Source organism: Thamnophis elegans, chromosome 6 (assembly GCF_009769535.1).
Source record: "Thamnophis elegans isolate rThaEle1 chromosome 6, rThaEle1.pri, whole genome shotgun sequence".
Classification (NCBI taxonomy): Eukaryota; Metazoa; Chordata; class Lepidosauria; order Squamata; family Colubridae; genus Thamnophis; species Thamnophis elegans.
In genome coordinates, this window is record NC_045546.1 from 7,767,914 (window position 1) to 7,839,342 (window position 71,429).

The window sequence follows — 71,429 nt, forward strand, 5'->3', positions numbered from 1 at the left end:
TCTTAGTTCCTCTTCTCTGAACTTTTTCCAAAGTCATCCAACATGAATTATTTGTAAGTTGAGGGCTACCTTTCCAACGGCCTGCATGATTCGGGTTTTTCAGTTTAAAGAAGAACTTTTGAAATCTTCCCTTTTCCCCCTCTTGTCTCCCAAGGAACATGCGTTCCAAATTAGACAAGTATTTCTCTTCTAAAGTTGATCCACTTGACAAGTACCCTGTTTCCCTGAAAATAAGACCTCCTCAGATAATAAGCCCAATTGGGACTTTGAGCCCAGGTGCTAAAATAAGCCCTCCCCCCAAAATAAGCCCTCCCCAAAAATATTGCAACACAGCAGCAGCCATGAGGTGACCACGTTCGCCGCCTCCTGCACCTCAAAAATAATAAGACCTCCCCGAAAATAAGGCCAAGTGCTTATTTCGGAGGTCAAAAGAAAATAAGACCCTGTCTTATTTTCCGGGGAAACATGCTAGTCATTTCTCTAAGTTAAAGTGCTTTTTACCTGTTGCGGTAATGTCTGGTAATTTTTTTTATTGTATCTTTTGTGCTTTTCGTCCATGTCCATTACTGTACTGAGAATTGTCGCTTAGCAGAGGTAGGAGAACATACCTAAATTGCGACTGTCAGTTAAGGCCAAAGGATGAGACAGGCTTGCTGATTTTGAGGCTTGTGAGTAGTTGCGTCAGTCCTTCAAAACCTTAAAAACAGGGTTTTATCAGGAAGACAGTCAAATTGAGGGCAGCCCTCGGTGGGCCATTGTGTTAGAATAAATGGATCGGCTTTGAAGGACTGCAAGAGTGTTGCTTTTAATGATTTTCATGATGGTTTTTAGAGAATTCCACTATGTCTGGGAGGTTGAGTAGCAGTTTTGTCTTCTAAGAGACTCCATTCTGTCAAAAACTCTTTATTTTCTCTCCACCTTAACCACATTATAACAATCACTCAGGGTGATTAGGTGGAAGAACCTTATTTGACAAATCTTGGGATTTAATAGTTAGTGGTAAAATGAGTTAATGCTTTCAATGTATTTAGAAATTAATGCCCGGCTTTTTTTAACCTTATCTTACCTGCTGCAGGTTGTGGTTTTTTTATCTACACTTTAATCATTGAGCTCCGTAGCACAAGAGAGCCAACACAGTAGCGTACACAATACACCAGTGGTGGGTTTCAAAATTTTTTCAAACCTACTCTGTGGGGTGGCTCCTTTGGTGGGAGTGGCTTGCCGGCCATGTGATCTGGTGGGAGTGGCTTGCCGGGCCATGTGTTCTCTCTTCTCTCTCTCTCTCTCTATCTCTCTCTCTCTCTCCTCCTTTTGTCTCTCTGTCCCTTTTTCCTTTTTTTTCTTTCATCTCTCTCTCACTTTTTCTTTCTTTTTTTCTTTTTTTCTTTCTTTCTTCCTTCCTTCTTTCTCTCTGTGTGTGAGTCTGGGTGTGTGTGTGTGGTGTGGTGTGTGTGTGTGTGTGTGTGTGAGAGAGAGAGAGAGAGAGAGTGGTGGGTTTCAAAAACTTTTGGAACCTTCTGTAGGTGTGGCCTGCTTTCCGGGTCCACTGGTGGAACCTCTTCTAACCGGTTCGGTAGATTTGATGAACCGGTTCTACCGAACTGGTGCGAACTGGTAGGAACCCACCTCTGCAACACACACACAAACAGAGTTACCTCATGGTGAGATGGGCAGCAAACAAACACAAGGTAATGCTCATGCTCACTACTCAATTCTTCCCCGCTGCTACTACACGTATTGCTCCCCCACTTACTATCCTTGTGAGTCCTACTGCTTGAGAACAGTATTTTTTTCTATCTGCTTTAAGCTGTTTTGGCTGCTTTATTTTCAAAACAAACCATTCCTTCCTTCTTCCCTCCCTCCCCCCTCCCTCCCTCCCTCCTTCTTTCCTTCTCCTTCCTTCCTTCCTTCATCTTTCCTTCCTTCCTCTGTTCCCATCCTCCTTCCTTCTTCCTTCCATTTCCTTCCTTCCTCTATCCTGTTCTACTCCTCCTTCCTTCTTCTTTCCTCCTTTCTGTTCCACCTCTTCTCTTTCTCTTTCTTTTTTCTTTTTCTTTTTTCTTTTTTCTTTTTCTTTTTCTTTTTTCTTTTTCTTTTTTCTTTTTTCTTTTTTCTTTTCTTTCTTTCTTGCTCTCTGTTGCATCTATTCATCTCACATTTCCATCCTTCTTTCTGGCCTCCTCCCTCTTCTTCTTTCTTTCTTTTCTGTCTTTTCTTTCTTTCTCCCCCCTCCCCCTTGCCCATCTCTCTTTTATAGCCCCCAGTTGCTGTGCTGGCTGGGGGAAAGTCTTAAAGGGATAGATCACCAGCAGAACAGGTGGTGGCCCCCTGTAGGCAGCCTGTTCTCCCACCGCCCCATCCCACATACAGACCACTGGCCTCTTGCCTTTGCTTGGTTAATGCTGCGAAGTTGACCAATCATCTCATACAATTGCAACTCAGCATCTTCCTCCAATTACAGCTAAATGTTTTCAGTCGAGGTAAATTCCCCTCTGAGCTGATTATGGTAGATAATATTTGCTAAATTCTAATTTCCTGATTCACAGTCAGGTCTAAACTCTATTGACTCAAGGAGAGATCACAGTGGAGGAAGGAGCTTCCTCAAGATATAAAAATACATTGAGAAATTCAACCCTCTTCTACGTTGTGGCTTACCATCGCAGAGATCTTGCAGTAGAGGATAAATTATTCAGCACAATCTATATTTTAGATAGATAGACAGACAGAAAGACATAGATAAATAGATAGATAGATAGATAGATAGACAGACAGACAGACAGACAGACAGACAGACACAGATAGAGGGATAGATAGCAGGGGTGGGTTTCTCGCCCCGTTCCAACCGGTTCGGTTGGAACGGGGGCGGTGTGTCCTTGTGCTCGTGCGCAATGCGTGCGTGTACGCACGCGGCGCACGCATGCGTACCAGTGTCTGTGCGATGCTCCAGCTGCTCCTGGAGGATCGCGCAGGCGCTGTATGCGTCCTGCGCATGCGTAGAAGCGCAGAACTCGTCAAAACCGGGTAAGGAGCGCGGGCAGGGGGTGCGCCCTTCGCCGTTCCCGGAAGTTACTTACTTCCAGGTTCGCCGACCAACCGGTTCGCAGGGACCGCCGCGAACCGGTTGAAACCACCCTGATAGATAGAGAGAGAGACAGACAGACAGACAGATAGACAGTGAGATAGATGGATATAGACAGACAGACAGACAGACAGATATAGAGAGAGGGGGGGTATTTGTTCCAAAGCAATAGAAGCCATGGTTCATATTTGAAGTGGTAATCAAAAATATAAAGATTAAAAATTCAAATATACCAAGATTAAAGAGCACAAATAGATACCATATCTTTGGATAATTCAGCCATGTGTATGCAATAAACTCCCTCAATTTATGTTATACAAATTGAGACAGACTTCGCACATCTTTCTGTAATTCAGCCATGCATACCTAATATAATTTTTCCCATCTATCTTTCACAAACTGAGATAGGTTTCACATCTTTTTGTAATGCAGCCATGCAGATGTAATCTACTCTTTCAGTCTATCTTATACAAACTGAAAGAGAACCTGTAATTTTTCGCCACCTTTCCAGCATTCAATTCAGGGACAGGATCAACTAATTTTTCCCCTCTGCTCCTCCCTTCCAGCTAAACCAGTCAATTTATAAGGTTTATTTTTTCCCTTGTAGGTTACTTCATTATACCCACTCTCTCTCATTCTCACGCTCCCCTCTCCCTCCCTCCTTCCCTCCCGCCTCTCTCTCTTACACACACACACTCCTATGAGCAGAACTTCCACCATCCCCTTGTTGAAAAGTTGGGCCCTACATATGTAACATTAAGACGTACAATTCCAGAAAGGGACTTGGACACAAGCAGAGGTCTAACTCATTAAAGTAGCGATGTCAGTTCCTGGAGCACACGCCCTTTACAGAGGCTATCTTGGGAAAAGTTGAGTTTACTTTATTGTCATTGGACCTCGTGCAACGAAATTAATGCCACCTTCAGTGTATATCATACATAAGGAAACGATAAAAATAAAACAAAAACACACATCCTTCCCATTCCATACAATTGAATTGTAAACCCTTGATACTGCATTAATATTGCACTATACTGTAGAATTCAATAGAGTTACTGCTCTGGGATAGAAGCTGTTTTCAGGCCAATTTTTGTCCTTGTTTTCATTATCCTGTACCGTCTGCCAGATGGTATAGTTCAAAAAAAAAGGGTGCCCAGGATGAGATGGATCTTTAAGGATGTTTTGAACTTTCTTAAGGCAGCGGGAGATATAAAGCTCTTCCAAAGAGGCGAGAGGGCAACCAATGATCCTCTGGGCAATGACTGTGACCCTCTGGAGCACTGTCCCATCTGCCACTGTGCAATTGGCAAACCACACACAGGTGCAGTAAGTTAAACTACTCTCTATAGTGAGCTTGCTTTAAAGAGTTGCGACACAAGCTACATTCATAGTCCCGTGTGATTGTGTAGTGACATGAGTGGGCCCATCTAATCTGTACTTGTACTTCTATTTTTTCTCTTTCACTTCCTTAACTGTTCCAGTTTATTTATTATTGCTGGAAATTGTCTCTTACTTTATGCGGAGCTGACAACAGAGTCAGACAATGAGGAGGTTGGGGAGAATATGGGCCAGTTCTTGGAGGCTGGGTAAGGCTCAGAAGAGGGGGCTGCATCAGAGGCGGGATGGGGCCAAGGCCGACTGGCAGTTCTCAGCTACCTTCGAAACTAGAAGCAGTGAAGCAGAGGAACAGCTGGAGCCCTGTTCGCAGTGTGCGCATGCACAGAGCTGCCGGAAGGAAAGAACAGCTAAGAAATCAGGGTCGGACTTGGTAGTAAAGCTACAGGTGGACGGTGAATGGCCCCTCCCCTAGGAAATAAAAGAGGCGCGAAAAGGGAGGGGGGCTTTTGCAGGAAACAATTCGGTCGTTCGGTCATTTCAGGAGTGTGAAGATCCGTCCGTGAATCTCAGAGACTCTGTGCCAAGTCTTTCCTCGCCACGCACCTCATTTGGAAAATATTTACATGGCAGCTTTCCAAGCTAGATAAGGTCTGTGGTCATAACGTCACCTGTGAAAGACTGTTTGCCAAGCCTTTGCTGAAAATGAATGAGAGGAATTCACATTCGTTTAATAAAAAGGATTTCGTGGGACCAGATCTGCTTCATACTTTTTGGGGAAGCCTAGGTCAGAATAGCGGATAGAGCAGAAGAAGATATTCAGAGACGTGAAGGGTAACAACCAATGCTTTATGAATCCTTTGGAGCTCATACTGGAGAACAGGCTGAGACCAGTTAGCAGAGCTGGAATTAGCTTCAATACATGTAGACATGATTGCTCTATAGTTAAATCAACAATGATAAAAGAGACTTTGGTAGCTTCAGGCTTTCCTTTTATCAGCACAAGAAGCAGCACAGGAGTTTGATGTATTTTAGATCAGTTTCAACATTGATTTCTTAGTCTTTGAAATATGAAAAGTTAGGAAAAGTAAAGTTTGCAGTTGTCTTGCTTTTTTTTTTAGCTTCAAATGTCTTTCCTTGCTGGTGAAATCTGCCCCATAACTACTAGAATATGGGAACCAATACACTATAGATGCTAATTAACTACAGATGCTACTAACTAAGTGTAGTACCGCTACTAACTATCATATTTTCAGAGTATAAGACGCACCGGAGTATAAGACACACCAAGATATTGAAGATGTAAATTCATTTTTAAAAAAAGCGTTTGCCCTCTGCAGGCCTTCCAAACCCTCTGCATGCCTCATTTTTTTATGAAAAATGGGACATGCAGAGAGTTTGAGAGGCCTGCAAAGTGCTCCTGGGGCTGCCCCCCCCCCCAAAATGAGCAAAAATGGCCCATTTTTTGCAAAACAGCCTCATTTTTTGCAAAAACAGCCTCATTTTTGCAAAACAGCCTCATTTTTTGCCAAAAACAGGGCTTGCATAGCCTTTAGGAGGCTTGTAGAATGCTCCTGGGGCTGAAGGGGCAAAAACAAGCCAAAACGGCCTGTTTTTTTTGCTCATTTTTGCCCTCCCCCCCCCCCAGGAGCACTCTGCAGGCCTCCCAAACCCTCTGCACATCCATTTTGGTGAAGGGGGTGGGGTTTCGGGAGGCCAAAAATGCTGTATTCAGTGTATAAGATGCACCCAGATTTTCATCCTCTTTTTTGTGGGGGAAAGGTGCATCTTATACTCCAAAAACACGGTAAATATAGATGCTACTAACTATGTAATTCGGTGAAAAACAGGTCTAACTCACTTTTTTCAGTGCCATTGTAACTAAGTGAACGTAAGTTGAGGACTGCTGATATTTAGCTCAGCGTTGACGGGTGTCAAACTCGCCGGGTCATGTTGCCGTCCCATAACATAGCACAACTTTTTTCCCTTCGCAGATCTGGGATGGTCATGGTCTGCTTGTGACACATCCAGCCCAAGGACCACCAGTTGACACACACACACCACACAATCTGCTTTAGACCTTTAAGGCAGGTCTTCTTTAATTCCTTTGTGTCTCTTGTTACAAGGGATATCTTGTCATCCATTTGTCTGATAAGGATGGAATGAGTCCAACCGTTTGCAAAGCACCTGAGGGCAGAACAAGAAACAATGGATGGGAAACTCACTAAGGAGAGGAGCAGCCTAGAAGTAATTTTCTTGACTGTGAGAACAATTAACCAGCAGAACGGTTTGCCTTCAGAAGTTGTGGGTGCTCCATCACTGGAGATTGGACAGACATTTGTCCAGAATGGCATATGGTCACTTGTTGTGGCTCGCTAGTGGCCAGTGGAGCTGTCAGCAGAGTTGGACAGTTGGAAGTTGGGGAGGAACATGGACCAGTCCTGGGGGCTGAGGAAAGCTCAGACGAGGGCTCTGCGTCGGAGGCAGAGAGGGAACTAGACAGCAGTGAGGCAGAGGAACAGCTGGAGCCTGTTCCCAGTGGTGCGCATGCACAGAGCTTCCAGAAGACAAGAACAACTAAGAAAGCAGGGTCGACTTAGGAGTAAAGCCACACCTGGAGGCGATTGGCTCCTCCCAGAGGAAACCAAAAGGAGCAAATGGGGAGTGGCTTTTGCAGGAACACAATCCATTCATTCAGTCCGGAAAGTTCTGTTTGTGCTTATAAGAGACCCTGTGCCAAGTTTTGCTTTGGAAACCAGTTATCTGGCAGTACTCCAAACGAGATAAGGTGCGTGTGGATAAACATTCCTCTGAAAGACTGTTTGCTAAAGCCTTGCTGACTGTGAATGAAAGGAATTCACAGTCGTGTAATAAAGACTCAGGTCTTTAACTTGCGGTATTCCACAGGGTTCCATCTTGCTTCCAAATATCTATATATCTGCTAAAGACCAATGTGGTCTCTGCTTCAGTTGATCCTGATGAGGCAGCTGCCATTCGCCAGGCCTGTTGGTCCATATCGAGGTATTTGATTCCCTCCAACCCACCATTGCAGCATAAAAGCCATACCGGATAGCACCCCCCAATAATGGCCCAAAATGCATCCTTCACTAATCCGCCAGGGAAACCATTGATGGCAAACGAGGTTCCAAGCAAAGAAGAAGATCATGGTTTCAAAACCTAAGGGACTGGTTTGGACTAAACTCTTTTCAGCACTTTTTGTGTGATTATTAATAAAAATAGGATCGTCAACATGATCGCCAACGTCCGACGATGGATATGGCACAAGAAGGAGGAAATCTGCTAAAGAAGACCATCGGGAATTTAGAGTAGGATGTCACCCATATGTTGGCAAATATCCTTCTCTGATGTTGACAGCGATTCTCAATGATCCGGTTTGTGATTGTTACAAAGATGCTTTTACAAAATGCAACTGACTTTCTAGTTGTTGTTTTCCCTTGAAAATGTTTTTCACTTCTCATCCAAGAATTCAGACAGATTAACAGAGTTGGAAGGGAGCTTATAATCCAATCATCCCTGCTCAAGCAGGAGACCCTGCACCATTTCTGACAAATGGCAGTCCAGTCTCTTCTTGAAAGTCTCCACTGATGAAGCTCCCACAACTTCTGAGGGCAACTTCTGTTCCATGGGTTGATTGTTCTCACTGTCAGAAAGTCCCTCCTTATTTCTAGGTTGAATCTCTCCTTGGTCAGTTTCCATCCATTATTCCTTGTCTGGACTTTGGGTGCTTTGGAAAATAGCTTGACCCCTTCCTCTCTGTGGCAGCCCCTCAAATATTGGAAGATGCTATCATGTCTCCCCTGGTCCTTCTCTTCACTAGCCATGCCAAGTTCCTGTAACCATTCTTCATATGTTTTAGCCTCCAGTCCCCTCATCATCCTGTTTGCTCTTCTCTGCACTTTTTCTAGAGTCTCAACATCTTTTTATAGTGTGGTGACCAAAACTGGATGCAGTACTCTACGTGCGGTCTTACTATTTATAGAATGGTATAGTACCTCACTTGATCTTGACTGCACCCCTCTGTTATGCAACTTGGGATTGCATTGGCTTTTTTGGCTGCCTCTGCACACTGCTGGCTCATATTTAGCTGGTTGTCCACTAAGACTCCAAGATCCCTCTCATAGCCACTGCTATTAAGCCTGGTTTCTCCCATTTATGTTCGTATTCTTGGTTTTTCTTACCTAAATGTAGGACTTTATTTTTCTCTATACTGAATTTCATTTTGTTAGATAGGCCAGTGGTGGGATTCAGCCAGTTCGCACCTATTCGGAGGACCGGTTGTTAACTTTCTAAGCAGTTGGGAGAACCAGTTGTTGGAAGAAATCTCCTTTTGTGTTTTTTCCCCACTCTACAGGGCTAATCCTGTAAGGAAGGCAGGAAGGAAACATTCTGGTGTTGTTTCTAGCCTCATCTTTATTGCCCTGCTTACAGAAACTGCCTCTCTGGTTAACCCCAATTACATTGTAACAGCTAAGGTGAAGCGCCCATCTACCTGAGTGATGTTGAGTTGGCCACGCCCACCCAGTCACGTGGCCACCGAGCCCCGTCTACCCAGCTGGTCATTAGGGCAGAGGAACCGGTTGCTAAATTATTTGAATCCCATCACTAGATAGGGCCCAGTGTTCAAGTCTGTCAAGATCCATCGAACTGGCTCTACGGTTGTTTATGGGTGTGGTCAAAATGGTAACCATGATGGTCTGACCAAACCTCGTTGTTTATCTGCCACACATATAAAATAGGCAGGGTTTTGATTGCACCTATTGTGGCCACCATCTTAAGGTTTTTTTTTTTTTTTCTTTTAAGCTAACTTATGGTCCATTTCCATTTCTACCAGTTGCTCTCATCCCTGGATGAGTGAAGTGGTAGCTACAGTATAAAAGCAACTAACAGAGAAAAGAACGGAATTTGGCATCTGCTTTAAAGCTGCACTTCAAAAGAAGTGTCCCCTAATATTATCAGAGGCAGGAAGGAAGGAAGAAAGACCAAAGGACAATTATAATCAGAAGAAAACATTAGTTTCCAGATTTATCCCTCCCAAGAAAATTGGTTAATGCCTGTCTGTGAAACTTCTCAAGAGGTGAATCAGCAGTGGGAGAAATCAATCCTCTTTTATTCATTTGAAATGAGCTTGTCTTCCCTTGGTGAACTATTTTTTTTTCTTTAAACCTAAGATGTTATCAGGTTCCTAAATTTTCTTTTTAGCTCTTATTACGATGAAGTGTTTTCAAGTCCGGTAATGTATTAACTCCTCCCTTCCCTGCTCTTCTTCTGTTGAACCTCTTCTTCACTTGGTCTCAGTTAACGGCATGGCATCTGGTGCGCAGGATGGAGACGTTTTGGGCTCTGATGTTCTGTCTCTGGTAAAAAATCTGGGAGTGCGTAATTCCAGTGATGGTGAACCTTTTCACCTCTTGTGCGCCCACCCGCATTATTAATGGTCCTCCTGTCCTGTGCATGTGCACAAGATACACACACACACCCTCAGCCCTGCGCATGGGCACACAGCTTTCTTGGAGTCTGGGGAGGGTGAAAATAGACTCCCCACCCCCTCCGGAGGCCCTCTGGAGGCCAGAAACGGCCCATTTTCCAACTTCCGGTGGGCCCAGTAGGTCCATGTTTCACCCTCCCCAGGCCCCAGAGGCTTTCTAGGAGCCTGGGGAGGGCAAAAAAAATGGCCCAATGTGCAAACCGGAAGTTTGGGTTGTCCATTGGGCCATTTTTCTCCCTCCAGAGGCTTCAGGAGGCTTTATCGCCGCATTTCTTGGTGACCAACTGCAAAGTTTATGTACATGTTGTGTAAAAATATATATATCTAATCCTCTAAGGAAAGCAGACATCGCCAGTCGGCATTGTCCAGCTGATGGCACCTGGAGAAGGCCCATCTTGTGCAATCTTATCGGTCTTAGGGAGGTGTGCAGCAGAAGACGGTTCATAGATATCCGGGTCCTAGGCCATGTAGGGCTTTAAAGGTGATAACCAGCACCTTGAATCGTGCTTAGACTGCTTAGAAGTTAACAACTGGTTCTCCCAAATAGGTGCGAGCCGGCTGAATCCCACCATTGAGTACAGGACAGGGCAGGACAAGATAGGACAGGGAAGGGAGAGTAGGGTGAGATATGTGAGGGGAGGGGAGGACGAAAGGAGGGGAGAGGGGAGGAAGAGAAAAGAGGAGGGGAGATGAGAGGAAAAGTGTATGTAGAGTAGGGGGAGAGGAGAGAGGAGAGGAGGGAAGAAGAGAGAGGAGGGGAGGGGAGAGGGGAGGGGAGAGAAGAATGTGGGTAGAGTAGGAGGAAGGGAGGGGAGGGAAGGAGAGGAGGGCAGGGGGGAGGGGAGAGGAGAGGACCAGTCACTCTTTCTCAGCCTAGCCCACCTCACAAAGTGTTATTGTGGGAGAAATTGGAAGAGGAAGGCATGCTGGATATGTACTATGGAATTTAGTTGTCTGAAACATGCTCTTGAAAAAAATCTTCTGAAATGTTGAAGTATATAAGTTGTTAAATATTTTTCTAACTGGAAGCCTGGTGTTGTGTTGAGCCATCCACTTCAAAGACTTATGTACTCACATGTAAGCCCCTCCTCAGATAAGCCAACCCTCAATTTCTTAAACGAAACACCATGAAATAACATGAAGCTAGAAACGTGAAGGTCTCGACTGTTGATACCGTGTTGTCTAGTATTGCAAGAGGTGGTAGAATGGGAGAGTTTCTCCTAAAGTCTACCACCGTTTTGAGTGTATTCAGTTCCAGATTGTCCCGGTTGCACCACAAAGCTAGTTGTTCAACCTCCCATATGTCTGTGGTTTCATCGTCGTCTCGAATGGGACCAATCATTGCTGTATCAGCTGCAGACTTCAGTAGTTTAACAGAGGGATCGTTTGAGATGCAGTCATTGGTAGAGAGAGAGAGAAGAGAAGTGGAGAGAACCCACAGGCCTGGGGGGCTCCTGTGCTAATTGTACATGTAGCTGATGTGATTTTGCCTAGCTTCACCTGCTCCTTCCTGTCTGTTAGGAAGCTTGTGGTCCACTTACAAGTGTGTTCAGGTACCACTAGCTGATTTAGTTTAGTTAGAAGAATGTCCAGTATGATGCTATTGAATGCTGAACTGAAGTCCACAAAGAGGACCATTGCGTAGGTTTTTGGAGATTCAAGATGTTGTAGATGTCTAATATGATATTATGATATGATATTATGATATGATATGATATGATGTGTGTGTGTGTGTGTGTGTGTGTTGTATTTGTTGTATAACAAAGGCAACAGTAAAAATATTGGGTTTCTGTCTGGATGGTCTCTTGTGACGAGCCGATAGACAGAGAATGGAAGCAGTGAGCTTCCTCCCATATTTGGGGCATACCAGGGGTTGTGACACTACATACATACATACATACATACATACATACATACATACATACATACATACATACATATATAATATTATATTAGTATTAATATCATATATTATCATATATTATATTATTATAATATAATATAATATAGTATAGTATAGTATAGTATAGTATAGTATTGTATGTTATGTTATGTTATGTTATGTTATGTTATGTTATGTTATGTTATGTTATGTTATGTTATGTTATGTTATGTTATGTTATAAGATTGTATGTTATGTTATGTTATGTTATGTTATGTTATGATATGATATGATATGATATGATATGATACCATACCATACCATACCATACCATACCATACCATACCATTATATTAATTATAATATGTTATGTTATGTTATATTATATTATAAGATTGTATGTTATGTTATGTTATGTTATGTTATGTTATGTTATGTTATGTTATGATACCATACCATACCATACCATGCCATACCATACAATACCATTATATTATATTAATTGTATTGCATTGCATTGCATTGCATTGCAGTATAGTATAGTATAGTATTGTATTGTATTGTATTGTATTGTATTGTATTGTATTGTATTGTATTGTATTACATTACATTACATTACATTACATTACATTACATTACATTACATTGTTCCAAGTAAAGCTGCCTTTTATAGTGTGCACTGATAAACTTTATGTTTTAAATTCAGAAATAAGTATAAGATTCTTGGGCAATTTGCATAAAAATCTTTTAAAAAAGCACACACTGTGCTATGGGAAGGAGTACATGAACATTTTTCTATTTTCAAAGAGTTGTTAAAAAAGATGAAACAGTTATGTTGGGGGTAAAAAATAGATTCCATCCCACATACCTGTAATCTATGTACTAGCCAGAAAGTAACAAAACAGATTTCACTCCTCTTAATTACCAGGTTGGAAATTATACGTTTACTCTTCTAAAAATCAAATATATGAATGCTGTTTGGGAGCTGCAGAAGTAGAAACCCAATCTGCCAAGCCAAAATAAGGCAGGTAATTTTGAGTTGCAGTCTCTGAAACATCAAATAACTTCTCCAATTTTGATGTCCTCAAGAAGTATGGTTTCCATATTACAGAATTCTCGGTAATGGCCTTGTGGGATAGCGTCTACAGTAGTTGCTAAAATTGGGGAAACCTTTTGGGAAAAGTGTACAGTATCTTTGAGCTTTGATGGCTAATAACTCCCCTTTTTTGGGGGTGGAAGTAGTACACGGTAACTCAGTGCCTAAGACGCTGAGCTTGTCAATCAGAAAGGTTGGCAGTTTGGCAGTTTGAATCCCTAGCACCACGTAATGGAGTGAGCTCCTGTTACTTGTCCCAGCTTTTGCGAACCTAGCATTTCAAAAGCACATTAAAATGCAAGTAGAAAAATAGGAACCACCTTTGGTGGGAAGGTAACAGCATTCCGTGCACCTTCGGCATTTAGTCATGCCGGCCAAATGACCATGGAGACGTCTTCGGACAGCACTGGCTCTTCAGCTTTGAAACAGAGATGAGCACCGCCCCCTAGAGTCGGGAACGACTAGTACATATGTGCAAGGGGAACCTTTATCTTTACCTTACCATAAAATTATAAAATTATATATCCTCTGTCCAGGTAACCTTAATCTGATAATCTGGTAGCCCAGATTAGTCTTTTCAACCTTTGTTTGAGAGATAAAATTTCCTTTGTTCATGGAATTCTAGATTTTAGGCCAAATTCCCGTAGTCTGTGCCAAACAGTCCTTGCACTCAACTTCACATTGCAGTAGCAAACGACATGAATATAATTTTCAGAGCTGGTGATGGATTGTTGTAATATAGTTCATGGCTGTGGCGATTTTGGAAAAGCTGCTTGTTAACCAGTGAGCCTTCTGTGAGTAATTGACTGGGCCATCAGAATAGAGAAGCCATTAAGGAACACATTACTCGCCAATAATGAATCCCTCATGCAGTCACAAATTTGCAGCATTTACTGCTGGCTTACAGATTTTCTTGTTAAAAAATGCAACTGCTTTGTTCCGTGCTCAGCTTCCAAGTTCATTCGAGCGTTTGAGAATGAAAGTTCAACGACAGGACGAAAAGTCCGCAAGGAGAATATCTCGACGTGATTTTATATATAGCTTAACGCTATTCGTGGTGGTTAAGACACGCTGTCCAAGACTGTTGAAAGACACCAAGTGTTCCAGTCACATATTCAGAGACTAACAGAGTTGGAAAGGACCTTGGAGGTCTTCTAGTCCAACCCCCTGTTCAAGCAGGAGACTCTATACCACTTCAGACAAATGGTTGGGCAATCTCTTCTTGAAAACCTCCAGTGATGGAGCACCCACAGTTTCTGGACACAAACTATTCAACTAATTAATTGTTCCCACAGTCAGGTAAAGTCTCCTATATTTTTATGAAATCCCTAGGGTCACATGACCAAAATCCAGATACTTGGCAACTGGTTCATATCTCAAGCAAAAGCCCTTAGACTTATATACCGCTTCTCAATGCTTTACAGCCCTCTCTAAGCAGTTTACAGTGTCAGCCTCTTGCCCCCAACAATCTGGGTCCTCATTTCACTGATCTTTTAAGGCCTTCTGACAAGCAAAGTCAATGGGGAAGCCAGATTGACTTTGCAACCGTGAGACTAACTTAGCAATTGAAGTGATTCCCTTAACAGCTGCAGCAAGACAGGTTGTAAAATGGGGGGGGGGAACTCACTGAACGACTGCTAAGCAACAGAGATATTGGGCTTAATTGTTATGTTGGAAGAAATGTCCTTCTGGGTTCGGCTCCAAGTGTGGGAAAAGACACTGGAGACATGGAGGCTGCTTGGAAAGATGGTTTATTGGTGGACAGGACCACATGGCTTGAGTCCTGAACCGAAAAGGTGTTCACATGCTTCAAGGTTGGTGGAGAAGAAGAGAAGGAAGGACTGAGATGCTGAGTCCCTGGTTTTATGCCCTCTCTGGCCTTCAATCTTGATCTCGTATTCTGATTGGTTGTCAGATTCCCATGAGCCCATGCAGGGACAACTCTCTAGGCTGCGTTTTGAATCCTGGTTTGGTTGAGTTCTCAGATGCCATGTGGCGAGTTGGGTAAAGGGGCCAATATTATCATGCCTTAATCCCATCCCCCTGGAGCTGAAGTGGAGAACTCTTTATTATGTAAAGGGACTATCTTGGCCTTCATAATGGCCCATTGACAAAAGGGAGGGGAGGCAGGAAGCTACAGGCAGCTATTCTGTCTGTTAAAACATGTTTCTTTCTTTTCACATCCAGAGAAATATCCTGCCTTTTCAATATTTCCAACGATATTTCATTTTTCGGGGAGAGGGTTGTGTGATAACTTCCTACAGTAAGTAGAAGGCTACCTGTATCTTTTACTGATTGTACTGATAATGTTGAAATCCATCCTTAGTGTGTGATGCTCCTGTATGATCTCCTCAAAAGACAATCGTAACTGAATGCCTGCTTCCAGGATTCTCTTGAAACTAGAACTTTCCTTCAAATGAATCAGGACATCCAAATAAAATAGAATAAGAGAGTTGGAAGGGACCTTGGAGGTCTTCTAGTCCACCCCCCCTGCTTAGGCAGCAAACCCTACACCCCTTGAGACAAATGGCTGTCCAACCTCTTCTTAAAAACTTCCAGCGTTGGGGCATTCACAACTTCTGGAGGCAAGATGTTCCACTGATTAATTGTTCTCACTATCAGGAAATGTCTCCCTATTTCTAGGTTGCTTCTCTCCTTGATTAGTTTCCACCCATTGCTTGTCCTGCCTTCAGATGCTTTGGAGAATACTGTAGCTTGATTCCCTCTTCTTTGTGGCAGCTCCTGAGATATCGGAAAACTGCTATCATGTCTCCCCTAGTCCTTCTTTTCATTAAACTAGACACACCCAGTTCCTGCAAAATAAAGCAAAATACAGGTGCTTTTTTCTTCTTCTACTGAATTAAGCTCCGTGTAGTTGCTTTTCTCATATACCCGATGTAATGAATGCATAATGTTTTCTAAAGCTTTTTTAAAAACCGTTTCAGTGAGGATTTTGTAGCTACGTGGTTAACATTGATTGTCCCCAATCTGATTCCTTCAGGCCAGTTGAGGCTACAGTTCGCAGAATCCTGAGTCATGCTGGCTGACGTCTAAAGAATTGCGAGCCTAACAATTTGAAGCTATCACATTGGGGTGGAAAAATAGATTAAATTATAGTTTTCATGTACTGTAGCTGCTTGAATCTGGATCTCCTTCAATCCATAAGCAGAAGATGAGAAGATGTTGCTTCCATTTTCAGAAGAGAAGATGCTAGTAATATCTGCAGTTGGCAAACGGACAAAACAAAAAAACCAACTTTCATACCCAATTAATTCTAGCTTAAGGTGATCAGACGTCCTGATTTTGGCGGGACAGTCACGATTTCTAACGATTTGTCCCGTGTCCCGGGGCATTTTTAAAAAGTCCCGATTTTCTGGCTTCATGTTGAAAGGCCAGTGGATTTGCTTAAGAAATCCTAACCGGGGCAAGACAAAAGACACTCTGTCTAACCTCTCTCTCTGTCTCAGTATTTTCATTGAAGATATTAAAACGTTAAAGCAAGAAAACGAACCCCCCCCCCCCCGGCCGCCTTTTTTACCTCCTTTTATAAGAAAACATGACCCAGTACCATAGAGCTTCAGGAAATACTTTGGCTAGAGAAGTAGCGAGTGTTCCTTCCTGAATTTTCCGGAGGGAAGGGGCACGGAGGTTGGAGGTCGGCTCGTGTGAAAAATGGTGAAATATTTTTCTTTGAAAATATTTTTTCTTTGAAAAATATTTCCCTGGGACTAATTTCACCATTTTAATTTGCTCAGTTCTTTGTATTAACATCTACATCATTCTGGATTGACTTGGAGTGCCTGCCTACTGGTAAGTGAGATGGGTTTTTTTTCTTTTATTTTTTTAATGTATTTTAAAATAATATTTTACTTATTGTGCATAGGATTTTTTAAAATAGTTTTATTCTGTGTGGATTCTTTTTTTAAATTGTCTTAGACTATTTAAAACAAGATTCTATCCAAAATAAATTGAAGTGAAACCATTTTTAAAAATTCTATGCACAATACTTTGAAATATATTGTGCATAGAATTTTAAAAAATAGTTTTACTTCAATTTATTCTGTGTGGAACAATTTGAAATGTTTTACTTCAATTTATTCTGTGGGGATTCTTTTTTTTAAATTGTCTTAGACTATTTAAAAAAAGATTCTATCCAAAATACAAAATACCAGCTGTAGTTATTCACTTAAGAACTGTGACAAGAAAGGTGGTATAGTGACCAAGTTACAATGGCATTGAAAAAAGTGACTGATGACCATTTTTCACACTTAGCGACCATTTTCACACTTAGTGACCGTTGCAGCATCCTCATGGTCACGTGATCAAAATTTTGATGTTTGGCAACAGTTACAATTTATATTTGTAATTTGTAGTTATATTGAAATAAAAAAAATATTACAATACTATTTTTGCATTGTATGAAAATTTTTGTTGCTCCATATAAATTTTTTAATCAAGCCCCCCCCTCCCCCCGGTCAAAGGTGTCTCTCTTTACCAATCTGAAAATCTGGCCCCCATTATTCTAGCTGGTGTTTTGTGGGAAGCTGTACTTAATTGAAAACCTGCCCTCAGTTCTAGGTGGCAAATATCTTAGGTTATCCCTAGCTATTGCCTATATTCAATTACTTATTATATATTATATATATATAATATATATATTATTATATTATATTATATTATTATATTATATTATATTATATTATATTATATTATATTATATTATATTATATTATATTATATTATATTATATTATATTATATTATATTATATTATATTATATGATATTATATATATATTATATTATATTATATTATATTATTATTATATTATATTATATTATATTATATTAATTATTATATATATTATATTATTAATTATATTATATTATTATTATATTATTTATTATTATATTATATTATATTATTATATTATATTATATTATATTATATTATATTATATTATATTATTATATTATATTATTATATATATTATATTATATTATATTATTATTATATTATAGTATATTATATTATATTATTATATTATATATATTATATTATATTATATTATTATATTATATTATATTATATTATATTATATTATATTATATTATATTATTATATTTATTTCTATCTATCCCACTTTTATTATTTTTATAAATAATGCAAGGCCGCAAATATCCAACAAACTTCCAATTTCCCCCACAACCACAACCCTGAGGTGGGTTGTTAAGTTAAGAAAGTTATGATAATTAGGTTGTTGCTCAGATGCAGGGCAAATCTCAGCAATGGGTTCTCTGATTGGTTCTTGGATGGGCGTGACCATGGTGGGCGTGGCCTAGTCGGCCTCCTGCACCACGGCGAAGGGGTGGGGGAGTGTTTTGCCTTCCCCAGGCTCCAGAAGTGTTCCAGGAGGCCCGTTTTTCCCCTTCCCCGAGCCTCCGCGCGGACCCTGCACTTACCTCGCATCCAAAATGGGCTGCATGGAGATTCCTGGAAGGGGAGGGGGAGAGGAGGGGCAGGAGGGGCCAGCCAGGGGTGGGATTTGTAGGTGTGTCTTGCAAAACACAGACAATGTGACAACATGAATTGTAAAACCCAGCCCTCTGCTAGAAAACTGAAATATCCCGGGAAATATTAAGAAGGCAGAATATTATATTTCCCAGGATGTGAAAAGGGAGAAACGTTATTTTAAAGTCAAAGTAGCTCCCAGCAGCTTCCTGGCCTCCCCACCTTTGTCAATGAGCCATTAAAGCCTGAGCTAGTCTACTCCACATAACAAAGGTAGGATTAGCCTCCCACAGAAACTCACCACAAGGCACTTGGGGAAATTACATCAGCCAGCAAGGCAACCGAACTTGGACTCAAAGCACAGTCTGCATGGCCCTATGGGAGTCTGACAACCAATCAGAATACAAGATCAAGGTCAGAGAAGGCATAAACCAGGGACTTTCAGCATCTCGTTCTCTTTTTTCTTCTTCACCCAACATCTGGAAGCATGGGATTCCCCCTTTTCTGTTCAGGAGCTCAAGCCATGTGGGTCCTGTCCACCATTAAACCATCTTTCCAAGCAGCCTCCGTGTTTCCAGTGTCTTTTTCCCCACTTGTAACTGAACCCAGATGGACGTTTCTTCCAACAGAATAAAGTGCAATCATCAGGCTAAGCTTGTTGTGGGAATATAAACCAAGCAGCGAAGGGAGCTGCCCGCCTTGTTTTCTTCGACTGATCAATAAGAACTGTTCTCTTTCTCATCCGGAGTCACTTCTCTTCATCAGATTTTTACACTTCGCTTGGGTTCCTGCCGAAAGGAAATTAGAGCACGAAAACAATGCATATAATTACAATCCCATTAAAGCGAACATGATTGCATAGTCAATAATTAACATTAGATTCGAAATAGCTGACATTTGGCTAGTCGAACGGGTTTTATGCACTCAATCAGTCTGGCTATTTAGAAGAGGCACCAAGCTTGCCTTTTGCCTAATCAGGAGCTATGAGGCCATGGGTCAAAATTTCTTGTCACCAAACCCAATTTTTTTTTCTTTGAAAAATGCTAATGGGCTGAACAAACCAGAATGCTGTGACTCCTAGCTCACCTTAGTTAAAAGTGGCTCAGTAGAGGCGTAGACCAATAGCAATAGCAATAGCAGTTAGACTTATACACCGCTTCATAGGGCTTTCAGCCCTCTCTAAGCGGTTTACAGAGTCAGCATATCATCCCCACAGTCTGGGTCCCCATTTCACCCACCTCGGAAGGATGGAAGGCTGAGTCAACCTGGAGCCGGTGAGATTTGAACCGCCGAACTGTAGATAGCAGTCAGCTGAAGTGGCCTGCAGTACTGCACTCTAACCACTGCGCCACCTCGGCTCTCGGCGAGAGCTGGCTAGGGGATTCTGGGAGTTGAAGTCTACAGGACTTAAAGTTGCCATGGTTGAGAAACACTGGCATAGACTTTCCCAAAAATGAGTTCTAGAATCCTTTGCAATAGCAAAATAGTGTGGGGTTTTTTTTTTAGAAGAAAACCTTGTTTTATTAAATATTTTTATTCAACATTTTCCAAACATTAAAATCACAATTACACTTTTACAGCTTTCTGTTATCGGTATTTCTTTCTTTTTTTTTTTTTTTAATGTCAGCTTCTCCATTCTCCTGATGAAAGAAATGTCCTTCTGGGTTCGGCTCCAAGTGGGGAAAAAGACACTGGAGTTGCCACGACATGGCCCCATGGGAGTCTGACAACCAATCAGAATACATTTCTTACACAGGAACAGGAAACAGAGAGGTGGGACTGAACAGGTTATAAAAAGCCTAGCAAGCCCCTCCCTCAGCCTTCTCTTCTTCTCCACCAACATTGAAGCATGTGATCACCTTTTCTGTTCAGGAGCTCAAGCCATGTGGTCCTGGCCATTAAAACCATCTTTCCAAGCAGCCTCCATGTCTCCAGTGTCTTTTTCCCCATTTGGAGCCGAACCCAGAAGGACATTTCTTTCATCATGGGATTCAAAAATGTTTACTACCAGCTTCTTGGGGTTGGCTTGCTGGGCATGGTGTGGCTTGGTGGGCATGGCTTGGTGGCAGGGGAAGGATACTGCAAAATCCCCATTCCCTGTCCCCTGTGAAAAAAAAACAAAGATGGAGCAGATCCACGCAGATGACGTCGCCGCAACATGACTGGAGGAGGAATTCTGGGGAGTTGAAGTCCACAAGTCTTAAAGCTGTCAGGTTTGAAGACCCCTGGGATTTTTTTTTTCTAAAGGGTTAGGGGTGCAAGGATTTTGTAACAACAGCTTTAAGACTTGCGTGCTTCAAATGCCAGACTTTCTGAGCCAACATTTTGGTTGCTAAGCAGGAGCGTTGTTGAGTGATACTGATATTATATAACACTTTTAATTAAGCGGGTACCTTGAATAAACATAACTTTGAGTTTCAAATAATACTGATTTCGCTGTTGTCTTAGGTGACATCTGTGAAAAAAATTCAGGTGCTCAGGCACGAAAATATGCCGCTCAAACACTATACTTTTCTGCTCACACTGAAAAAAAAATTAAAGGGAACATTGTTCCCAGTGTGCGCATGCACAGAGCTTCCAGAAGAAAAGAACAGCTAGGAAATCAGGGTCGACTTGGGAGTAAAGCCACAGGTGGACGGTGAATGGCCCTTCCCATAGGAAATAAAAGAGGAGCAAAAGGGGAGTGGGCTTTTGCAGGAAACAATTCGTTTGTTTGTTCATTCGTTTGTTTCAGGAGTGTGAAGATCTGTCTGTGAATCTCAGAGACTCTGTGCCAAGTCTTTCCTTGCACAGCACCTCATTTGGAAAATATTTACATGGCAGCTTTCCAAGATAGATAAGGTCTGTGGCAGTGGTGGGTTTCAAAAATTGTTCGAACCTACTCTGTGGGTGTGGCCTCCTTTGTAGGAGTGGCTTTCTGCCCATGTGACCGGATTGGAGTGGCTTGCCGCCCATGTGACTGGATATGAAGATGCCAACGACACTTGTCAGAACCACCTTAAATTACCTGACACACAGTACTGGCATGCATAAGAATATGATGTCAACTTGTTTTTTAAAAGGCATCTTTGGTTTGCATTAAAACAACTTCAACACACGCAATGTTCTGATTGCACCACAAACGCAGTAGTCATCCTTACCTTTCACAGAGGCACTGAGTTTTATAAATAGGAGCATGATAGTGTAGAATAATCATATCCAAGGACCAGTGGTGGGTTTCAAAAAATTTTGGAACCTCTTCTGTAGGTGTAGCCTGCTTTTCGGGTCCACTGGTGGAACCTCTTCTAACCGGTTCGGTAGATTTGACGAACCGGTTCTACTGAATAGGTGCGAACTGGTAGGAACCCACCTCTGATCTGTGGTCATAAATGCTCCTTTAAAAGACTCTTTGCCAGGCCTTTGCTGAATGTGAATGAGAGGAATTCACATTAGTTTAATAAAAGGGGTTTTGTAGGGACCAGGAATCTGCTTCGTGCTTTTTGGGGAAGACTAAGTCAGAACAGCTTCTTGGATGAGAAGCAAAACAATTTTCAAGCAGAACAAAGAAAATCCAGTTGCCTCTGAAAAAGCACCTTTGGGACAACCCTGACCTGGATGACTGAGAATCTCCATAAACACCTAACCATGCAGGACTCCTAAAGGTCCATTTGTCCTGTTGTCTCTGGCCAATCATCTGGATGGAAAACACGTTGCAGAGATGTTACCATCTTTTCTTTCTTCCTTTTGTACCCCCCCCCTTTTTTGGCCAAATTTCCCTCCCATTGTCTCTGAAAAAAATGATGGAACAATTCCCACGAAAATAAGTTATTTTGAGATACGAAAGGGATTGGTGATCATTATTCTTGGAATTGGATCTGGCTTCAAACTTCGGGGGGGGGGGGGAATGTCATGAATAATGAAATGATACGAATAATGTCATCAATAAGGAAGCTGGCCATTTCCTGTGCTTGTTTCTTTACTTCCCAATGAAGGCAACACGTTGATATTTTACAGATCATTTCATTCATGTTTCATTCGTCATTTTATTCATCTTCATTGCAGCATCCATAATACGTGTTTTGGTACTTATGGATCCCATGGGCTATAAAAAAAAAAAAAAGAGCCACGTTTAGCAGCTTGGATAGGGAGGATGAACGGAATCTGCTCCAAGGGTTAAATCCTTCCTGTGGGATAATGGAAACGCAGATAACCATCCTGTTTCCAAAAAGCCTCCTTTCCAGGAAATCATAATCTTAGGTCAGATCCAACAGAGAATGTTGTTAAGCATAAGTTCTTGGCTCAGTATTCAACCTCTGCAGAAAATACCAATTCTGTAAAGCAAGTATCTGAAAATAATTAGTCTCCTGTTGATTTCATGTGAGTATTTTAGGGGGGAAAACAGAAATGGTCCTTCCTTCCTTCCTTCCTTCCTTCCTTCCTTCCTTCCTTCCTTCCTTCCTTCCTTCCTTCCTTCTGTTGGAAGAAGGATCCATCTGGTTCAGTTTCAAGCCGGGAGAAAGACACTGGAAACACGGAGGCTGATTGGAAAGAGGATTTAATGATGAAGCAGAACCACCAGCCACGTGTCATTCTGAGTAGCTGACCACATGGAGTTGAGAGTGAGGGGTTTTTATACCTTCTCTTGGGCACTTGAGCTTCCTGTTCCTGTGCAAGAACGTGTGTTCTATTGGCTGTTGTCAGACTCCCACGGGGCCATGTACAAATCCTATGAGTTTGTCTGAGCTAAACTTGGTTGAAGTTTGGCTGATGCAATGAAGGGGCTTGTTGGGCAATTCCTATTGTGGCTGAGGGCTAATCCTACCTTTGTTGGATCTTGGGTGAGTGTGTGCTTATGAATAGAGCTATCTATCTCCTTATTTCTCAAGTGCTGACATCTGCTGGGGGCTATTAAGGAAGGAAGGAAGGTGGGGGCTGCTTTCCAAGAACACGTTTCTCCAATCCTCATCGAGGGAAATATAATATTCTGCCTTTTTAAATATTTCCTAAAACATTTCATTCTTCTAGGAGATGGTTGGGTGCTAACTTTCTACCCTTCCTTCCTTCCTTCCTTCCTTCCTTCCTTCCTTCCTTCCTTCCTGCCTGCTGCCCGCCCACCCATCAGCCCACCTGCCTTCCTTCCTGCCTGCCTTTCTTCCTGCCTGCCTTCCTGCCTGCCTACCTACCTTTAGAGTCGGACTCTAAATGGATGGAAACTAATCAAGGAAAGAAGCAACTTAGAACTAAGGAGAAATTTCCTGACAGAACAATTTATCAGTGGAACGGCTTGCCTCCAGAACTTGTGGCTGCTCCAACACTGAACATTATTTTTTAAATGTGATACTCCTTACTTTCAGAAAGAAAATCCCACAGCTATTGAAAGTTTTGCCCTTCTGTCTTTAAAGTTATCTGTTTAAAACTTCGCCCTTGGGTCTGTTGTCCATCACTGCCATCTGGTGGACAAGTGTGAGACATTGTATTGAGACAGGCTTGCTGGATAGATTGGAAAAACCAACGGTAGGTATAGAATTTACAGAATAACAGAGTTGGAAGGGACCTTGGAGGACTTCTAGTCCATCCCACTGCTCAAGCAGGAGACCTATGCTATTTCAGATAAGTGACTGACTAGACTCTTATCTTAAAAACATCCAGTGATGGAGCACTCACGATTTCTGGAGGCAAGCTTCCACTGGTTAATTGTCCTCATTGTTAGGAAGTTTCTCCTTAATTCTCTCTTTGATTAGTTTCCAACCATTGTTTCTTGTCCTGACTTCTGGTGCTTTAGAGAATAATTTGACCCCTCTCTTCTTTGTGGCAGCCCCTCAAATACTGGAATACTGCTATCATGTCACCCCTAATCCTTTTCTTCAGACTAGCCAGACCCAAATCCTGCAGCCATTCTTCATATGTTTCAATCTCCAGTCCTTTAATCATCTTTGTTGCTCTTCTTTGAACTTTTTCCAACATCTTTTTTGTAGTATGGTGACCAAAATTGTTTGCAGTCTTCCAGGTGTGAAAAAGAAGGAGTCAATCTGTTCTCCAAGGCACCTGAGGGCAGAACAAGAAGCAATGGATGGAAACTAATCAAGGAGAGAAGCAACCTAGAACTGAGGATAAATTTCCTGACAGTTGGAACAATTAATCAGTGGGGACAGCTTGCCTCCAGAAGTTGTGAATGCCCCAACACTGGAAGACTTTAAGAAGATATTGGATAGCCATTTGTCTGAAATGGTATAGGGTTTCCTTCCTAGGCAGGGGGTTGGACTAGAAGACCTCCAAGGTCCCTTCCAACTCTGCTATTGTATTGTATTTTGTGATCTTACTGTTCTCACAGTCAGGAAATGTGTCCTTATTTTGTTTAGGTTGCTTCTCTCCTTGATTAGTTTCCATCCACTGCTTCTTGTCCTGCTTTCAAGTGCTTTGGAAGACTACTTTGGGATAGGACTCATATCAGCTTCCTCCCAAGCAGCTTACTTGGTTGGGACATGACCAACATTTTGTTGGGGCCGCCATTTTGATTTCTCACAACCCCTCTGACTCAGGAAGATAGCAGGAGACCGAACAGAAAATATTCTGGCTTGAAATGAAATGATCTGGAGTGTCCAGGAAACTGTCCTATTTGCCACTTTGTGGTTCAACCATAACTCAGGGTTAATGTTGTGTGGGGCTTTATTGGAGCCCTGGAACCAGGGGTGAAATCCAGCAGGTTCTGACAGGTTCTGGAGAACCGGTAGCGGAAATTATGAGTAGTTCAGAGAACCGGCAAATGCCACCTCTGGCTGGCCACGCCCCATCTATTCTCTGCCTCCCAAGTCCCAGCTGATTGGGAGGAAATGGGGATTTTGCAGTAACCTTCCCCTGCCATGCCCACCAAGACACGCCCACCAAGACACACCACGCCCACCAAGACATGCCTACAGAACTGGTAGTTAAAAAAAATTGAATTTCACCACTGCCTGGAACCCAGCAATATTTTGCGTGTCATTCCTATTTTCTTTTGCTCCAAAGTAAATCAGTGGTTCTCAGCTCACATACCCCTGGGCAGGGTGTGATGTTATCATAGAAAGTCTGTGAAGGCTTAAAGAAAGAAGACTAAAACACAGGATGAATGGTTGCAGGAACTGGGCATGGCTAGTCTAATGAAGAGAAGGACCCAGGGAGACATGATAGGAGGGTCCCAATATCTGAGGGGCTGCCACAAAGAGGAGGGGGATCAAGCTATTCTATAAAGCACCTGAAGGCCAGACAAGGAACAATGGATGGAAGCTGATCAAGGAGAGATTCAACCTGGAAATAAGGAGAAATTTTCTGACAGTGAGAACAATCAACCAATGGGACAGAAGTTGCCTTCGGAAGTTGTGGGAGCTTCATCACTTCAGACTTTCAAGAAGAGATTGGACTGCCATTTGTCAGAAATGGTGTACGGTCTCCTGCTTGAGCAGGGGGGTTGGACTAGATGACCTGAAAGGTCCCTTCCAACTCTCTTAATCTGTTAAAATGTTATGAATTAAATCTTGAGTTAACTCCTGGAGGAGTCTGTCGCAGTGGTGGGTTCCTACCAATTCGGACCGGTTTGGCCGAACCGGTAGCGGGTTGGTGGCCTGGGTCACTGGAACCGGTTCTCCGGGTGACGCCATAAGGCGCCGCCATCTTGTTTTTCGGTTCCGCACACGCGCAGAACAATTTTATTGTACTGTACGTGCGTGCGTGGCACACCCATGAGCAAACTGGTAGTAGTGGCTGCCGGAACCCACCCCTGGTCTGTAGCCATGGTCCCTGAGAGCCATTGCAATAGATGATTTTTAAAGTGATGATGGATGCCTGAATTGTCCACTAGATGTCACTAATTCATCAGAAAAGCAGAAAATTACGTATTTGGGAAGCAAAGATTTGGATCCCTGATTTTATATTACAGTAGTAAACCAAAGATTAGGGTGAATCACTAGAAGGGACCTTTGAGGCTTTCTAGTCCAACCCCCTGTCCAATGCAGGAGATCGTATATCATCCCAGGCAAATGATTGTCCATCCTTTTTTAAAAAAAAAAAACCTCCAGCAACAGAGCAGTCATAATTCTGGGAGACAAGGCGTTTGTCTGATTACAGGTAGTCCTCGGCTTATGACAGTCCATTTAGTGACCAAAATGACAACGGCACTGAAAAAAGTGACTGATGACCATGTTTCAGATTTATGACCGTTGCAGCAAAGCCACAGTCACGTAATTTACATTTGGATGGTGGACAGTGGACTCATATTTATGACGGTTGAAGTGCCCTGGAGTCACGTGATCTCCTTTTGCGGCCTTCGGACAAAGGAAACTCAATGAGGAAACCAGACTCACTTAACAACCGTGTTACTAATATTAAGAACTGCAGTGATTCACTGCAGTGCCGAGAAAAGCTGTAAAATTCACTTAATAAATTTCTCACTTACCAACGTAAATTTTGGGCTCAGTTCTGGTTCTAAGTTGAGGACTACCTGTAATGGAAGGCAGCTATCCTGTCACCCCTAAACCTTCTCTTCATTAGACTAGAAATACCTAGTCTATCCTTTAACTACTCAAGATGTATCCTTAAAACATCAGCAGAAGCCAGCAAGAGGCTTAAGAGCCACGGTGGCGCAGTGGTTAGAGTACAGTACAGAGGTGGGATTTACTTACCTGCCCTACTGGTTCGCAAATGTGAGCATGCTCCATACATGGCCCTGTGGGAGTCTGACAACAGCCAATAGAACACATGCCCTTGCATAGGAACAGGATGCTCAAGTGCAAAGCCCAAGAGATATAAAAGCCCCTCTCTCTTAACTTCATGTGGTCAGCTGCTCCAGAACCCATGTAGTTCTGCTTCATTAAACCCTCTTTCCAATCAGTCTCCATGTTTCCAGTGTCTTCCTCCCGGCTTGGAACTGAACCAGATGGATATTTCTTCTAACACTGCCTTGCCTTTTGATGTATGGTACCAAAAGTCAAGAGAAGAAACAGTGGATGGAAACCGAGAGCATGCAAGCATTTAAGCACCGCAGAACTTGCACATTTGTATATCACCCAGAGTCCCTCTCTGATAAAGATGGGTGATTAAGACGTGTGAAACATACATAATGCCAGCGGAGCTGGCAGCAGATTCGGACAGTGAGGAGTTTGTGGAGGAACATGGGCCAGTCCTGAAGTCTGAGGAGGGCTCTGATGAGGGCTCTGTGTCGGAGGCAGAGAGGGGGCCAGGGCCATATCCCAGTTATCAGCTGCCTTCATAGTCAGACATCAGTGAGGCAGAAGAACAGCTGGAGCCTCTTCCCAGAGTGCGCATGCACAGAGTTGCCAGACGAAGGAAACAGCTAAAGAACAGGGGTCGACTTGGGAGTAAGGCCACAGGTGGACAGTGAATGGCCCCTCCCATAGGGAATAAGAGGAGCGAAAGGGGAGTGGAGTTTGCAGGAGAAGATTAGTTCGCTTAATTGGTGACACTCCAAGACTCCTTGCCAAGTTTTGCAGATATCGGCCTGTCAGCTCTCCAAGACAGATAAGGTGTGCAGAGGTGGGTTCCTACCAGTTCACACCAGTTCGGTAGAACCAGTTCGTCAAATCTACCGAACCGATTAGAAGAGGTTCCACCAGAAAGCAGGCCACACCTACAGAAGAGGTTTGAAAATTCTTTGAAACCCACCACTCACACACACACACACACACACACACACAGAGAGACAGACATACAGACTCACACTGAGAGAAAAAGAGAAAGAGAAAGAAAGGAAGAAAGAAAGAAAAAAAAGAAAAAAAGAAAGAAAAAGTGAGAGAGAGATGAAAGAAAAAAAGGAAAAAGGGACAGAGAGACAAAAGGAAGGAGAGAGAGAGAGAGAGAGAGAAAGAGAGAGAGAGAGAGAACACATGGCCCGGCAAGCCACTCCCACCAGATCACATGGCCGGCAAGCCACTCCCACAAAGGAGGCCACACCCACAGAGTAGGTTCGAAATTTTTTTTGAAACCCACCACTGAAGGTGTGTGACCATAAATCCTCCTTTGAAAGACTTTGCTGGCTGCGAATGTGCAGAATTCACTGTAAATTAATAAAAGGGATTTTTGCTGGGACAAAGAGTTTGTTTCATGCTCTTGGGAAGCCTGGGTCACAACATATAACTAACTAACTAGCTAACTAACTAACCCAGCAAACAAACAAACAAATCATTTTCCCTTGGGGAATAATTGCAGGATCAGTTCATCAGCGTGCATTAAAATAAACCTCCTGCACTTTCTGATTTAGGGACATTCCAAGACAGATTTTCAATTAAATTTCAGGAAGGGACATGTCACTTCCTCGGGGAAATGGGAGTAGACCTCAGGAAATTAGCTAATGGTTCATGTAAATAGAAAAGGCTTCGGATTCACATAACAGGCTCAGCATTGAAGCCAGATTCCCAAATTGCCCTTGTGTTGAAAAGTCAAACAGTACAAACTGTTTGTTTGGTGAAAGTTCTCCGTGGCCTGGTGAACTTTTATGCATCGGTGTTTTAAGGAGTCTGGATCCTTAAGTACTGTTTTGGCTAGCGGTCAAAAATTTGCCCTCGTGAACGATATGATTTCAGCTGAGAGGGGGACGAATCTGCAAACTGGAATTCCTATTGCGGGGAGCAGGTTTGCCATCAGAAGATTGGGAGTTATCTCTAGCATGGCCAGAGGAATGAGAAGAGAGGGACGTGAGCAATGGAAGGAGCAATTTGACGGCAGGGGGAAACAAAATTGAGATGCACAACTGTCCTCTCCACAAAGGTTGTCCCCAGGTTTCTTAATGCAGCTGTTACATGCAGAGCCCTTGACTTACAATCAGGGCCGGATTTTCCTATAGGCTAACTAGGCTTCAGCCTAGGGCCTCAAGATCAAGAGGGGCCTACATTCAAATTGTTAGCAAAATTAAAATTACACTATTCTGAAAACAGTGAACACTAAAACACCGAACCGAAAATAAGGAGAAATTCTACGCATATGACTAATAAACAAACATAAAAATGTATTGGTTAAGATCGTTCCAGCTCCGCGGCAGTTGGGGAGCCCGCCCACGTTCCTGGCACCGGCGGTCGGGCGAGAGGCGCGGCCGCTGCCAGTAGCCACCCCGTCGACGCGGAGCCCACCAGCGGCCAGGAAGGTGAGGGCGAGGGGGCCAAGCCAGGCAGCTGTGGCCAAGGTGGCGCAGTGGTTAAATGCAGCACTGCAGGCTACTTCAGCTGACTGCAGTTCTGCAGTTCGGCTGTTCAAATCTCACCGGCTCAGGGTTGACTCAGCCTTCCATCCTTCCGAGGTGGGTAAATTGAGGACCCGGATTGTTGTTGGGGGCAATATGCTGACTCTGTAAACCGCTTAGAGAGGGCTGAAAGCCCTATGAAGCGGTATATAAGTCTAACTGCTATTGCTATTGCTATTGCTATTGCTGAGCGCAGCAGGGGAGGCGGCTGGCCTCGCTGCCTTTGCCGCAGAGCAGAGCCGCCCTCCGTCGGGAGGCCAGCTATATATATTGATATATATTGATATATATCACAGTAATGATGTATTTTATTGTCTCTCATGTAATTTACAAACTTAAAAATGGGAGGTGAAAGGGCCTCATAAGTGGAATAGCCTAGGGCCTCTTTTCATCTAAATCCAGCCCTGCTTACAATTGTGGTTTTTTTTAGAGCAGGGTCTCCAACCTTGGCAGCTTCAAACCTGGAGAACTTCAACTCACTGAACCGGGAGTAACCCACCTCTGATTTGTAAACCGCTTAGGAGAGGGCTGTAAAGCACTGTGAAGTGGTATACAAGTCTAAGTGTTATTGCTATTAGCCAAGGGAGCCAGAGCTGTTATGTTTGATCATGAGGCCCAAGGGGCATGGAATGCTGTGACCTCTCCACTGAAGTGGTACCTATTTATATACTTGCATTTGCATACTTTTAAACTGCTAGGTCAGTGTTTCTCAACCTTGGCAACTTTAAGTCCTGCGGATTTCAACTCAATAGATGCTTGACAAGGATTCTCATAAAATGTAGGAAAGTTCTCAATCTCTCCAGATCAGGGGTGTCAAACTTGATTTTATTGAGGGCCACATCAGGGTTGTGTTTGACCTCAGGGGGCTGGGCTGGGCGTGGCCAAGATGGTTGAAGTCCGCAGGACTTAAAATTGAAGTCCGTAGGACTTAAAGTTGCCAAGGTTGAGAAACACTGTGCTAGGTGGAAGTGGAGCAAGGAACATATTGCCCATTCAAGCATGCACACAATATCAAAATGTGCATTTAGAAGAACAAAGCTTACGACATGACATGACGCCTTTGTCATTATCTAAATGACCTTCCTAGTCAAGCACCTCTGGCTGCTGGACTCCCCCCTCCCCCACCTCTGCTATGGGAAAACTTTCCAAATTTTCTTTGGCTTATTATAGCATCTGTTGGAAGAAACGTCCATCTGGGTTCAGTTCCAAGTGGGGGAAAAGACACTGGAAACATGGAGGCTGCTTGGAAAGATGATTTTAATGGTGGACAGGATCACACGGCTTGAGCTCCTGAGCAGAAAAGGGGGAGCACATGCTTCCAGATGTTGGGTGAAGAAGAAAAAGAAGGGACTTGCTTAGAGTTCCTGAGTTTTTATACTCTCTGTTCAGCCCCACCTCTCTGTTTCCTGTTCCTGTGTAAGAAATGCATTCCGATTGGTTGTCAGACTCCCATGGGGCCATGCAGAGGCAACTCTCTAGGCTGTGTTTTCAGTCCAAGCTTGGTTGAGCATTGCTTCTTCCCAAGTGCCCTGTGGTGAGATGGGTAAAGGGCTAATAGTATCATGCCTTAATCCCCTCACCCTGGAGCTGAAGGGGGGAGATATTTGTTATGTAGAATAGACTGGCTCATGCCTTTTAATGGCCCATTGACAAAGGTGGGGGGTATTAAGAGTGAGTGTGTTTCCTGCCTTAAAATGTGTTTCTCCATTTCTTACCCAGGGAAATATAATATTCTGTCTTTTCAATTTCCTAGGATATTTCATTCTTCTAGGAGATGGGTAGGTGCTAATTTCCTACAAATAATTAGATGACTTTTCCCTGTGGAGGCTATGAATGACGTCCAATGTTACCTCATCAGAAGGGGGCAGATAATCCTTGAAGTCTCTCCCAGCCCTGGCTACAGAGTAAACCTTTAGTAGGTTCTTCTCCGTGATAAGGAAGCACTGAGCATATCCAGAGTTCCACAATTCTTCTTTATTGTGACTTAGGGTGCAAGAGAACTCATTCTCTTTTCAGTCACACGCTTTCATAAAACAGAAAAATTTATTTCGATACAAAAATTAAATAGGAAAGGCCTTATTTTTTTGTACAACGATAAATTAAGAGATTTACAGTAGACGTAGCTATTCCTCTGTACAATTGCTCGCAAGTTTGTTTTAACTTAAAAAAAACAAAAAAACAACCAGGGTGGGAATTTCTCTGCAATTCTTGTCTTAAGACGCGTAACATAAAACATGTACCTCTGTGTCACAATACCAGCTGGCGCGGGCCAACCTCAAGCTGGGTGTCCATAAAATCACCCACGCCTTTATTTTACAAGCGTTAACATGTTCTTTTTTTTAAAAAAAAAAACCACAAGTCTCTGATATAATATAATAGAACAAACACGTAGCCAGAATCACTCCAGAACAGAAAACGGTGGGAGAGGAACGGCGTAAAATATGGCTTAAAAGTGTTAGCTTGGGCAGGCAGGGGGGATTACAACGTTTGCGTGTGATTTAAGAGTGAGCAGGAGTATCGTTGTGATCCAGTGGCTGAATGGCTCAACATGTCGTCTTATGCGCGGCTGCCAAAGAAAGTTGGAAACACTCACAGAACAAATGGATTGTGTCATTAGAGCTGCCCATTTTTTTTAAAGTGTTCCTGTACATTCAGTCTACTCACTACCCCCCCCTTCCCTCCCATCAAATCCAACGAAAGACGTCGATGAGTTATCCTCAGTCACTCTCCCAGGTCACTTAAAAATAATTGAAGGAAACATTTCTACACAGGGGCTACTAACTGTAATCTGAATTACACCATCCAGTCTACTAAGGTTCTGGTGACTTTACTCTTTCCAGAGCTTTGAGTAGCCCTCCCCGCCACCCCTTGAACCTTCCAGATTCTATCTTCTGGGCAAAGGTTCATGAATTGCATTTCCAAAAACTTTTTATTTAAATAAATCAGGGGTTCTGCAACCTTAAACACTCAAAGAGCCACAAAAATCCTAATCAGAAGCTAATGTTCAATTCTGGAGCTGACCGGAAGTCTGGTTCCCCCACCATAGAGTCTCCTCCTAGCAGGGCGTCCTTTTTCCTATGCTTGTCCTAACCGAAAGCCCTATCAATTGTAGAGCCGATCAGAAAACTTGCCCCTTGCCATAGAGTCTTTTCCTGGTGTGCCATGCTTCCCTTCTTCTCCCAAACTGGAAGCTCCCTCAAAATTGTGGTTCCGACCGGCAACAGGGAGCCGCAGCAGAGGGATGAAAGGGCCACATGTGGCTCCGGAGCTGCAGTTTGCCAACCCCTGGTGTAGATGTTGGCAGGTATCTGTAGAACTAGGCTCCCTCAATGTGGTCATTTCATCCTAGGGTGTTGGTGTGCAAACATCTCACGCTAAAATGTGGGATGACAATAGGTTTCGAAAAGACATCATTTTCCCCTTCTGCCTCCATAATTTTGCAATTTGCAAAAAGCAAAATGAAACAGATGCAAAAGAAAAAGAAATAAATCACACTTTCGAGCTTGGCAGAAAATTTACAATGGGGTATGGTTTGTTCTATTACAAATAACCTTTTTGCCCCCTACTTGGAAATGAGTACAAAACACGGGGCACCTAAAAAGGGAATTTAACAATCAAGTTTTCCTTTTTTTTAAAAAAAAAAAACGGTTCTTGCAAGATCAGGATTTTCTAAGCTGTGCAACTTTTAAGATGCACAGAATTCAACTCCCAGAATTCCCCAGCCAGCAAGTTAGGATTACCGACTGGATAATAAAGGGAAATAAATTCCTATTTAGAAATGAGTATACAACACCGGCCATCTAAAAAGGTAGTTTGGTGATCAGGTTTTTTTAAAAAAAATAGTTCTTCAAGATCAATATTTTTCAACCTCTGCAACTTTTAAGATCCACGGACTTCAAGTCCCAGAATTCCCTAGCCAGCAAGCTAGGATTTCCGATTGGATAATAAAAGGGTCTGCAAAATGTTAGAAGGCCAAAATAATGCAAGCTCTTTCCAGGCAGCAACCCTGCTTGAAAGAAGATTTTGAAAAGAGGGGGGGAGGCTCAGGCACTTTTTTAAACTTCAGGTAGTCCTCATTTTACGGCCGTAATTGAACTCATAAATTTGGTTGTTAAGTTGTGATGGTCATAACTTACATAATGTGATGCACCTGATTTTACAAGCATGTTTTGTGGTGACATTTAAGTGGACCCAACGTTCATAGTGAGACGTGGGCAGAGGTGGTATTTAGCTGGTTCTTTCCGGTTTGGGCGAACTAGTAGTGGCGGCTGCAGGAGGCTCCGCCCACCCGCCCCGAAGTAATGCGCTGGTTCATATTTGCGAACCGGTAAGGAAGTTAAGTGAATCCTGCCACTGGACGGGGCTTTTTTGGCTGGGAACCAGAAGTCGACACCGATTTCCAACAAAAACATCAAAAAACGTGGCCGCGTGACTGTAAACGGCCATAAAGGGAGGCTGGTTGCCAAGGAAACCAAAATGTGATCACGTGACTGGTAGGGGGGCGGAGGACATCATAACTTTGAATTTCGGGCTGTAAGTCCCATTTTTGGGTCCGTCGTAACTTCGACCAGTCATAAGTCGAGGACTGCCCCCGAATCAAAGGAAAATAGAAGAGCCTCCGGTCAAGAAATGAAGAAGGAGGTTTCGTTTTGTGACGGGTCGTTTTGTCAGCTGCGAGAAGCAGAAAACCAAATAGGTATTTGACGCATTGCTTCTCCCTGAATCCCAACTGGGAATGCTAAAAGCTGCCATGCATTTCAGCGAGAACCGTATATGGCCGAGGTGGCGCAGTGGTTAGAGTGCAGTACTGCAGCCCCTTCAGCTGACTGTTAGCTGCAGTTCGGCAGTTCAAATCTCACCGGCTCAAGGTTGACTCAGCCTTCCATCCTTCCGAGGTGGGTAAAATGAGGACCCGGATTATTGTTGGGGGCAATATGCTGACTCTGTAAACCGTTTAGAGAGGGCTGAAAGCCCTATGAAGCGGTATATAAGTCTAACTGCTATTGCTGCTATTGCTATGGAAGAACAAGCTGCAACTCTGCAGGTTAAAAACAAAAAAATCCCCATTCCACTATTATAAGACACTGAGCTTGTCGATCAGAAAGGTCGGCAGTTTGGCGGTTCGAATCCCTAGCGCCGCGTAACGGAGTGAGCTCCCGTTACTTGTCCCAGCTTCTGCCAACCTAGCAGTTCGAAAGCATGTAAAAATGGAAGTAGAAAAATAGGAACCACCTTTGGTGGGAAGGTAACAGCGTTCCATGCGCCTTCGGCATTTAGAAATGCCAGCCCCATGACCACGGAGACGTCTTCGGACAGCGCTGGCTCTTTGGCTTTGAAATGGGGATGAGCACTGCCCCCTAGAGTCTGGAACGACTTGCACGTATGTGTGAAGGGAACCTTTACCTTTACTTTGATTTATAACCATTCGTTTAGCAACTGTTCAAAATGATAACATTGCAAAAAAAAAATTATTTCAGACTGGTCCTCACTTTTACGACCATTGCACCCCCCTCTCCAAGATCATGTGATCAAAATTTGGGTTGCTTGGCAACCGGCATGTATTTATAATAGTTGCAGCATGGGGGGGGGGGGCTGAGTCAAGTGATTGCTGTTTGTGACCTTCCCACAAGCGAAGTCAATGGTGGAAGGTGGATCCACTTAACACTCAGGATGATTCGCTTAGCAAACACGGCAAAAACGTTCATGACATTGGGCGCAGTCCGCTTAACGACTGCCTCCTTGGACGTTCCAGTCCCAATTTGTGCTTAAGTTGAGGACTATTTGGAGTTGAACACACACACCCCTCCACGCTGACCACAGACAATTCTCACCACTAAAGATTTTGGCGAGAAAGGAATGCAAAAGAACAGGACTTTACATTTTTTTTCCTGATAGACATCAATCCTTTTCCAGGATTGACTTTATATTAACGACAAATGATTTGCTTGCTAGGGTAAAGAAGACGAAGATAAAGATTTTATTTGTTTGTTTGTAAAAATTATCGCCCCCCCCCCCATCTTATCGCACCGTAACTCTTGAGTACAAAAATATTCACCGAACCTGCCCTGCAAAAACTCATTTTAAACCAGAGACTCAAACGGCTGATGGAACTCGTGTCGTGTGAGAAAGTAGGAAATCCTCTTCAGGTGGAAAAGAAAAGAAAAAATGAAGAATTAAACTAACTTCCCAAGAAGCTAAACCCCTTCAGGGCAGAGTCGATAACAAAGCCGCCAAATTCTTAAAACTTCGTCCATCTTCTGAATTTAATTCTCTCTGCACCTTTTTTTCCTTTTCTTTTAAGGATAAAGGGAGGGGGATTTTATTTTATTTATTTTATTATTCTATTTAAATAAAGCTCCCCTGATCTTCCTTGACACTCGACAAGAACCTTCCCCAAATTTTTGGGTCCGAAGGGGAGCCAGAGCAGCCCTTCCCCTCTCCCGGGGGCCTGGGGAATGTCCCCTTAATTGTAACTGACACACAAATTATGCAACCGATCCGTGTGAATGCAAAGCTGCCAAAGGAACGTAACATTTCAGTTTGCCCAGACTGGCGTCAACACAGATACAATCGGTGCGGGGTGAAACATATTAAGCCTTAATTGCTTTAATGCAAGGGGTCTCCAGCGGTGGGCCAGATTAGCTTACCGGGCGGAGGGGGAGGAAGAGAGAGAGAGAAAGAGAGGCAGAAATGCAGAACAAAACTGGCTTTGAAGGCAGACAATGCTCAGAAGAGGCTTTCCATTCCCCCCCCCCTTTTTTTTTTGTTCATTCGCTCCCCGCTGCATAGAGGCCTTCTTTAGATAAAGGCTTTGCAATTTGGGAGACGGTAGAAAGGATCTCGGAGCGGTGCCTGAAACCCTAGCTAGATGACTTTGCAAAGAGGAGAGGAGAGGAAGATTCAGAGATGGACAGATCCCAGGGCTATCACTTATCCTGGGAAGTCATTTTTTTAAAAAAACCCATTAGGTGGCAATAACAAGCCATTCCCAGTTGCAACGGATGGCTGCGAAAGCTGGACCATAAGGAAGGCACCAAAGAAGGGAGGCCTTTGAACTCTGGTGCTGGAGAAGACTCCTGCGAGTCCCTTGGACTGCAAGGCCATCCAACTGGTCAGTCTGAGAAGAGATCAACCCTGACTGCTCTACATAACGTGCTCTACATGGGGCTGCCCTTGAAGAGTGTTCGAAGACTTCAGTTGGTCCAGAACGCAGCTGCACGAGCGATTGTGGGTGCACCCAGGTACACCCACGTCACACCTATCCTCCGCGACCTGCACTGGCTACCCATTAGTCTCCGGACCCGCTTCAAGGTGCTGGTCGTTACCTATAAAGCCTTACATGGCATCGGATCTGGGTACCTGAGAGACCGCCTCCTGCCGATTACCTCCCATAGACCGATTAGATCTCACAGGTTAGGTCTTCTCCGGATCCCATCTGCCAGCCAATGTTGGCTGGCGACTCCCCGGGGGAGAGCCTTCTCTGTCGCAGCTCCAGCCCTCTGGAACGACCTCCCCGTGGAGAACTGGACCCTTACTACCCTCCCGGCCTTCCACATAGCCGTTAAGTCCTGGCTGCTCCAGCAGGCCGGGGGGCTTTCGAAATATCCAGCCCCACGGAAACTGTGACTGTTGTGTATTTTAAAGTGTTGTTTTGTTTATTTATCCCCTTCCCTTGTTTATTGTAAGCCGCCCGGAGTCCTTCGGGAGTGGGCGGCATACAAGACCAATAAACTCAACTCAACTCAACTCTTTAGAAGGCCAGATCCTGAAGAGGAAACTCAAAGGCTTGTCCACCTAATAAGAAGGAAGGACTCCCTGGAGAAGAGCCTAATGCTGGGAAAGATTGAGGGCAAAAGAAGAAGGGGACGGCAGAGAAGGAGGTGGCTGGATGGAGTCACTGAAGCAGTAGGCGTGAGCTTGAATAGACTCCAGAGGATGGTAGAGGACAGGAGGGCCTGGAGGAATGTGATCCATGGGCTCATGAAGAGTCGGACATGACTTTGCAACTAAGAACAAAGCAAGCCACTTCCAAGCTCTCCACGTGCACGTGTGAAAAATCAGGAATCTGGCACAGGTAGTCCTCGTCTTACAACTACCATCGAGCCCTAAATTTCCGTTGCTGAGCACGTCACTCGCTGAGTGAGTTTTGCCCCGTTTTACCACCTTTCTTGTGACCGTGGTGAAATGAAGCACGGCAATTGTTAAATCAGTCACCGGGTTGTTAAGGGAATTTGGCTTCCCCCATGGACTTTGCTGGTCAGAAGGTCACCAAAGCTGATCATGTGACACACACACACCCCCGGGACACTGCAACCGTCATAAATATGAACCCGGTTGCCAAACATTTGGATTTTGATCACGGGGCGACTGCAACGGTTGTTAAGTGTGAAAAACGATCGCAAGTCACTTCAGTGCTTTTAGGATTTCGAACCACCATGGTTGTCAGTCAAATATTATCGATACAGATAATTGTCCTTGACTTACAACCATTCATTTAGTGACTGCTAGAAGTTACAACAGCACTGGAAAAAGTGACCTATGATGCATTTTTCACACTTAGGACTGTTGCAGCATCCTCAGAGCCTCGTGATTTATATTTGCATTGAATAGTGCATTCAGTTTTGGTTGCCACAATGCAAAAAAGATGTGGAGACTCTAGAAAGAGTGCAGAGAAGAGCAACAAAGATGATTAGGGGACTGTTGATTAACATCCAGCCCCACTTGACTGAATGGATGATGTATTAATTTTAAATATTGTATCTTTTTTAAATTTTTAAATGTTTTTATTTTGCTGTGAGCCGCCCAGAGTCCCAATGGGAGTGGGCGGCATACAAATTTTATTAAAGTTATTAAAGTTAAAGTTAAGACTGGAGGCTAAAACATATGAAGAACGGTTGCAGGAACTGGATATGTCTAGTTTAATAGAAAGAAGGACTAGGGGAGACACGATAGCAGCCTTCCAATATCTCAGGGGTTGCCACAAAGAAGATGGAGTCAAACTATTCTCCAAGGCACCTGAGGGTAGAACAAGAAACAATGGGTGGAAACTAATCAAAGAAAGAAGCAACTTAGAACTAAGAAATTTTTGAATAGTTAGAACAATTAATCAGTGGAACAACTTGCCTCCAGAAGTTGTGAATGCCCCAACACTGGAAGTTTTTAAGAAGATGTTGGATAGCCATTTGTCTGAAACGGTATAGGGTTTCCTCCTAGGCAGGGGGTTGGACTAGAAGACCTCCAAGGTCCCTTCCAACTCTGCTATTGTATTGTATTGTATTAAAACGGAGCTCAGGGGCACATACTCCGTTTTCACTGTCAGAGGGCTGCAGGAGGCTGTCACGGGCAAAAACGGAGCCCAAGGGGCCCGCACGGGCCCCTCCAGAGCTCCGATTTCACTGGCAGAGGGCTAGCAAAAACAAATTTCCAGCAAAAATGGCATTTATTCACAAGGCAAGGAGGCATTGAGAAATTCCTCCGCTGGAGACAATGGATCACCCGAGCCCAGTCCGGGCCACCACAGGTGTCCCCCGACACAAATGTCATTGAGCTGGCCATGCCCACCCCAGACATGCCCATACCCTTGGCCCCACAAGGTCAAACACCACCCTGATGCAACCCTCAATGGAATCGAGTTTTATACCCCTGCTCTAAGATGTGCGGACTTCATCTCCCAGAATTCCCTAGCCAGCATGCTATGCTGGCTGAGATAGCCTGGGAATTGAGGTCCACACCTCTTAAAGAGGACCAAGGTTGACAAACATGAAAACAGGCCCCCAAAAGCTTAATTTTGAAGATGCTATTTAAATCATGGCAATGGGTATTGAAAAGTCCCCACCTCTACCCCTTAGCCTTTCTGAGAATAAAAACCAGCTAAACATTTTAAGCCCTAAGCTCTACAAAGGAAACGCCACATATCGGATGCCTTCGGGCCTCCAATTTGGAAAAAGCTGCCAGACATTTGTTAAAAGTGGGGATTTAGTTCAAAAAAAAAAAAAAAAGGAAGAATTGTTCCATTTCTTGGAAAATGTTAAACTCCCGCCTCGATAGCGGAGGCTAAAAGTTTAATTCCTGAGCCAAACTTCCGCCAGCAACTTCTTAGTGAGACTTGAAAGTTAAATTAAGAAGGAAAATAGATGCATTATGCTTCGGTGTGTGTGTTTTTTTTTTTAAAGGAAAGAACTTCTGCATCTCTCAAAATTTCCCCCCCAGAACTTAAAAACCAGCTGTTGCCCCTGCAGGGGATTGGGTTATCACTGTTATCCTCCTGTGATGTTTGAAGGTTAATCTTGTTTAGTCACTGCTGCAACGAAATACGAAAAGAAATCCTGCAGCTATTGTCCTTAAAGTTGCTTGGAACTATTGTGTTTGAAAGTTTATTTGAAATCTATCAAGGCAAAGGGTTTCCTGGATTTGATGACCTTATCTCTTGCACTGTGACATCATGATGTCATTTGGGGCTCATCCTGATTAGAAACGCATCCTGTTTCCATTCCATGTTTGTTTCCTCACACCAAATGCAGCCTAAAACCTTCAACGTTTTTTAGTCTGAGGACGCTAAAGGCAAATTGACTTCTTCGCTTGAAACGGAGACCTTTCTCTGGTTTGTGTTTGAAGGAATTCTGAAGAATTCCAAAGTTTGCACCCTAAACTGCAACTTTCTGCGGCTCTGGACATCATCCCTTATCCAAGTTGAGAGACCTTGGATTCAAAATTCCCGGACACCAGCAATTCTCCCCAAACCTTGCAAGGGATTCCTAGGAATTCCTTCCTCTTGCCATTTTATTCTCTTGTATTATTTTATACAAGACAGTGATTGATGTGAGTCAGAACGGGATAAGGGGAAGAAGGAAGGGAGTGAGAGAAGGCACATTGTGCGTTATCAGGAGGCCCACAAATCCTAAAACCACTGCTTGTTGATAGACACCTCTGCCCTTTATCTTCACAACTTCGTGAAGCCTCCCCCTCCCCCAGCGTGATTGAATTCCCTTGCTGCTCTCCTCTCCTCCTTCAAAATTCTGCAAAAACTCAAATATTTCTCAATAAAGGATTCGTTCCAACGCTCCTTCTCCAGGTGCTGCTATCCCGCCAGCTCCTCCTGCACTGGGGAGGTGAAGGAAATAGAATTTGTTGGTCCCTGTCCTTTCTTTATACCACTGTCTCGTTCCCTTTCCCGGGCTTCATCCACCCGTCCGCCGCCCTTTTCGCTCCCCGCTTTACCCTCCCCGAATTCACCAGTCTATTGGAGCACTTTTGCCAAGTGTGTAGCGTCTTGGCCGACCAAATCCACATGCCAGACGTGATGCCTACAAGCAGGGACATGAAAATCTTGAGCATCTCCACAGCCATGTTGGAGGCGTCCGCAGAGTAGCGGAAGATTCCCCAGTTGGAGATCTCATAAAAGTAACAGGCAATGACGCAAGTTGCCGGCACTGTGTAAAGCACGGAGAACACGCCAATCTTCACCATCAACCTCTCCAGCTTGTCCGTTTTGGTCCCGTCCTTTTGGAGGTTGGACCGGATCTTAAACAAAGCCACCAAGCCAGCCGCGATGAAGAGGGTGCCGATGACCAAGTAGGTGAAAAGGGGGGCCACCACAAAGCCAGTCAAGGCGTCGAGGTTCTGGTTGCCCACGTAGCACAGTCCCGTCAGCTCGTCGGCGTCAACCAACCTCATGATCAGGATGACGATGGTCTTCACGGCGGGGATAGCCCAGGCGGCAATGTGGAAATACGAGCTGTGCATCTCGATGGCCTCGTGGCCCCACTTGAGCCCGGCGGCCAGGAACCACGTGAGGGTGAGGATCACCCACCAGATGGAGCTGGCCATGCCGAAAAAGTACATCAGCAAAAAAATGATGGCGCATCCGGTGTTCTTCAGCCCCTCCTGGATGAGAACAGGTTCTACGGCTTCGTCGAAGTCACAGGAAATCCTTTCTCGGCCTACGGTCAGCCGGACAATATAAGCGATGCTATAAATATTGTAGCACATGCTCAGGAATATGATGGGCCGCTCCGGATAGGAAAACCGAGTGGAATCAATCAGGAAGGTCAAGACTGTGAAGGCGGTGGAAATGAAACACAGGCTCGCCCACACGGCCATCCAGATGTCGGTGAATGCCTTGGCGGACCGGCTGTAGAGGCCAGCGTCGTAGCCACACTTGAGGACGCACGTCAAGCTTCTCCGGACCCAAATGTACTGGTCCGAGTTTGACCCGACGCTCTGGCATTCCTCGCCGGGGTGCAAGGGGGCCTTGCTGTGAAGGGGGACGTCTTCGTCTCCCGGCCCCTCCATGCACATGTGATTGTGGTCGTTGTGTGGTGGGAATTTGCTGCAGTTCAGGTTTTCTGGCCAGGAGAAGCCAAATTCTTTCAGGACCGGCTCGCATCGCCTTTTGACGGAGAGGCACATGCCGCTGCAGGGGCCGATCGGGATGTTGATTTGCTCGGTGCACATGGGGACATAGACGGAGCACAGGAAGAACTGGAGGAGGGGGACAAAAAAAAAAGGACAAAGCAACTTCAGAAAAGCACACACAATGTTGTCTTCCCAATGTATCCTAGACTTCTCTGCGTTTCCCAACCTTGCGTACTTTAAGAAGGGTGGACTTCAACTCCCAGAATTCTCCACACAAATCGAAACTGATTCATTTTGACCTAGGCTTCGCCAGCAGCACGAAGTCTAGTCCGAGTCCTGATAAACCCCTTTTATTTAATTCACAGTGAATTCCTCTCCAGCAAAGTCTTTCCTCTCCCACAGTCTTTCAAGATAGTTTGCAATTACCGACCTTTATCAGGCTTGGAGAGTGGCCAGGCCGATATCTTTCAGACGCCTCAATACTTGGCAAGAATGCAAGGAATGAACTAATTGTCTCCTGCAAACTCCACTCCCCTTTCGCTCCTCTTTTATTCCCTATGGGAGGGGCCATTCACCGTCCACCTGTGGCCTTACTCCCAAGTCCACCCACTGTTCTTTAGCTGTTCCCTTCGTCAGACAACTCTGCGCATACGCACACTGGGAACAGGCTCCAGCTGTTCATCTGCCTCACTGATGTCTGACCCCGAAGGCAGGTGATAACTGTCAGACAGCCCTGGCCCCATCTCTGCCTCCAATGCAGAGTCTTCCCAGCCTCCAAGACTGGCCCATGTTCCTTCTCAACCTCCTCACTGTCCGAATCTGTTGCCAGCTCCGCTGGCCACTGGCAGACCACAAGAAAAGCCAGATTCACCTAACCGCCATGTTACTAACTTAAAGTGATTCACTTCAACAGCCGTAGCCAAAAAGGTCATAAAATGAGGCCAGACTCACTTAACAACTGGCTTGCTTAGCAACAAAAATTTTGTTGTCAAATGTGGTTGTAAATCAAGGGTTTTTTTGCATAGAAATCAACAATCAGGGATCTAGCTAAAAGCATGTCCTTTGTCTTCCTTGACATAGGTAGGTTTTGTGTACAAAAAGAGAACAACCAAACTAAACCGAAATCTCCAAACCAAATATGGCCATCCATGTATTTTTTCTTGGCAACAGTTATTTGCTATTACTGGAATGTCTTTTCAAGTTCCCAGCCTGAAAAGCCAGTTTGGTCTAGTGGTTAAGGCATTAGGCTAGAAAGCCGCAGACTGTGAGTTCAAGTCCCACCTTAGCCAGCTGCTTAACTTTAGGGTAATCACCAGGAGATTGTGATTTCTAGTCCCACTTTAAGAATGAAAGCCAGTTGGGTGAATCCGGGCCAATCACCCGGAGATTGTGATTTCTTGTCCCTCCTTAAGAATGAAGGCCAGTTGGGTGAATCTGGGCCGATCACCAGGAGATTGTGATTTCTAGTCCCGCCTTAGGCATGAAAGCCAGTTGGGTGAATCTGGGCCAATCATCAGGAAACGGTAATTTCTAGTCCCGCCTTAAGCATGAAGGCCAGTTGGGTGAATCTGGGCCAATCACCAGGAAATGGTAATTTCTAGTCCCGCCTTAAGCATGAAAGCCAGTTGGGTAAATCTGGGCCAATCACCAGGAGATTGTGATTTCTAGCCCCACCTTAGGCATGAAAGCCAATTGGATGACCTTGGGCCAGTCACTCTCTCAGCCCAACCCACCTCACAGGATTGTTGTTGCAGAGAAAATGAAGTTATTTGTAAAAATAATAAAGGCAATAGATAAATAAATAAATAAATAAAATCAGCCCATGTTGAACCACATTCCCAGCCTGGGTTCCCATCCAAATATTAGCCAGGTTCAACCCTCCTTAGCTTGAGAGTATCAGCCTATCTAAGAACGACAGGACAACAAACTTCCCTATTAAATTTTTTTGAGAACTGAAAGATTCTGGATTTTACCCAAAGTCTCCCCCTCTCCAAATAAGCTCCCTCACCACAACAAAGCCAAGATTAAAGCAGGCCTGTTAATGCACCGCATCAAACATGATACTGTTTTTGAAGAAAGAATATTGAAATATACCATTTTTTTAAAGGGGAGAAATTCATAAAAATGATGCTGAGACACCCCTTCCCCTTTACAATGGAGAAACCCAGTTGCAGAATTGATGATAATGTTGATAATAGTCCTATTTCATTTAACATTAATAAAGCTAGTATCTTTAGAAGTTTAAAGTGATTTTTTTCTGTCCTAACTATAAGGTAAAGGTAGAGGTTCCCCTCGCACATATGTGCTAGTCGTTCCCGACTCTAGGGGGCGGTGCTCATCTCCGTTTCAAAGCCGAAGAGCTAGAGCCATCTGAAGACGTCTCCAGGGTCATGCAGCCAGCATGATTAAACACCGAAGGTACACGGAGCGCTGTTATCTTCCCACAAAAGGTGGTTCCTATTTTTCTACTTGCATTTTAATGTGTTTTCGAACTGCTAGGTTGGCAGAAGCTGGGACAAGTCACGGGAGCTCACTCCATTACGCAGCCGAGGTGGCGCAGTGGTTAAATGCAGCACTGCAGGCTACTTCAGCTGACTGCAGTTCTGCAGTTTGGCTGTTCAAATCTCACCGGCTCAGGGTTGACTCAGCCTTCCATCCTTCCAAGGTGGGTAAAATGAGGACCCGGATTGTTGTTGGGGGCAATATGCTGACTCTGTAAACCGCTAAAAGAGGGCTGAAAGCCCTATGAAGCGGTATATAAGTCTAACTGCTAGTGCTAGGGATTCAAACCACCGAATTGCTGACCTTTCTGATCGATAAGCTCAGCGACTTAGCCATTGAGCCACCGCGTCCCTATAGCTATGCATAGTTCTATACATAGGAAGTTATTTTTCACACAAAAGCACAGGTTACACAAAAGAAAAATATGTCCCCTCCCAAATGCTAAACATGAATATACATGGCGATACCCCAGCCAAGCACTTTATAAAAACTTCACCGAATCAAGAAATGTTTGAAGCTGCCACCAGAAATAACTGGGATTAATAGAGCCAGAAAGAATTCCGAACCATTGTTTTTCAGGCTTTATACAGATTGTCCTCAACGTACGACGGTAACTGAGCCCCCAATTTAGGTTGTAAGTCACAACAGTCATAAAGTGGGCTACTAAATGACAACAGCTGAATTTATGACATTTTTTTTTGTTGCTGCTGTTAGCGAACACGCTAACAGTTGTAACAACTGAAGCCCACCGATTTTTTTCTGGAAACCTGGAAGTAATGCTGGTTTCTTGCAAAAACATAGTTAATTGTGGTCATATGAATGGCCATAAAATGCAGGCCAGTTGCTGAGCTTCCAAATTATGGTCATGTGACGTGGTATGTATTTGTGTGTGTGTGAGAGAGAGATAAAAAGGTAAAGGTTCTCATCACACATATGTGCTAGTTGTTCCCGACTTTAGGGGGCGGTGCTCATCTCCGATTCAAAGCCGAAGAGCCAGCACTGTCCAAAGACGTCTCCATGGTCATGTGGCCGGCATGATTAAATGCTGAAGGTGCATGGAACACTGTTCCCTTCCCACCAAAGGTGGTTCCTATTTTTTCACGTGCTTTCGAACTGCTAGTTTGTCAGAAGCTGGGACTAGTAACGGGAGCTCATTCCGTTACACGGTGCTAGGGATTTGAACCGCCGAACTTCCAACCTTTCTAATCAACAAGCTCAGTGTCTTAGCCCCTGAGCCACCGCGTCCCTTTTAGAGATAGACAGGGAGAGCTTTGAATCTGGATGTTAAGTAGCTTTTAACTTCGACCAACTGGTCATAATTCAAGGATTACTGTATATCCTCATAGCACAAGGGTGCTCAAACTTGAACAACTTTAAAGTTTACGGACTTCAACTCCCAGCATGGCTGGCTGAGGAATTCTGGGAGTTGAAGTCCACAAGTCTTAAAGTTTCCAAGTTTGGAAACTCCTGTCACAGGGTAATAGATACAGACGAGTTCTTGTTCAACATCTTCTCATATATTTACCTTGCAATGCAACTGTGTGCCTGTTTACTTGAAGATCAGCCTCGGTGTCACCCTTGACGCTTGCCTCCAAGTAGACATATTTACCTTAGGATCACAAACTCAGTCATGGAAAAAGCCAGGCCTTTGATGTGTGAGTGAGTGTGTGTGTGTGTGTGTGTGTGTGTGTGTGTGTGTGTGTTGCATACGCATGTGTGTGCAGTTTTCTTGGCAAGATTTCAACAGTGGTGTAGGAAGTTAGCACCCACCCCTCTCCTAGAAAAAATGAGATATTTTAGGAAATATTTAAAAGGGCAGACTATTTCCCCTAGACGGGAGGAAGAAACTCATCTCCTCCCCCCACCTTTGTCAACGGGCCATTAAGGCCTGAGCCAGTCTATTCTACATAACAAAGATCTCCCCCTTCAGCTCCAGGGTGATGGGATTAAGACATGGCCCTCAGGATGTGATAGGAATAGCCCTCTACCCATCTCACCACATGGCACCTGGGAAGATTACATCACCCAGCAAGGCTCAACCAAGCCTGGGAGACAAGCAGCCTACAAAGTTAGCTAAGACCACTGACCGCGAATCAAAGCACATTTCTTACACAGGAACAGGAAACTCTAAGGTGGGAACACTCTCAGCATCTCTCCCCTTCCCCACCCCCCGGACCTCAAACCATGTCCACCATTAAAAATCATCTTTCTAAACAGTCTCCATGTTTCCAGTGTCTTTTCCCCCACTTAGAACTGAACCCAGATGAACATTTCTTCCAACAGTGGTTTGTTATTGTCTCCTTCTTAGAGCTGCGAGAAAGTGACCGGTCCAAGGTCATCCATCTGGCTTCAGGTTTAAGGCAGGACTAGAGCTCCCAATAACCTAGTTTCTAGCCTGATGCCTTAACTACCGGTAACTACACCAAACTGGATTTTTGGAAATATGAGTGTGGTCTTAGGAGGAGGAGGAGGAGGAGGAGGAGGAGGAGGAGGAGGAGGAGGAGGAGGAGGAGGAGGAGGAGGAGGAGAAGGAGGAGAAGGAGGAGAAGGAGGAGGAGGAGAAGGAGAAGGAGGAGGAGAAGAAGGAGGAGAAGGAGGAGGAGAAGAAGAAGGAGGAGGAGGAGAAGGAGAAGGAGGAGGAGGAGAAGGAGAAGGAGGAGGAGAAGGAGAAGGAGGAGGAGAAGAAGGAGGAGGAGAAGAAGGAGGAGGAGGAGGAGGAGGAGGAGAAGAAGAAGAAGAAGAAGAAGAAGAAGAAGAGGAAGAGGAAGAAGAAGAAGAAGAAGAAGAAGAAGAAGAAGAAGAAGAAGAGGAAGAAGAAGAAGAAGAAGAAGAAGAAGAAGAAAGGAACACCTATTGAATTTAATATAAATATTTATGGTCCTACCAAAGTTGTGTTTGCCCTTCACCATTATTGGCCTAGAGAATGGCTCTTAAGCCAATATCATTCCACTCCAAACGATTAATACAGATCGTCCACAACTTACAATCACAATTGAGCCAAACGTACAACTACAATTGAGCCCAGAATCTCCATTGCTAAGCGAAACATTTCTTAAGTGAGCTTTTCCCGATTTTATGACTTTATTTGCTTCCGTGGTTAAGCGAATCCCTGCCGTTGTTTAAGTCAGTAACACAGTTGTTAAGTGAAGCTGGTTGATTGGTGCTTGTCGGACGGTCGCAAAAGGGGATCACGCAACCCCCGAGGACGCCGCAACCATCATAACTACGAGCCAGTTGTCAAGAAGCTGAATTTTGATCGTGCGACCTTGGGGAATGCTGCAACAGTCGTAAGTGTGAGAAACGGTCATCATTCACTTTTTTTCAGGGGTAAAACTTTAAATGATTACTAAATGAACTGTCGTAAGTGGGGGACTAGCTGTACTTTGGTAGGAGGCACTAAGAAATTCAGAGGGCTGAATGGAAAAAAGATAAGAGGTTAGATCTGAACACAGAGTCTCTTGATTCAGGCCATGCTCTCAATCTCTGCATCCAAAAGGAGATATAAATTGGTTTTTTTCCACTCCAGTTTTATGCAAACTGGAAAACCTGTTAACGTCTTACCACTTCCCTGAAAAAGCCACCCCAAACTGGTCCATTCTAGCCGCTAGCAACAAGCAAATAAACCATTTACGGATCCAAGGAAATGGAAAGCTTTATTGCAGTTTTGGATCGCTAATTATTAATGTGGGCTAGAAACATGCCTGAATGCATTTGACCTACGAAGCTGTTTCAAATGTGTTTTTAAAAGCCGGGGCTCACTTAGCGTGGCCCAAGCTGAGTCACTGCCTGATTCTCCCCTGCAGTTTCGTTTTCGAGCATGTTAAATGGAGGGATTTTCCGCCTCCATTAAGGTGAACATATCTGACATACTTTAAGGCAACTGCTGGTTTTGTCTTTTGTTTATTAATGTCAATTTGGAGCACCCACTCTGGTGTCAGCGCTGAGTGCGGTTGTGTAAATTCCTCAGCTACCTGAGCAAACACACACACTCTGTGCAGGAATCACCTGCCAATCTCCTCAGACAAACCTGAGATTTTCTTTTCAAGACAAACAACTGTTTTTTTGCCTCGGTGTGCAAATTAATGTGGGAGGGGGAAAGAGGGGGGGGAGACGAGGGGGGGTTGGCAGAGAGGGAGGGAGGGAGACACACACACATATACACAGAGAGAGAAACAGAGAGAGAGAGACAGAGAGAGACAAAGACAGAAACAGACAGAGACAGAGACACAGAGAGCGAGACACACACACACACAGATAGACACAGAGAGAGAGAGACAGAGAGAAACACAAACACAGAGACAGAGAGAGAGACACACAGAGAGACAGAGAGACAGAGACAGAGAGAAAGAGAGAGAGAGCAACAGAGAGAGATACACACAGAGACAGAGAGAAAGAGAGACAGAGAGAGCAACAGAGACAGAGACAGAGAGAAAGAGAGAGACAGAGAGAGCAACAGAGAGAGAGAGAGAGAGAAAGAGAGAGAGAAAGAGAAAGAGACAGAGACAGAGAGAAAGACACAAACACAAAGACAGAGACAGAGACAGAGAGAAAGAGAGAGACAGAGAGAGCAACAGAGAGAGAGAGAGAGAAAGAGAGAGAGAAAGAGACAGAGACAGAGAGAAAGACACAAACACAAAGACAGAGACAGAGAGAGAGAGACAGAGAGAAAGAGAGAGAGAGCAACAGAGAGAGACACACACAGAGAGACAGAGAGAAAGAGAGAGACAGAGAGAGCAACAGAGACAGAGAGAAAGAGAGAGGCAGAGAGAGCAACAGAAAGAGAGAGAGAGAGAAACACACAGAGAAAGAGACAGAGAGAGAGAAAGAGAGAGACAGAGCAACAGAGAGACAGGGAGAAACACAGAGACAGACAGAGAGAGAGACAGAGAGAGACAGAGCAACAGAGAGAGAGAGAAACACAGAGAGACAGAGTCAGAGAGAGAGACAGAGAGAAAGAGAGACAGAGAGAGACAAAGACAGAGAGACAGAGACACAGAGAGAGAGACAGAGTGACAGAGAGACACAGAGAGAGAGAGACAGAGAGAGAGAGAGAGAGACAGAGAGAGAGACAGACATACACACACAGACAGACAGAGAGACAGAGAGAGAGAAGGAAAAGGAGAAAAACTTTAGACAGATTGCATTACAGCTTTGCAAAAAACAAACAAACCGCCAGATCCTTTGTGGATTTAGATGTTATTGTAAGTCTGTTTCTTATCTTGGCAGATTCACACCCAGTGGAAAACTTTGCTACTGCTCATCTAGGGAAGAGAAGAACCAGGGGAGGCAGGATAGCAGCCTTCCAATATTTGAGGGGCTGCCACAGAGAGGAAGAAGTCAAGCTATTTTCCAAAGCACTTGAAGAGCAGACAAGGAATAATGGATGGAAAATGACCAAGGAGAGATTCAACCTGAAAATACGGAGAAATTTTCTGACAGTGAGAACAATCAACTGATGGAACAGAAGTTGCCTTCAGAAGTTGTGGGAGCTTCATCCCTGGAGTCTTTCAAGAAGAGACCGGATTGCCATTTGTCAGAAATGATGTAGGCCTCTCTCCTACTTGGGCCTCCAGAACGACTTGCCTCCAGAAATTGTGGGTGCTTCATCACTGGAAGTTTTTAAGAAGAGACTGGACAGTCCCTTGTCTGAAACGGTATAGGATCTCCTGCTTCAGCAGAGGGTTGGACTAGAAGACCTCCAAGGTCCCTTCCAACTCTATGCTGATTCTGCTTCATTCTGAAAGCCCCTCACCATCCTCTCAGCTTTAGCTTCCAAACTGCCACACCATGAGCGAGAAAGAGACTTACACAATATGCTGATCGTGATTGCAAAACAATAGTGGAGAACCAAGATATGCTATTTGCTGGTTAACAGGAAAGTCTATGAACTGACCTAAGATGACTTAAAAAAAAACTCTTCTAAAAATAATGTAGAGACATAGGGCAAATCCCAAGACAGTGGAACCTCTATGTTTATTCTAAGCAAGGACTTCACTGCAGTGGTGAATTTTTTTTTTTTTAACTACCGGTTCTGTGGGTGTGGCTTGGTAGGCGTGGCAGGGGAAGGATACTGCAAAATCTCCTTTCCCTCCCAATCCAGGGAAAGGATATTGCAAAATCTCCATTCCCTCCCAACTCCTGGGGGGACGATACTGCGAATTCTCCATTCCCACCCTACTCCAGGGGAAGGATACTGCAAAATCTCCATTCCCAGCTCACTTCTGAGAAAGGATACTGCAAAATCTCCATTCCTACCACACTCCAGGGGAAGGATATTACAAAATCTCAATTCCCTCCCAATCCAGGAAAAGGATACTGCAAAATCTCCATTCCCAGCCCACTCCTGGGGGAAGGATATTGCAAAATCTCTATTCCCACCCTACTCCAGGGGAAGGATACTGCAAAATCTCCATTCCCACCCCACTCCAGGGGAAGGATACTGTAAAATCTCCATTCCCACCCTACTCCAGGGGAAGGGTACTGCAAATTCTCCATTCCCACCTTATCCAGGGGAAGGAATACGTCATTTGATGTTGGCGTGGCGAAGTGAGTTTGACAACCCTGGTTTAGAATAGAATAGAATAGGGAATAGGGAATAGGGAATAGGGAATAGGGAATAGGGAATAGGGAATAGGGAATAGGGAATAGGGAATAGGGAATAGGGAATAGGGAATAGGGAATAGGGAATAGAGTAGAGTAGAGTAGAGTAGAGTAGAATAGAATAGAGAATAAGAATAAAATAGGATAGGGAATAGGAATAGGAATAGGAATAGGAATAGGAATAGGAATAGGATAGAAGAGAAGAGAAGAGAAGAGAAGAGAAGAGGGAATAGAAATAGGAATAGGATAGGATAGGATAGGATAGGACAGGACAGGATAGGGAATAGGGAATAGGGAATAGGAAATAGGAATAGAATAGCATAGAATAGCATAACAGAATAGAATAGCATAGCATACTATTGTTTTACTAAATAAAACAATATAATTGTAAAGATATAAGCAACAAGGTTATAGTCATAAGTAAAAAAGGAGATAGGTAATAGGAAGGAAGAGAAGAATAATAGTAATATAGTCTTAGTAAATAGTTTAACAGTGTTGTGAGAATTGGTTGTTTAGCAGATTGATGGCATGTGGGGGAAACTGTCCTTGTGTCTAGTTGTTCTGGTGTGCAGTGCCCTATAGTGTCATTCTGAGGGTAAAAGAGGCCATTATGGTGCAAAAACAATAAGGTGACCAGACGTCCCGCTTTTGGCGGGACACACCCGCCTTCCAACGCATTTTCCCGCGTCCCGCCCGCCTTTTTAAAAGGCACGCTTTTTTTGGCGCTCGCAGCTCCCGCCCATCAGCTGCTAGCTTGCTGGGCTGGCTCATCGTTCTGTTCTCTATCCTACCAGATGAGCCAGCCCAGCAAGCTAGCAGCTGATGGGCGGGAGCTGCGAGCGCCAAAAAAAGCGTGCTTTTAGCCTTTTACCTACTACCTACAAATTTAAGCCAGCTCAGCCTCCCGCTCACTGATTGGATTGGCCTGGACTCCAGCCAATCAGTGAGCTGGCTGGGATGGGAAATTTTCAGCACGCTTGCGCGAGTTTCCATTTCCTTTCTACAAAAGACGAGAGAGGTTGCAGCTGCGCTGACTGGTGAGTAATCTAATTCTAATCGAATTTTCCGCTCGCCGCGGCAGGAGGAAAGGGTGGGGGCAGCTGCAGCCGCCCGCGGCAGAGAAGTTCCATGCGGTGCAGGGGCTCCCGCCGCCCGGCAGAAGCCCCTGAACCGCGTGCGGGCGGCTGCCCCCTCCTCCTCCCTGTCCTCCTGCGGCCGCGAGGAGTAGTCCGTTCGTGCAGAAATTGCCCGCCCTGGCTGAGTGAATTGGGATCGCCTGCGGCCGCGAGGAATACTCCGTTCGTGCAGGAGTCCTCGCGGCCGCAGGCGATCCCAATTGAATTCACTCTGTGCGGGCGGCAGGCGCTGCGCCCACGAGGAGCTGCCTCTTCGTGAATGGGATCGCCGCCTCCGAGAGCATGGGTGCAGCGGCTGCCGCCCGCACAGAACGTCGTGCGGGGGTCCTGCCGCCCGGCAGAAGCCCCGGGACCCAGTGCAAATTCGCTGCGCAAGGTGAAACGGCCGGCAGCAGCCTCGCTCTCCTGCTGCGGCTTCTGTTTCAGTAGGGAAGAAAACTTCCTTTCGCTTCCCGGGCTTCTGCCGCCCGGCAGAAGCCCCGGACCCAGTCAAATTCGGGAAGCGAAAGGAAGTTTTCTTCCCTACTGAAACAGAAGCCGCAGCAGGAGAGCGAGGCTGCTGCCGGCCGTTTCACCTTGCGCAGCGAATTTGACTGGGTCCCGGGGCTTCTGCCGCCCGGGACCCAGTCAAATTCGCTGCGCAAGGTGAAACGGCCGGCAGCAGCCCTGCTCTCCTGCTGCGGCTTCTGTTTCAATAGGGAAGAAAACTTCCTTTCGCTTCCCGGGCTTCTGCCGCCCGGCAGAAGCCCCGGGACCCAGTCAAATTCGGGAAGCGAAAGGAAGTTTTCTTCCCTACTGAAACAGAAGCCGCAGCAGGAGAGCGAGGCTGCTGCCGGCCGTTTCACTTTGCGCAGCGAATTTGACTGGGTCCCGGGCTTCTGCCACCCGGCAGAAGCCCCGGGACCCAGTCAAATTCGCTGCGCAAGGTGAAACGGCCGGCAGCAGCCTCGCTCTCCTGCGGCCAGCGTCCGTTTCAGTCGCTTCCCTTGTCCGTCTTGATTGCTGGAAGCAGTAACAAACGGCGCGTCCGCTCCGCATCGCCCTGACAACCACCCCAGCCGGCGGCTACCGGGCCTCGCTGGAGTCAATTGCAAAACTGCGTTCAGCGCTTTGAGGACCTGAGGCATCTTGGGAAATGTAGTTCCCTATCAGAAAGAATGGAGTAGCTGCGAATTTGTAACAACATAATATAACTTGGTGCTTCGCAGGTTACGAAAATCTCGTTTGATTTGCACACTGTTTTTTAAAAGTTAGATAAAGAAATTATGCTGTGAAAGCGACTAGATAGCCCCCCTCCCCTTCCTGTGTGTGAGAAAGGGAAGGAGAGGAAGGAAGGAGGGAGGGGGGAGGAAAAGAAGAAGGGAGGGGGGGAGAAGATGGAAGGAGAAAAGATGGATGGAAGGAGAAAGAATGGAAGGAGAAGGAGGAAGATGGAAGAAGAAAGGAAGAAAAAGAAGAAGGGAGGGAGAAGGAAGGAGGTAGGAAGAAAAGGGGAAGAGAGGGAAAGAGCAGAAAGACAAAGAGGATGAAGTTGATAGGCAAGAGGAAGGGGGAAGGAAGGGAAAAAAGAGGGAGAGAGGAAAGAAGAAAGGATGGAACTAGAAAGGAAAGAAGGGAAGGAGGGAGGAAAGGGGAAGACAGGGAAAGAGCAGAAAGACAGAGAAGGTGAAGGTAGATAGGCAGAAGGAAGGAAGAAGCAAGAAATAGGAAAGGAGGGAAGGAGAAAGGAACAAAAGCAAAGAGGAAGGGAGAAATGGAAAGAGCAGAAAGACAGAGAAGGTAGATAGGCAAAAGAAATGAAGCTGAAAGAATGGAAGGAGGAAGGAAGAGAAAAAAGGAAGAAGGGAGTGAGTGAGGAAAGGAGATGATGGAAGGAGAAAGGAAGGAAGAGAGGGAAAGAGCAGAAGATGGATATGTTGGCATGAAAGGGATCCGGGCACAATCTCACCTGTTCCAAGTAAAGTTGCCTTTTGCAATTGGCTACCGGTAATCCTCGACTTACGACCAGGATTGATCCCCCAATTTCTGTTGCTAAGGGAGACGTTTGTTAAATGATTTTTGCCTCATTTTGCGACCTTTTATTGCCACGTTAAGTGAATCATGGTGGTTGTTAAGTCAGGAACATGGCTGTTTAGTGACCAAAATTACAATGGCATTGAAAAAAGTGACTGATGACCATTTTTCACACTTAGCGACCATTTTCACACTTAGCGACCGTTGTGGCATCCTCATGGTTACGCGATCAAAATGTTGATGTTTGGCAACGGATTCGTATTTCTGATGATAGTTTGAAATGGTGACAGTATAAATTATTGCTGGTGTAATACTTAACAATGGTTTTTAAGGATTTCTTTTATTTATAGAATACCTTTTTTATTATTTTGGGGGGATTTTTACTTTTAAATTGTTTATAAAATGTATTTACTACAAGAAATGTTCCTTTTTGCAAATGTGATCTTTGCAAATCTTTGTGATGCAATATGTTCAGACCAGGTTTATGTGTCTCAAAGTGGCTGCTATTCTATGGGCAGGCCAGGTTGGTGCAAGGCAGCTTTGCCAGATTTTGTGTGTTTCACCCTCATTGAATTTTATATCGTATAAAGAATGGAAGGAGGAAGGAAGAGAAAAAAGGAGGAAGGGAGTGAGTGAGGAAAGAAGAGGATGGAAGGAGGGAGGAAGGAAGGAAGAGAGGGAAAGAGCAGAAGACAGATAAGGTGAAGGTAGATAAGCAAGAGGAATGAAGGAAGAAGTGAGGAGTCTCGAGGAGGGGGAAAACATTTAGTGACCAAAGTTACAATGGCATTGAAAAAAGTGACTGATGACCATTTTTCACACTTAGCGACCGTTGCGACCATTTTTCACACTTAGCGACCGTTGCAGCATCCTCATGGTCACGTGATCAAAATTTTGTTTGGCAAAAGATTCGTATTTATGCTGGTTTCAGTGTCCTGGGGTGACCTTTTGACAAAAAATTTTTTTTTAATCAAGCCCCCCCCCCCCCCCACCGGTCAAGGGTGTCCCTCTTTTCCAATCTGAAAATCTGGTCACCTTAAAAAACAAGCAAGAAAAAACCCCAAAGAGGAAAGGAAAGTATGGAAGGAAACTATTTTAAGAAATGCTCACCGGGATTAGGCCAAATGCTAATCCAGCATTTGACATAGTAAAATATTTAATCAGGAGCATTTAAACACAACCCCACAGACAGGAAGTAAATATTTCTCTTCCACTGTGGCTCCCTAGCAGTTGGCATGCACGATTCCAGAGGCAACAGCTAGTCCTCGAGTTACGACCCCCATGGAGCCCAACATTTGCATTGCTAAAGTGAGACGGTTGAGTGAGTTTCACCTTCTTTTACAACCATTCTCATCACAGTGCTTAAGTGACTCACGGCAGCTGTTAAGTTAGCAACGCGGCCATTAAGTGAATCTGGCTTCCCCGTTGACTTTGCTGGTCAGAAGGTGGATCAAAGGTCGATCCCATGACCCCGGGGGGCACTGCAACCGTCATAAATATGAATCCGTTAGATTAGCACTTGCAATTAACGGGAAGGAGCAAACCGAGTATTATAGCACATGGGAACTAATCTACCGATGGTTAGAGAACAAATATGAAAGTCAGAAATGAAAGGAGATTGGTGAAATAGAGAAAAATATATGAATAGAATTAAATAATTTAAGAAGAAGGATTGCTACAGTATCAGATATGTTCTGTATATCAGTATTAAGTTACCAGCAGATAAATATGAGTGTGGTTGTAAATTTTTTGCTGGTTGTTATTGCACAAGATATTTGTACCCACACTGTTTAATGGAAGATTTTAGGTATTTAGGTATTTATTAATGCTTATAGGCCGCCCTTTTCCCTGAGGGGACTCAGGGCGGCTTACATAAAATAAGGGGGGGGGGGATGGATTGTTGGTATTAAAAGAATTTTTTTAAAACATTGAATAATAAATAAATAAATATGAATCAGTTGCCGAGCGTCTGAATTTTAGTTCACGTGGATACTGTGATGGTTGGAAGTATGAAAAAACGGTCGTAAGTGATTCTCCCCCCCCCCCCCCAGTGCAGGTCTCACTTTGAAGAGGAGGGCTGGAGGAGGGCCTTCTCTGTGGCTGCTCCGGCCCTCTGGAACGATCTCCCCGTGGAGATTCGGACCCTTACCACCCTTCAGGCTTTCCGTAAACAAAAGGGTTGTAAGTCAAGGACAACCTCTATCACAGTGGGTCTCAACCTTCCTAATGCCGCGACCCTTTAATACAGTTCCTCATGTTGTGGTGACCCCCAACCATAAGATTATTTTATGTTTTCCGTATTTTTTCAAAAATATGTGGTTTCCGATGGTCTTAGGCGATCCCTATGAAAGGGTTGTTTGACCCCCCAAAGGGGTCCCTGACCCACAGGTTGAGAACCACTGCTCTATCAAGACCCCTGGATAGCCACTGTGACTGTACTAGGATTCCATCCAGTCCAACCGGTGGCCTTCAACCAACCTCCTCCAAAGACCTATTAGATCCCACAGATTAGGTCTCCTCCGAATTCCATCTGCCGGCTAATGCCGGCTGTCAACTACCTGGAGGAGGGCCTTCTCTGTGGTTGCTCCGGCCCTCTGGAACGATCTCCCCATGGAGATTCGGACCCTCACCACCCTTCAGGCTTTCCATAAATCCGTTAAGACCTGGCTGTTCCAGCAGGCCTGGGGCTGTTGAGTCCCATCCCCTACTCGAATTGGGTGTGCTTGTTGAGACCTTTTAAATTGTTTTGTATTGTTGTCTGTTCTGTTGCCTTCCCTTTTGTATTGTCCCCCCCCCCTTCCCTTGGTTTTGTTAGCCGCCCGGAGTCCCTAGGGAATAGGGCGGCATACAAGTTGAATAAAACCTCTAAACCTCTAAACCTTAGGAGAACCGATTGAATGGCTGAGCAATGTGTGGCACAGATATCTCTTTTTTAATCCTTCTTGAATTTCCCAGCATTTTGTTTTCACGAATGACCCCTAGAGTAGACCCCTCCTTGTCTGCTTTTTGTCCATTGTGTGAAATTTTTATACACTTCCCTTGTGTTGTGTTGTGTGTGTCTGTGTCCCTCCCTCTCTCCAAGCCCTAAAAACAAAACCATCCCTCCTCCTCCTCCTCCTCCTCCTCCTCCTCCTCCTCCTCCTCCTCCTCCTCCTCCTCCTCCTCCTCCTCCTCTCTGTAATTTTCTCTTGTCCCCTAATCAGTCTTGGTTAAAGGTAAAGGTTCCCCTCGCATATATGGGCTAGCCATTCCCGACTCTAGGGGGCGCTGCTCACCACCGTTTCAAAGCCAAAGTGCCAGCATTGTCCAAAGACATCTCCATGGTCATGTGGCCGGCATGACTGAATGCCAAAGGCGCACAGAACGCTGTTACCTTCCCACCAAAGGTGGCTCCTATTTTTCTACTTGCCTTTTTTTACATGCTAGGTTGGCAGAAGCTGGGGCAAGTAACGGGAGCTCACCCCATTACGTAGCGCTTGGGATTCGAACTGCCAAACTGCCGACCTTTCTGGTTGACAAACTCGGCGTCTTAGCCACTGAGCCACTGTACCTTCTGTCCTACATCCTACAAGCTGTGTTTCCTTACAAGCCTCACTTGCTTTTATTTTCAGTGCCCTCTGGCATGATTCCAAGCTTGGAATTTGGTTCCCCCCCCCCTTCTCAGCTGCGGAAACACACTGTTAACTACTTAACTTAGCACAAGCCTGATCCCCATTGTAATTGTGATCTTCCAGCCATGTAGGGGGACAATTCTCCTGCTTCAACTTCAGCTGGGTGCCGCCCCCCCCCCTCCCTGGCGGGCAACCCAACCATCCTCCAGTCTTTTGCCAAGTACCTGTTTCCTCTCAGCACACCTGATCTCCCCCAAAGCCTCCTGTCTGGGAAACACCCAGGAGTGGATTAATCTCTCCAATACTCCGAAGAGAGAAAAGCATGTTTTTGAAAAGTGCAGGACGAGGAGTCATCGTTCTTTCATGCCCGCTATGAATAGGGTTGGATGGGCTGTTTCTTGCAAAGTTTTACAGTTGTCTGTCTCTGCTCTGCCCAGCCTTCCTTGAGAACCCCCCCCCCCTTCCAGCCTTTGGAAACACCCCACCCACCCACCCATTCACCCACCAGCAGAAAGACAGCCAGATCTGAAAAATACTTGCAAAAAGGGAGCCGTTCTTATCAACCAGGGATGGTCACAGCGTCGCCAGATCTCAGAGAAGGGTGCATGCCCCTATCCAGAGGATGAACTTTCCAAAGCAGCTTTCTTGTGACTGTATATAGAGGCGGTCCTTGATTTACGACCACAGTTCGACACACACACACACACACACACACACACACACAATTTCGGTCACAAAGCGAGACGTCTATTCAGTGAATTTTGCTCCACCTTGCGACTTTTCTTGCCACAGCAGTGGAGTTGAAATCCCTGCACTTGTTAAGTTGTTCACTTAGCAACGCAGTTGTTAAATGAATCTGGTTCTCCCATTGACTTTGTGGCTCAGAGGGTGGCCATAAGGGGATCCCATGACCTCCAGCGACCCAACAACGGTCACCAAGGTGAGTCAAGTTCCCGAGCGCCTGCATTTTGATCACACAACCGTGGGGGCTCCATGCGACAGTCGTAAGTCTGAAAAACGGCTACAGGTCACTTTCTGCAGTGCCGTTGGAACTTTGAATGGTCACTCAACGAACTGTTGTTAAGTCGGGGACTATCTGTAATTCCCAGCTAGACTCAACTTTGATGACAATTCCCACAACCTGTTTGAGCGGGTTGGCTAAAGGGAGTTTTCTGTGTTAGTAGCTTGGGATGCGGTAGCTAAGTGGCTAAGACGCTGAACTTGTCGATCAGAAAGGTCGGCAGTTCGGTGGTTCGAATCCCTAGCAAGGCATAATGGAGTGAGCTCCCATTATTTGTCCCAGTTTCTGCTAACTTAGCAGTTGGAAGACATGTAAAAATGCAAGTAGAAAAATAGGAAGCACCTTTGGTGGGAAGGGAACGGCGTTCCATGAGCCTTTGGCGTTGAGTCATGCCAGCCACATGACCACGGAGACGTCTTCGGACAGCGCTGGCTCTTTGGCTTTGAAACGGAGATGAGCACCGCCCCCTAGAGCCAGGAACAACTAGCACATATGTGCTAGGGGAACCTTTACCCTTAGCCTATATTGGTCAAGCAAGATGACTTCATACCATGTGCCAAAACGTGCAGGGTTTAAGTTGGGCAAAGAAAGGCACAAAGTCTTGGATATGGGCAAGCATTACACACGATCTCAACCGGACCTCTGATAAGGCACTCAGCACATGGCCCGGGAGCTCTTTTGGTGCTCTCTTCCATTCAAGTGGCGCCTCTCAACCCATCTACCCCTGCTTAAAAATAAAATAAAAAAACACCCTCAATTTTGCCAAACTCCGGAGCGAAGAGAAGAGAAACTACAGGAAGTCCACGCTCGATTCCGAGCCTTCTTTTTTTTTTAACCACCTCGATCTTAAAAGTCCAAAGGCTGAGATCTCCACGCGGCTCACCTCGGAGTTAAGGCAGCTTCCAACCCCAATCTGCAGGATTCCCTTTCGCATCCCAGGGAAAGTCAGCCCGGCCCGTGCAGAGAAAGTAAAAACCGACCCGACGAGGAAAAAGTGGAGGGAGAAAGGGATAGTGACCCCCGGGAGGGAGAAAGGGAAAGTGACCCCCCCCCGGGAGGGAGAAAGGGAAAATGACCCCCCCCCCAGGGAGAAAGGGAAAGTGAACCGGGAGAACGGGAAAGTCACCCCCGGGAGGGACAAAGTGAAAGTCACCCCCCCCTCAAGGGAGAACGGGAAAGTGACCTCCGGGAGGGAGAAAGGGAAAGTGACCCCCCCCACACGGGAGGCACCCACCTGCAGCTGGCTGGAGCAGCCGTACTGGATGAGCGGGGTGAACGTGGTCAGCTGGAGCTCGGCGTCGGTCTGGAACTGGCTGCCCACCAGGTTGGGCATCTTGGTGACGTTGTAGCCCAGGTTCTGGCACATGGAGATGCGGATGGCATCGCAGCGGCGCTCCTCTTCGTCGCCGAAAGCGCCCGCCGCCTCCAGCGCCGCCAGCAGCAGTAACAGCAGTAACCGCCGCCGCCGGGCACCTCTGTGCCCCGCCGCCGCCGGGCACATCGTCCGCCAATCCTTCCCGGCTCCAGCCTTGCCGGAGCAGGAACCGAGAGCGCCGCCGCAGCCGCCGCAGCCACTCCTTTCCCCCCGATCGCCGCCCGCCTGCTTTGCGCCGAGCGCCCCGCCGAGCGCGCTTCTGGCTCCGCCGCCGGCGCAGCGCGCTGTGACACCAGGCGAGGCGGTGCTGGCTGGGCGAGAGGGCGGCGCCGGGGCTGCCGGCGAGGAAGGGCGAGAGGGCGGGCGAGCCAGCAACCTGCCCAGGGGAGGGGAGGCCTCGCTGCTTCGGCCCGCCCACCCGCCGCCCGCGGCCTCCGGCGCCGGCCGAGAAAGGCTTGCAGCCGCGGAGATGAAGGACGCCCTGGAACGGAAAGCGCGCGGAGTTCTCGCAGGGTGGGCTCCCCCCACTTTTTTTGCCACGGGATAGAGTAGAGACCACGGGAAGGGTTAATGCCACTTTATAGTGCCTTGGTAAGGCCACACGTGGAGTGGGTCTGGGACAATTTGCACACAGCCAACTTGTCACAACCAACTCATCACAGCCAACTCGCCAGGGTCAACTCAACAAAGGCAGCTTGCCATCACCAACACCACAAATAACTGGGCATGGCCAACTTGCCCCAACCAACTCACCACAGCTAACTTGCCATGGCCAACTTGCCCCAACCAAGTCACAACAGCTAACTTGCCATGGCCAACTCATCACGGCCAACTTGCCTCAACCAACTCACCACAGCTAACTTGCCATGGCCAACTTGCCCCAACCAAGTCACAACAGCTAACTTGCCATGGCCAACTCACCATGGCCAACTTGCCATGATCAACTTACTACAGCTAACTTGCCATGGCCAACTCACCATGGCCAACTTGCCATGATCAACTCACTACAACTAAGTTGCCATGGCCAACTCACCATGGCCAACTTGCCACAACCAACTCACCACAGCTAACTTGCCATGGCCAACTCACCATGGCCAACTTGCCATGATCAACTCACTACAGCTAACTTATCTTGGCCAACTTACCATGGCCAACTTGCCACAACCAGCTCACCACAGCTAACTTGCCATGGCCAACTCACCATGGCCAACTTGCCATGATCAACTCACTACAGCTAACTTGCCATGGCCAACTCACCATGGCCAACTTGCCACGACCAACTCACCACAGCTAACTTGCCATGGCCAACTCACCATGGCCAACTTGCCACGACCAACTCACCACAGCTAACTTGCCATGGCCAACTTGCCCTAACCAAGTCACAACAGCTAACTTGCTAGCTGAATATTCCGGAAGTTAAAATCTGGGCATTTTTAAAGTTGTTATAGGGTTGAGAAACACAGTAGCTTAACTGATTGATTGCTTTGATGTGTAGCAAGCAAATGAATCCCCGCCCCCCAAAAAATCCTTCTTTGCACCCCCCAAAAATCTTAAGAAAGAGAGAAGCCAAGAAAAGAAACATGTTGCAATCAGAAACCCAAATAACCCTGGCTGTTGCAGAAGCAAATACATTGAATTTAGCCCGTATATTCACAAAGTCAGCTCGCTAGAGGTAACAGACAAACTAAAGATAAGGGCACAGGATTAATTACATTTGTTAGACAGGATTAAAACCCCAAGGAAGCCAGTATATGGGATTAATTACATTTGTTCAACAAAAAATTTAAAAATCCAAGGAAGCCAGCACTTTAGTCTTTATTGCCGACCTTTGTGAGACAAACTAATCAAAATCAAATAACAATAGTACACAAAAGTAAATAGGTAAAGGTTCCCCTCGTTCAAATGTGCTAGCTGTTCCCAACTCTAGGGGGCGGTGCTCATCTCCGTTTCAAAGCTGAAGAGCCAGAACTGTCCAAAGATGTCTTCATGGTCATGTCGCCAACATGACTAAGTGCCGAAGGCGCATGGAACGCTGTTCCCTTCCACTCAAAGGTGGTTCCTATTTTTCCTACTTGCATTTTTACGTGTTTTAAACTACTAGGTTGGCAGAAGCTGGGACAGGTAACGGGAGCTTACTCAGTTATGCGGTGCTAGGGATTCGAACCACCGAACTGCCGACCTTTCTGATCAACAAGCTTAGCACCTTAGTCACTGAGCCACCCTCTAAATCAGGGGTGACAAACTTGTTTTCATTGAGGACCACATCATGGTTGTATTTGACCTTGGAGGGGCAGGTGGGTGTGGCAGGGGTGGGCGTACCTATAGAACAGAAGAGCAACAAAGATAATTAGGGGACATGTGAAAAACAGTTGCAGGTACTGGGTATGTTTAATTTAATGAAAAGAAGGATTAGGGGACACGTGATACCAGTGTTTCAATATCTCAGGGGTTGCCACAAAGAAGAGGGAGTCAAACTATTCTCCAAGGCACCTGAGTATAGAACAAGAAGCAATGGGTGGAAACTAATGATGGAGAGAAGCAACCTAGAGATAAGGAGAAATTTCCTGACAGTTAGAACAATTAACCAGTGGAACAACTTGCCTCCGGAAGTTGTAAATGCTCCAACACTGGAAGTTTTTAAGAAGATGTTGGGTAACCATTTGTCTGAAGTGGTGTAGGGTTTCCTGCCTAGGCAGGGGGTTGGACTAGAAGACCTCCAAGGTCCCTTCCAATTCTGTTATTCTAAGATAACCTGAACCTGAAATAAACCTCATTGGAAAGGTTTACTTTGGAAAAACACCCTTGTGCAAATACTACTATGCCCCTGAAAAGATACTCCCCCTCCCTCTCTTCATATCTGCCCTAATCCTTACACACCGCAAGGGATACTTTCCCAGATAAGATTTTTCTACAGTCCAGATAAGAGGATTTTGCTCATTAATCATATTGCCACTTGAGACCGATAAGGTTTAAGCTTATACAAAAGGAGACATTGTGATCCCCTCCAGAACATAACGTACAGCCTGGGTCAAGAAATGACTAAATAATTATTTTTTTTGCGTTGACATGAGAGCAATCTATCCATCCATCGAGGCTGGGAAATGAATTTATGAAAAATACAATGGGAGTTTTAAAAGTTTATGTCTGAATTCCCAGCTCGCCAGCTGGATAACCGCCAAGCCGCTTTATGGCATGAATGGTCGTGGCCCACTTGAAGGATCTGATTTATGTTTACAGAAAATCTTTTTAGGAAGCAGTTAGGGCCCTTTCGTAGTGGTGGGAGCCTTCCAACTCCTGTGAACAGCACAAGAGCTCCATAGAGTTGCCTAGAGCTGGGGTCTCCAACTTTCTGGACCTCAGGGACCACTAAATTCTAATTTTAAATCCTGCAGACCACTCATGTGATGTGCCTAATGACTGGCTGGGGGTTCCACCACAAATCCGCGAAGCCCTTATCCGTGGAGACATAAGCGCGAAGACTAATTCTCGCCGTTCGAAACGCTAAGGAAAAATGCGACCCTACCGCGATGACATAATCGCGGAGGACAAATCTGCGCATTCCCAAGCACTCAACATCCTAACCCTAACCCTAACCCTAACCCTAACCCTAACCCTAAACCTAAACCTAACCCTAACCCTAACCCTAACCCTAACCCTAACCCTAAACCTAAACCTAAACCTAAACCTAAACCTAAACCTAAACCTAACTCTAAAACAAACCCCTAAACCTAATCCTAACCCTTACCTTAATTTAAATCCGCTTTCTGCCACCGCGCTGTTTTAAAGTGCCCTTCTGTCGCCGCGCTGTTGTCGCGGCGGTGATGATGCGCGGTGATGACGTCGCGGCTTTAGTGATGCAATTTTATCACCGCTATTTTGACGAGCGCGGTTTTGTCGTGCCACGCTGGGTGGGCGGGCGTGGCTAGGTGGTCATGTGACTGGTTGGGCGTGGCCAACTCGATGTCACTCACGTCAAGGGGCGACTCGCCAGCCTCTACTCGCCCCCTCCCACCCCTCGCCTGACTGCCCGGGCTCCTTAGGGCCCCAACAGGAAGCAGTTGCTGGAGCTAAGCAGCCACCAGGAGAAAGAGTTGGCAAAACAGCTGGCTCATTTCAAATTGGATCTGACCGAGAAGGAGGCTCAGCAGAAGCACCTCAATGAGGACTACGAGCATAGGCTATCCAAGCAGAGGGAAGACCTGTGGGAGTGCAAGGCCAGGTACCGGTGCCTGCAGGCTCAGAGGGCTGAGATGGTCAGCCAGTTCCAGGCCATGATGCAGTCCTACTGGAACAAGGCCCTTTGGCTTTTCACCACCAGTGGTGCTTCCCTCCAGCCTTCACTCAAAGCCCCGCACCAGGAGGCTGAACCAGATCCCAAATTGGAATTTCTGCCCCTCTCCGACCCACAAAAAAGACCCCGAAGGGGGAGACTCTCTGCAGCAACACAAACGTTCATTGCACGTATCCGGCCCAGGGGCCGTAGTTTGAGGACCCCTGCTTTAGTGCAATATAAAAAATGCAAATAATTTTTCTGCGGACCACCAAAATTTTCTCACGGACCACCAATTGGAGACCCCTGGCCTAGAGTGTTATAGCTGTGCAAAGATTCCCAGTGCTTCCCTAAAATTCTGTGTCTAGCCGTCACCACTTTTAACATCACCAAGGACAATTGTAGGGTAAACATAAGTTGGAGGTGAAAGCTAAGACTTCCGAGAATCTCCCTGTTAGTTTATTGCAGGGCTGAGAAACCATGACAACTTTACAACCCGTGGACTTCAACTCCCAGAATTCCTGAGCCAGGAAAATATTTGTAGCGCAGGGTTGAAAGGAGAGGTCTTTGTGTTCTAGCAGACGTTTCATTACTGAACTAGATAACATCATCAGTGCTGGTAGGGAGTGGGGTTTACTCTCAGTTTATATCCTAGTGGCTTGCCCTGTCAGTGTTGGTGTCTTACAGCTTCTTTGGTTGGATTGTTTATTGTTAGGCTGTTTAGCAGTTCCTGGATTGGGACATTGTTTATTTCTCTATTGTTGGTCTGAAGTTAATCTTAGTGTTAATGTTTGCTGGGTGCTGATTGCTGGTGTGTGTGTGTGTGTGTTTAACAGGTACAGTGACAGGGCAAACCACTAGAATATAAACTGAGATTAAACCCCACTCCCTACCAGAGTGTTTCTCAACCTTGGCCTACCTGAAGATGCATGGACTTCAACTCCCAGAATCCCCCAGAAACACTGCCCTACCAGCACTGATGATGTTCCCTAGTTGGGTAATGAAATGTCTGCGAGGAAACAACCAAGCTCAGAGGACACCAAGGACCTCTTCATTTCAACCCTGAGCCACAGATATTTTCCTTTATGGATATCATCGCTAATGATCCAAGCAGATGCTTATATGAACTTTAAAAAAGTTGTGAGATGATTTTTGCTGTGGGATCCTTGGTGCTCCCTGAGCTCGATGGTTTTCCTTGCAGACGTTTCACTACTCAAACTAGCAGAGCTGGGTTCCTAACGGTTCGCACCAGTTCGGTAGAACCGGTTCTTCAAATCTACCGAACCGGTTAGAAGAGGTTCCACCAGTGGACTCGGAAAGCAGGCCACACCTACAGAAGAGGTTCCAAAAATTTTTGAAACCCACCACTGCAAATTAGGTAACATCATCAGTGGTAGTAAGGAATGCAGTTTGTTCTCAGTTTATATTCTAGTGCAGAGGTGTCAAACTCAAGGCCCCGGGGGCCGGATCCTGCCTGCAGGATGCTTAGATCTGACCCAAAACGGCAAAGGAGCGGCCCATGGTGCCTCTGCCAGTGAAAATGGAGCTCAGGAGGGCCGCATCTGTGCGTCCTGAGCTGCGTTTTCTCTGGCAGAGGGTTGCAGGATACCGCCACAGCCGAAAACGGAGGTCAGGAGCCCTTTTTCACTGGCAGAGCTCATGGGTCGCCATAGGCATCCCCAACACAAGTAACTTGGAGCTGGCCAGAGCCACCTTGGCCACACCCACCCGGCCCCCCTGAAGTCAAACACAACCTTGATGCGGACCTCAATGAAATCATGCCATGATCTTAGTTTTCTTAATGTTGGTTTCAAGCGAACTTTTGTACTCTCTCCCTTCACCTGCATCAATAGCAATAGCAGTTAGACTTATATATCACTTCATAGGGCTTTCAGCCCTCTCTAAGTGGTTTACAGAGTCAGTATATTGCCCCCAACAACAATCCGGGTCCTCATTTTACCCACCTCGGAAGGATGGAAGGCTGAGTCAACCCTGAGCTGGTGAGATTTGAACAGCCGAACTGCAGAATTGCAGTCAGCTGAAGTAGCCTGCAGTGCTGCATTTAACCACTGCGCCACCTTGGCTCTTTAGTTCCTCTTCACTTTCTGCCATTAGAGTGGTATCATCTGCACATCTGAGGTTGTTGATATTTCTCCCGGCAATCTTAATTCCAACTTTTGATTCATCTAGCCCTGCCTTTCTCAAAGTCTTGCATAGTCTATAGATTAGTGTTTCTCAACCTTGGCAACTTGAAGATGTCCGGACTTCAACTCCCAAAATTCCCCAGCCAGCATTCGCTGGCTGTGGAATTCTGGGAGTTGAAGTCCGGACATCTTCAAGTTGCCAAGGTTGAGAAACACTGCTATAGATGTTGTTAACATCTATGTGTCTATTGGTGGCTGATTTGTGCCAGGCTTCTAGAAATCCCCTGGCATTTTTCAATTTGGCCTGTTCTAGGATGGTCCCATTTTCCCAACTGAAACTATGGTGAAGTCTCTCTCTATCTTGTGAAATTAAAGAGTTTTTCATCACCGTGAAAGAACAAATGATCAAATGGGCACAGAACTTTGGCTATAATATTGAATTGGGTAAACGGGAAAGATTTTGGGGAGCAAACTTTAAAATGACACTATCAGTTGCATACAAGGAAAATCAGTACAATTTTTTTTTACAGATGGCACCTGGCACCAACAAGGTTAGCTAAAATCTCAACAAATACCTCCCTAAGGAGTTTTTCATCATGACTTCTGACTGCTAATTGGCATTCATGGACGCGTTTTGCCAATCCTCTGCCTCTTTGTGCTTCATTGTGGCTCAGGAAGTTGTTCCACAACTGGCTCAGGAATTCTGGGAGTTGAAGTCCATGGGGATGGTAAAGTTGCCATAGAAAGCCACCCCTGTTCTATTGCACCATGAGAAATGTTTTTTTCCATGGCTGATATCACAGGACAAAGTCCTTGGTCCGGCTTAGTTTTCCCCATTATGGTGCCTTGAAATAACTCACATATTTTCCAGTCTGTTCCCTGATCTCTCTCCTCAAGGTTGAACCAATATTTTTCTCTTCAATCCATGGTGCAGAAGGCTGAAAATCTGCACTCAAATTGCAATGTAGGAAAACTGCAGGAAGAGAGGTAGACTTGAAATGGATCTCTTCATAAATTATCCTCCCTTGTGTTTAGATACGTAAGGTCCCTACTTGAAAGAAGGACTCACTGAGACCTGAATTGCAGGTCATTCTATGGATAGAGGAGAATATTAGTACCGCAGGGCTGAAAGGAGAGGTCCTTGTGTATTCTCTAAGCGTGTTTCTTTTCCTGCTGACATTTCATTACCCAACTAGGTAACAACATCAGTCTTAGAGGGCAGGATTTGCTGTCCTTGTATATTCTAAGGCAGGAGGATCAAACTCAATTTCAATTGAGTGGCCAGGGTGGGCATGGCCCAGTGGTGAAATTCAAATTTGTCTACTACCAGTTCTGTGGGCGTGGCTTGGTGGGCATTGAGTGGCTTGGTGGGCGTGGCTTGGTGGGCATGAAAAATCTCCATTCCCTCCCCATTCCAGGGGAAGGTTACTGCAAAATCTCCATTCCCTCCCCACTCCAGGGGAAGGATACTGCAAAATCTATATTCCCACTCCACTCTGGGGCCAGCCAGAGGTGGCATTTGCCGGTTCTCCGAACTACTCAAAATTTCCACTACCGGTTTTCCAGAACCTGTCAGAACCTGCTGGATTTCACCCCTGGCATTACCAGCTTGATGTCACTCGTGTTGGGGGTGGCTATGGTGGCCCGAGCACTCTGCCAGCGAAAACAGGCTCCCGAGCTCCGTTTTCAGCCGTGATGGCCTCCTGCAGTCCTCTGCCAGTGAAAACGGAGCTGGGGTGTGTGTGACAGCAGCCCTCCTAGGCCCCATTATTGGCTGCGACAGCCTCCTGCAGCCCTTTGCCAGCAGCCCCTCTCTGAGCTCCATTTTTGCTGGCAGAGGCACCGCGGGCTGGCCCTTTGCTGTTTCCAGGACGACCCTGTGGTCTAGATCTAAGCACTCCATGGGCCAGATCTGGCCTCTGTTCCTTGTGTTTGACATCCTTGTTCCAAGGGCTTGCCGTAACTGGTGAGAATGGTCTGGGAGGTTATTTGGTTGGGCTGTTTACTATTAGAGAGCACCAAGGACCCTTCAGATCAGTGGTCACCAACTGGTGGTCTGTGGACCACTGGAGGTCCGTGATAAAATTTTGGTGGTCCACAGAAAAATTATTTGCATTTTTATTGCACTAAATCAGGGGTCTTCAAACTACGCTCCGTTAGCTAGATACATACAATGGATGTTTGTGTTGCTGCAGAGAGTCTCCCCCTTCGGGGCCTTTTTGTGGGGGTCGGAGGGGGTCTGGTTCAGCTTCCTGGTGCGGGGCTTTGGGCGAAGGCCGGAGGGAAGTGCCGCTGGTAGCGAAGAACCAGAGGGCCTTGTTCCAATGGGACTGCATTGTGGTCTGGAACTGGCTAACCATCTCAGCCTTCTGAGCCTCCAGGCGCCGGCACCTGGCCTTGCACTCTCACAGGTCTTCCCTCTGCTTGGAAAGCCTATGCTCATAGTCCTCAGTGAGGTGCTTCTGCTGAGCCTCCTTCTCGGTTAGATCCAATTTGAACTGAGCCAGCTGTTTTGCCAACTCTTTCTCGTGGTGGCTGCTTAGCTACAACAACTGCTTCCTGTTGGGACCTTAAGGAGCCTGGGTGGGCAGGGGAGGAGTGGGTGGGAGGGGAGGGGTGAGTAGAGGCTGGCGAGTCGCCCAACGTGAGTGACATCAAGTTGGCCACGCCCACCCAGTCACCTGACCCCCCTCCTAGCCACACCCACCAGCCGATCATTAGGCAGATCATATTAGCGGTCCCTGGGATTTAAAATTAGGAACTTAGTAACCCCTGAGGTCCAAAAGGTTGGAGACCCCCTGCTTCACATCACCCTATTTTCTCCTGGGCTCTTCAAATATGCATTACGAGCAGAACTGCTCAGTTTACAACTTAAGGCAGTTGGAGTAAGAATCCGTTACATCAGTGTTTCTCAACGTTGGCAACTTGAAGATGTCCGGACTTCAACTCCCAGAATTCCCCAGCCAGCGAATGCTGGCTGGGGAATTCTGGGAGTTGAAGTCCGGACATCTTCCAAGTTGCCAAGGTTGAGAAACACTGCGTTACATCAAACAGGATGGGATATTCTGCAAAGAGGATGTACTCCTCTGAAGGCTGATTCTTTGTATTTACCACCTGTGTATTTTACTACTGTATTTCACATCCCTAATTCCTGCCACCATTCTACCCACGTTTTAGCCTCCAGTCGTCTTCGTTGCTATTCTCTGCCCTCTTTCTAGAGTTTCGACATCATTTTTTATATGTTGTGGCGCAATGGGAGGTGTAAATTGTGAAACGGTCAGACAAAAGAGCCGTATGTTCCTGGAGCTGTTCTAGTTGGAGGTTCTACCAGCGAGTGGAGCTCCAGACTCAGTAGAGAAGTCAATAAGTCTAAATAGAATAGAGCTAAAAAGGGACTTTGGAGGTCTTCTAGTCCAGCCCTCTACTCAAGCTGGAGAACCTATACCGGTGATGGTGAACCTTTTCGGCACTGACTGGCGAAAAGGGAGTGGGTGCAACATGACCATTTTTCACACTGGAGTATGAGAATTCGGACCCTGGGGAACTGACTCGTATTTATGACGGTTGCAGTGTCCCAGGGTCATGTGATCACCTTTTGCGAACTTCCAATAAGTAAAGTCACCGGGGAAGTCAAATTCACCCAAGGATGAAGTTGCTAACTTTACAACTGCAGTGATTCATTCACTTAACAACTGTGGCAATAAAGGTCATAAAAATGGGCCAAAATTAACCTCAGTTCTCACTTAATAACATAAATTTGGGGTTCAACTGTGATTGCAAGTCAAGAAGCATTTCAATGTTTTTCCAACTTCCGAGTGAGCCCTACCTAAATTTCCTAAATGTCTCTTGACCAGCATATATACAGGTAGTTCTTGACTTACAACTATCCGTTTAATGACCATTCGAAGATGCTTGGCAACAGGCTCACATTTATGACGGTTGCAGTGTCCTGAGGTTGCATGATCCCCTTTTGCGACCTTCTGACAAGCAAAGTCAATGGGGAAGCCAGAATGACTTAACAACCGGGCTACGAATTTAACAACTGCAGTGATTCGCTTAACAACTGCCTCACCTGCCAATAGAAATTTTGGGCTCAATTGTGGTCATAACTTGAGGACTACCTGCATTTTCCAGTTTGGGGCAAAACTGTCCCCCCAAAAAGAAACCATTCCCCCCCCTAAATAGCAATAGCAATAGCAATAGTTAGACTTATATACCGCTTCATAGGGCTTTCAGCCCTCTCTAAGCGGTTTACCGAGTCAGCATATTGCCCCCAACAACAATCCGGGTCCTCATTTTACCCACCTCGGAAGGATGGAAGGCTGAGTCAACCTTGAGCCTGGTGGGATTTGAACAGCCGAACTGCTGAACTGCAGTCAGCTGAAGTAGCCTGCAATTCAATTCCCAGAATTCCCCAGCCAGCGGATGTTGAAGTTCGGACATCTTCAAATTGCCAAGGTTGAGAAACACTGTTCTGGAGGCTGGAAATGAGCCCATTCCCAGACGTCTGGAACTTTCTGGAGGCCTGTTTTTCGCCCTCCCTGAGCCTCCACGCGAGCCCTGCATTTACCTGATGTCCAAAACTGGCTGTGTGGGAGACTCCTAGGAGGGCCGGGGCAGCAGGGGTGGGGCGGTCCCCGCGAACCGGTTGGTCGGCGAACCCGGAAGTAAGTAACTTCCAGGAACGGCGAAGGGCCCACCCGCCCGCCCGCGCTCCTTATCGGTTTTTGAAGGCTTCTGCGCTTCCACGCAGGCACATGGCACATACAGTACCTGCGCGAGTCTCCGCAAG

At 45.5% G+C, this 71,429-nt stretch overlaps 1 protein-coding gene across 1 annotated transcript; it reads right to left on the reverse strand.

The window, feature by feature from the left end:
* Window positions 1–40,415: 40,415 nt before the first annotated feature.
* Window positions 40,416–60,525, reverse strand: LOC116510436 (frizzled-4). The gene is made up of 2 exons (XM_032219999.1): window positions 60,083–60,525; window positions 40,416–42,091 (listed from the first exon to the last, which is right to left on the reverse strand). Exons 1-2 carry the CDS (start codon window positions 60,347–60,349, stop codon window positions 40,757–40,759), a joined length of 1,602 nt encoding a protein of 533 aa, XP_032075890.1. The 5' UTR covers window positions 60,350–60,525; the 3' UTR covers window positions 40,416–40,756.
* Window positions 60,526–71,429: the final 10,904 nt, after the last annotated feature.

What these genes read in the sequence shown, in the direction of transcription:
- LOC116510436 (XM_032219999.1), bottom strand. Translation starts at nt 60,349, where the DNA reads ATGTGCCCGGCGGCGGCGGGGCACAGAGGTGCCCGGCGGCGGCGGTTA. An exon ending in GCTGCTCCAGCCAGCTGCAG is followed by an intron (nt 42,092 to 60,082) that starts GTGGGTGCCTCC and finishes CCCCTCCTCCAG; the next exon opens with TTCTTCCTGTGCTCCGTCTA.